A 71,402-nucleotide genomic window follows, 5' to 3' on the forward strand; every position below is an offset into this window, starting at 1 on the left:
TTTCTTTTTTTCTTTTGGTTTTTTTTTTTTTTTTTTAATTATTATTTATTTTTTTATATTTTTTTTACTTTTTTTTTTTTTTTGATTTTGTTTTTTTTTTTTTTTTTTTAATTTTTTGTTTTTATTTTTTGTTACAAGAATTTTATTTTGTGTGAATTTTTTTGTGTGAGCTTGGTGAAGTTGTTGTGGAGTTTGATAAAGTTGTGGTGGACATAGCCAAGAGAGAAAGGAGTGCAGAGTTGGGTCATGAAGAGGAAAGAAAAGTAGTGTAGGAGTTAACAGCAGTGTGGAGTTGAGTGAGAGGTGTAAACACATGAGTGTGGAGTAGGTTGTTTTTAAACACATTCTACATGCAGGTGAGAGAAAACATTTGAAAAGTGGAATGGATGTGAGGGTGAGTGAAAAACATGCAAAATCCAAATGGATGTGAGGACATCAATGAAAGATGAGATGTTGTGTGAGGGATCAATGGATAATGATAGGGGAAGGAGATGAATGGAAGATGAGATGAATGAGATGAGAAAAAGGAGAGAGAGAGGATCTAGAGGGAATGATCGAAAGAAATGAGAGGTTGATAAGAAGAAGAGGAATTGAGAGGAGAAGAGGGGGAGATAGGAGAGAAGAAGAGAAGAGAGGAGAGAGAGAAAGAGAGGAAAAAAAGAAGAGAGGAGAGAGAGAGATAATATCAAAAGAAGTAAATGAAAAATGTTATGATCCATCCAAAAAAATGGGAAAAAAAGGTATAAAATTGTAAAAAGAAATGAGAAAAGTAAAGTGAAAGGTGTGTCAACTTGTGTGAGAAAAGAAGTAAAAAAGAATGGAGCATGAGCAAAGATAGAATATGCAGTTGGATGCAATATGGATGAGGAATCAGAAGATGAAATTTATAGAGAGATACATCAAAGGTTACATGAGGTATTATAAGGAGGAAAGTTATTATGAGAAGAGATTTGTAAAAGTTAAATTAAAGTTTACAAAGATTAAGAAGATTAGAGAAAAACCGATAAAGTAAAAGAGATTAAGCTAAAAAAAGAAATGAAGATTTAGAGTGAGATTAGAATGTGGAGGAGAGTTGGCTAACCATGGGCAGATGGACATGGAGGTGATGAGCAACATGAAGCAAGTCAAAATTTGAGGTTGAGGCTATGATTTGTTGAGTTGGAGGATATGAATGAGGGTAGAAGGCAAAGTCAAAGAAGTCTAGGAAGCAAAAAGAAGAAGGAAGAAAAGCAAGTTGGAAGAGAAGGAGAAGGAGGAAAAAGGGAGGAGGAGGAGGCTAGGAAAGGAAAGGATAGGAAAGAGGATTAGAAAAAGAGAAGAAAAAGAAGAGTAGCAAAGGTGAAAAAGGAGAAAAGAAGTACTTTGTGTTAAAGAAAGGGAGTTGTTTTAGGTGTTTGGGGTTTTGGATGAGAACCTGTGAGAAAATGAGTAGAGAGGATGACATAGAGCTGAGAGAAAATGGTGAGATAGGTCATGAGGAGGAGAGTTAATGTGAGAGTATCTGGGAGAGGAGGAGGAGAAGGAGGATGAGGAAGTGAGAGAAGGAAATAGTGGAAGTTGAATAGTGAAATAAAGTAGTGAAGCTTAAGCGGAGGTGATGAAACAAAACAAGAATAGTATTTTCCATACATTGTACAATTGGTGAGACAAAGCTGTTGCTGTCATCATTGATGGGAAGTAATGAAGGTGTTGCTAGTACTATTTTTAGTGAAGAGTGGTTTAGGGTGATTAAACAATTCAGACCTACCCTATAAATGAATCAATATGAAGTGAATGAATGAATGAATCCTGTGCAAAAGAAGTGAGTTAACAAAGTGAAGCTAATTTCCTTGATAATAAGGTGATCCATGATGATTATAATGTGTGATGTGAGGAAATTGAATGGAAGGAATTTATGGTTGGCAATTATGAAGCAAGATCCAAAAATTGTGGAAAAAAATGAATTAAAAAAAAATAAAATGAAGAAAAAAAAAATGTAAAAATTCATTTGAAAAAAAAAGAAACAAAAGAAGATGAGTGAAAAAAAGAAGCAAGAGAAAAATGTGGTGAAAAAAAAGTAAGAGAAAAGAAAAGAGAAAAGAAGAGAGAAAAAAGAAAGTGAAAAGAAAATGAGTGAAGAAAGCAAGTGAGAGTGAAAAGGAGGAGAGAGAAAAGAAAAAGTGTGAGGAAAGAAGAGAGAGTGAAAAAGTAGATGAGGTGAGAAAAGCAAAGGTGGAAAGGAGAGGAAGAAGAGAAGAAAATTAAGCTTAAAGCAATGGAAGGAATGCCATGTTTGCCATGTTTGGAGGATTTTAAATGTTGTTTTTTGTTTAATAATGTTTTTCCTGTTTTTCCTGTACCACACTACCTTGGGATCTCAAGTTGATTGATTTCTTGCTTTGGATTTGTACTGAGGGACTTATTCCAATCGATGACACTAGACTACCTACTGCGAAGAGAGATTAGAGTTATTGAATGCACACACAGGCGATTTGAGTGTTAAAATTCAAATTCTATTGAACTTGATCTGAAGAAACCAAGGCAAGCAAAAGTGATGGAATTGCTAAGCACAGGTGGAGATGAGAGTAAGTAGGCCCTTGTCTGTGGCAAAGTATCCTTTGCGAAAAAAGAAAGATGGCACATATGTGTGAATTATGGAGCGGTAAAAAAAGTGGACATGTAGGTGCACAAAACTAAATGAAATGATATGATGAAGCTGGATTGATGGTGTGTGTTTTTACCAAATTGATTTTGAACAAAAATGAATAATTTTAAAATAAAGTTGAAAGTGAATGATGAATGAACGCTAAAATTACATGGACTGAATGACAGGTTGTATTTTAACAAAACATTTAAGCTGTGTTTAGTGATGTATTTGAAAATTTTTGATGTTTTTGCTTTTTTTTTATTTTTATTTTGAATCATGTTTGTTTGTTTTTATATTTTTTTGAGATTTATTTATTTATTATATTGATGATGAAAATTAATTTTGATTTTTAATGTGAAAAAATAGGAAAAAAAATTTTCAAGTTTGTTGAAAAAAGAAAGGAAAATTTGGTGCTAAAAATTTGAAATGTTCATTTTTTATGATTTTGTCAAGTGTTTTTGAAAAAATGATGAAAAAATTAGAGCTAGTAGATTGATGAGATTAAATAAGATTTTTTTAGTTAAGAAGATCAAAGTTTTTGAAAGTTTTTTAGAAGAATTGTTATTATTCTTTTTTTTTTTTTAAAGATAATTTTGTTTGTGTATTTTTCATTTTGTTTTGTTTGTTTTTTTCTAAAACTTTAAAAAATTTTTTTCAAAGTTAAAGAAGAAAAATACTTCAGTTTAAATCAGTTGAATTTATGTTGAGATTTTTGTTTTTATTTAGTGTTTGGCAAATTTTTATTCTATAAAGGTATTGGAGCCGTTTTAATGCAGTGCGTTAATTAAAGATACATATGTAAAGATAAGCTTAATGGGCAATATTATTAATGATCCACACATCATGACAAAGTTGCAGCATGTGGGCAGCAAACAATAACTGGGGCAAAGCAATTTGTCATCCAATGAGTTCCTCCATTGAGGCATCACAAAATTAGCAAGCATATCAAGAGATGAAAGGTGATGCTTGAAATTCAAAACAATGTGATGCTTCTGTGATTGAAGAAAATTATGGTTCTGAATAATATGCAAAGTGGGATGACTCTTAGCGAAGATATTGAGAGAATGCCCTTGGCTTCTTGATTAAAAGTTTGTGCATGTTTAGAAATATAAAAGAAGATAATGATTATATCTTTAAGATAGTATTGTTGCTTTTAAGAAGAGCTGATTACTTGAAAATGAGTCTGATGGATTTTGGATTGAGTGATGAATTAGTTTGTTGTGTAGTTGAATTTGTGTGTGATGCTTATGAATGAGTGTGGAATGAAAAGAGATTTTTTTGTGGATTGTGTTTGGTGCATGTGTTTGTGTATACATTTTAGAGTTTTTGGTGAAGATTTGTATAAGAAGATGATGAGTTGAGTGATTTGGTATGTTTTGTGTGTGGATTTTTTGTGTTATGCTTTGGTTATTTTTAACAAATTTTTCACCTTTATTTTGTTGTTACTAAATTTGTTTTTATTTTTCAGTTGTTTTGTTCATGGATTTGTTATGATGCTACAAATGTTGCAAATTTATTCTTTGTTAGGTTTTTGTTTTTGTTTTATTTTTTTTATGTTTTACCGATAGTGTTATGTGTTAAATAAAATTTATTTTTTTGAATTAAATGTATTTTTATAATTATATTATTTTTATTTTGTTTAGTTGAAGATTTTAGTTAGTATTTGGTGTGTTTTGGGTATTTTTGACTAAATTCTGTTTTTTTAAATTTTGATTCAGCACCAAGTTTTTATTTTTTGACCACCCATCAAAAATCACACACTAACTACTTTGCATTAGTAAATAGGACTTTAACTACTTTTGAAATGTGTCCTCTTGCAAATTTTGAACTTCCATTTGCATTTTGCATTTTGCAATTTCACTTTGCATGCATGTTTAATTTTAAAATGTGCTATTCTCCATTTGGAATTGTGTCTTGGAACAATCCTTTCAAAATCAACTTGCTTTTTAAGAAGATGCTGAAATAGCTTGCTAGTTTAGATGGAAAAGCGAGAAAAAGAAAAAAAAAAGAAAACAAGAAAAAAAACAAAGAAAGAAAAGAACAAAGAAAAATATGCTAGACAAAATAAACCTGGAGAGGAAGAGAAAGGAAGGAAGAAATGAAGGAAATGATTTTATAAGTGGGAAGGAAATTACATCCTAGATGAAATCAAATCTTTCATTGATATTAATGAATGAATGACCTCAGCTTGTGAGTGAAAATGATGTGAGAAGATAATCAATATGCCACCGTAAATGAAATTTGTTATAATGTTTTTGTGAGCTGATTTATTTCCTTGTGCTGATGCTTTGATGAAATGAAAGGATCAACTGAGAAGGAAAAATCAAGAGGGCCAAATTAGTGAGGATTAGCTAAATGAAGAATAATTAAATTACATGAAAAATTTGTGAGCAAGATGATTATGAGAATATGGCATATGAAAAATATGAAATTATATTTGTGGAAATTTATTAGTGAAAGTAATTATAAGTGATTATGTTTTATAAAATATGAGGGTTACATGTGAAGGAGTGGATTGTGTCACAATTTATTTTACATGTGCATTTGAAAGTTACATTTTTATTGTATTTTGTCTATTACTTTTTCTTTTTCATTTACTTTTTTTTTTGTTAAATTTACCTTTTATTTATTTTTACATGCTTTTTTAAATTTTGTTTATTAAATTTTTTATTTTTTTTTTTTTTAATTATTTTTTTTTGAGAGTGTTTAATTTTTTTGCTTTGATATATGTTAATTAGTTTGTTTTGCTTTAGTGTAAATAGAGTTGTAAATTTAAGATGTATTAATGAGAGCTTTGATTGTTCTACTAGTGAGATGAGTTTAATTAATTTCTTTGAAATTTCTTCTTTTGTTTATTTTTTTTCTTGATCTTCATTTGCACTATTTTCTCTCTTCTTTTTTTTGGTTTATTCATTAACACTTGAATTTGATTGTTTATAGTTTATTTATTTATCATTTTTTTTTTTTTTTTCATTTTAATTTTATTTTTAGTTTTGAAATTCATTGATCTTTTTCTTTGCATTCATCAAATTTTTTTGCTTTTTGGTTCATTCATTTAATTCTTGACATTTTTATTTTAACTTTACTCCCTCTAAATTTAAAATATCAATTAGATACATTCAAATTACATTTCCTAAGAAATAAATTCCCTACAAGTAACTTCCCATGCTTTCTGGGAAATAGATAATTTTAAATCAAACGAGGCCTGCATAGTGTTGCCTAACATCAATAAAAACTTTTTAAAATAATATATATATATATGTATAAGCCATGATAATAAATATTTGAAATAATATAAACTTACTTTGGGATTGGTCTTGGCTGCCTTACCACTGCCCAAGTTTGAACCGAAAAGCCTTGGGCTCGTGAACAAGTCCACCTAAGATATTGAAACCTTCAAATATCACATCATACTCCTGAAATACCATCCCAATAGGCTGAGTTGATGTTCTCAACTAATAAAAATGTAACATGTCCTATATTAAATAAAAAAATAAATAAATAAAGAGTTTATCTAATAATTTTTATGAAAATGGAGGAATGAACGAATGAATTTTCCTAGAAGATGTTGGAAAAAGGAATCATGATATGTGCTTCAGTACCTTCAATCGGAGAGATGATTTGGAAGAACTAAGAAGTAAGCATAATTAATCAAATTTACTTAGAAGTTAATGCGTATGCTAATTGACTTAACTCATTTATAAAGTCATCATTTTTAGGAAGGAATCACGTGGAAACTGTTATACATACATCATTTTTTTTTATAGAAATTTTTACGGTGTAATTATTGTATATAAAACTAATTAATTATAATTATTAATTATAATAAAATTTGTGTGAGACTCGTCATAATTAATAATTATAATAAAATTATTATATATATATATTAATTTCATTATATAATTTTCTTTATGTAAGCTTTCGAGATTAAATAGTTTATAATTTATATGAAATAACGAAATTTATTCTAAATTTATAACTAAAACAACTAATTAAATTTAAATAAAACTCTTAATAAAATTATCTATATTTTTTAAAAGTTTTATTTTTTAAAAATCTTTGTAAATATTTAGGTAGAATAATAATAATAATAATATGTTTTTAGATTTTTTTTCCTTAAAAAAGATGCATCTCTATTCTTTCATTTTTCTTATTAATAAAGCAACTTTTTTCACTCATATAAATATGAAATTCACATTTTATGATTTATATAAACATTCACATTCATATGAATGTGAAAAATATTAAAATTTAATGATGTGGATAGACTTAATAATTTTTCTCATAATAGGTTAGCATTACACTTTTTAATTAAAGAAATAAATTAAAAAAAAATCTCTAAAAAAGGCATTTTATTGTGGTAGGGATACCCATAACAAGTCTCAAATGTCTCATCCACAATTGAGTGGAAGCCTGGAGGAGGTGTGCTGTAATCTAAAAACTCTTCTCTTATCTTTTGATCCTCTTCTTCCCATTTCCCAACAAAGCTGAAAACCCATCAATTTATCCACCATAAATTCTTCATTTGTGTGAAACATGGCCAAGTCTTTAATGATCTATAGTGGTTCCCATCAAGTTTAGGATAATGCTATTCGACATCCACAAAACGTCGTCGTTTAACAAGGTTATTGTGATCACAACGGCGTAGCCTACCACAGGCCAAAGAAATCATGCTTGGGATGGATTGAAAACTTACGATGGTGGTAGTTTCTTGGGGTCAAGAAGAGACCATTACTGGTTTTTAAAGGAAAAAAATTGAGAGAGAGAAACAGAAGGGTATGGGAAGAGCTTTTGTGTATGTGATTCTAGGAGGAGGGGTGGCAGCTGGTTATGCAGCTCTTGAATTCACAAGAAGGGGGGTATTTCATGGGGAACTCTGCATTATCTCTGAGGAACCTGTGAGCAAAAAATCTTTATAATCTCTTTTCGCTTTTAAAGAACTTGTTACTAGGTTCATTTCATTAATGAGTACCTGTTTCTTTTGCTGCTTTTATGATTGAGCAATTGTCCCATTGTTCAGCAGTGTGAATGTGCTTGTCTTTAAGTTAGTTTTCCATAAGATGAAACCAAAACAATAAAGGATGTTGAGAGTATTCTGAAATTCAAACATTTGGCATTGTTTTTGAATATTTTGTGTGCCTTCCTTGTTGTTTCTATTTTTTTTTTTACTTCGAAAATTCAAGTTTATTACAAGTCTTGCCTTTCTTGTTACTTCACTATAAACCTTACAGTATTTTTTCTCTGTTGGATTCTTTTCAGGTTCCTCCTTATGAGAGACCTGCACTGAGCAAAGGGTATTTACTTCCAGAAGGTAAATGTTCTCATCCTTATAGTTCATGAACAAGGTCTTTATTATATCCACTGTTTTTAAGCTTTGTTTGCGAGGGGGTTTTTTAAAAGTATAGTTTTTGAAAAGACAAAAAAAAAACCTTCAAAAACGTTCATTCTCTAACACACTAAATTGATGGATTAATAAGATTTTCTCTTTAAAACCTCCAAATATTTTAGAAAAACCTTGCCTTCCTCCCAATCACTAAAAAATTATGAAAGTTTGAAAACCATTAAAAACCCTACTTTGAAAAACTTTACTTTATAAAACCTTATCTTACTCTACCTCCTCCCAAACGGCTTATAGCCTTAGTAAACTGACCTCAGGAAAACAGGTTGGAAATTTGGATGAGATGAAGATGGATGGTCTGATTTGGAGTCTGCAATTGAACCAGAAAAGCAAATGCTAATCAGTTGTTTATTTGCATTCTTTTCCATTCCTTTCTCATTTCATCATATTGATATCAGAAAGTTATGATGACATGCAGCTCCAGCACGCCTTCCATCATTTCATACTTGTGTTGGAGCCAGTGAGGAAAGATTGACTCAAAAATGGTATAAAGAACATGGTAATTTTTTTTTCTTGTTTCATTTGTTTTGAAGGTCCAGTGCAAATAGCAACTCTAGTACTCTAGAATGCTGCATTCTTCTCTGGAGTACTTATTTCAATGTGTGTTCAGTACTCTGTAGATTATATTATTGAATTTGCATTGATAATTGTGTGTATAAACATTAAAAACTAATGGAAACAAAAAACATAGATTGAGTATAGCAGAATAGAAGGCATGTGAATTTTGTCCTTCTAATTCAAAGTTTTGTGTGTTGTGATTGAATGTGCCCTGCTAATTGGACCCTGAAGCATTGATAATTGGTATGTAAGTTTGAAATGGTTCGTGAATTTGGACTTGTCCAGAAAGGTGGAGGATGCTCCTTGTGATTGCAGTTGCATTTGTAATTCTAGTGTAACAAGGTTTATATTGCTGTTTATTCATTAAATATAAAAATCTTGTTGTGCTTCCATTGTAGATTATTAGGTAAACACTGTATCATCTAGTATCTCTTTGTGGTCAATATTTTTCACATGAACAAGTGCTTTTGCCAATGAAGACTAACATATGTGGGAAGCTTTTTCATGGAACCTTCAATTCCTTAAGCTAGTAAAATAGAATATTTTTTAAACCACTAGAAACGAAGGATAGTCTTTTCCTCTATTGAAAGACATGCAGATATTCAATTACAGACATATTACTTGCATGTCCAGGGATATTTTGAACCTAAAATTACAATGCATAAGGATATGGCTTTTTGTATTTCACCTGGAACTTAATACATCCAAGTTACATCAGAAAAAATTTTACTTGTACTTGTTTAGGAGTTGGGTTTAATAGATGTTATTCAGATATCAATGGTAGGGAACTTCTCATACCATTTTACTTGAGTCTTCTGCTTTTCAGATAGTTGATTTTTATAGTTTTTCTTTTTTTACTTTCATTTTTTTTTTACTCAATTTTTCTATTTTCCCTAGGCATCGAATTGGTCCTTGGAACTCATATCAAGTCTGCTGATGTGAAGCGCAAGACACTATTGACTGCAGCTGGAGAGACTATAAGCTACAAGATTCTTATCATTGCAACAGGTGCTCGGGTATTAAAACTGATCTTTCAATTGTTTCATACTATTTTTCTTTAGGTAGGTGGCTGACATTGTTAACTATCGGTAAATTCATTGTAAAACTTGAAATAGGCATGTGAATTTGCTTTTAGAAAATTACAGGAATTACTGTGAAACATGTTTCCACAGGAAGGAGTTTAGTTGGGAGCAGTTCATATGGATAAACAAATGAAATAGGAGACCAAAACGTTCTATTAGATCTCTTTATGCATTGATAAGAGTTTCATGCTTTTTCCTGTGTTTCCATTTCAGCTGTGGTACTGAAAGATTCCTTTTTTATCCTTTCAATTACTAAAATTGACAGGGATCAACTTCTTTTGATCTTTGCAGAATTTCATTGAAATAATAAAAATGTGTAGAAACTTACTTGCATTTCTCAAGTAATAAAGAAGTAAAATTCTATCTTTAATTGATTTCATGTGTTAAATGCAGTCTTTGAAGCTTGAAGAATTTGGAGTGACTGGATCAAACGCTGAAAATGTTTGTTATTTACGAGATTTAGCTGATGCAGATAGACTTGTTAATGTGATGCAATCATGTGCTAGTGGGAATGCTGTTGTCATTGGTGGTGGCTACGTAGGAATGGAGTGTGCTGCTTCTTTGGTGATCAATAAAATAAATGTGACTATGGTTTTCCCTGAAGCACATTGCAGTGAGCAACCTAAACCTGTTACTGCTTTATCTTTTGATGTTTTAAAGAATTTTTTATACAACAAATCTTTCAAATTAACTATCTTATGATAATTGAATTGTAATATTTTGTCATCTAAGAAATAACTTTTGCACTTGAAATATTTTTTCTGAAAAGATTTCTGACATTTCAAATTTGAAGAGAACCATTAGGTTTCCTCTAATTTGTTGTTTTAATTTGACATGATAGCAAGCTAACAGTAATTGTTCATGGTTTTTCATTTTGCAGTGGCCCGATTGTTTACACCCAAGATTGCTAGTTATTATGAAGATTACTTCAATTCTAAAGGAGTAAAATTCATCAAGGGAACTATTATGTCATATTTTGATATGGATTCCAATGGAAAGGTAAATGTAAATCTTGAACTTCTTAAAAATCTTAAGGGAATGCAGGAAGCTGGATGATTTAATGTGTGGTAAGTCTGAAAACAAATGTGCGCACATGCATGTGTGGGAAATTCAACTTTCTGAAAACTGAATGGGTAGTATGGCCATGGAAATTGTGGCATGTGTTGTCAACTGATGTCTAACCTACTCACTTCTACAGGTCACAGCTGTTAATCTTAGAGATGGAAGTCAGCTACCTGTAGACATGGTTGTGGTAGGAATTGGGATACGTCCAAACACAAGCCTCTTCGAAGGCCAACTAACCTTGGAGAGGGGTGGGATCAAAGTGAATGGGCTAATGCAGACAAGCAACAGCTCAGTCTATGCCATAGGAGATGTTGCAGCATTTCCTGTCAAATTATTTGGTGAAACTCGTAGGCTTGAGCATGTTGACTCGGCCCGAAAATCAGCAAGACATGTAGTTGCTGCAATAATGGAGCCAAATAAGACAGATGACTTCGATTACCTGCCATTTTTCTATTCCAGGGTCTTCACATTGTGTTGGCAGTTTTATGGGGACAATGCAGGAGAAGTAGTGCATTTTGGGGATTACTCAGGAAGTACAATTGGGGCTTACTGGATAAGCAAAGGTCATCTTGTTGGGTCATTCCTTGAAGGAGGAAGCAAAGAAGATTTTGAAGCTATAGCCAAGGCCACAAGGCTTAAGCTGGCAATTGACGATTTGACCGAGCTGGAAAGGCAGGGTTTGGGCTTTGCATTGGCAGTCAGTAGGAACCCAGTTAGGTCTCCCCCCGGTAATGTCAATGCTCCTAGCCTCATTCTGGAAAGACCATTGTATGCTTGGCATGCAACGGCTGGCGTTATTGTTGCTGCATCAGTGGCTGCATTTGGATATTGGTACGGAAGGAGGCGTAGGAGGTGGTGAAGAAAGTTTTTAATGCTTTAGTTGAACTCCTGTGATATCTTCTTGTAGCATTGATAGGTATAGTTGATTTGGCAAGCTACTTTAGTATATCACTCAATACAAAAGTAAATTATCTTCAGTTTATTGCTGTGGCATAATTTTATTTTTCTTCTGCATGCATATCTATAGAATACATTATTATGACTGATCCATACCTATGGGGAATGAAATATCATCATCTTCTTCTTCTTTCTCCTTTTCTTTCATCTTTCTTTCTCTTACCTCTTTATTTTTCATGTGAGTTTTATCCATTTTAATAAAAGCTTTATACCTTCTTTTGTTAGTTCACCTCTAGTTTCTTTATGCGGTTTTTTGTGCTTGGAAAAAGAAGGCAGGCCAAATCAGGTAGTGTTTTGGACTGATCTACTCAACAACCAATCTACCTCCATGGTGACCGGTGTTTCTTTGACATCAAAGTGGCTTAGATCACTAGTTTGCAGTTGGTCTCAAAAAGCTGATCCAGCCTATTTGAAGATTAACATAGCTTCTATATGCCCCACCTCTCTTTAAGACTCACAAGGAGTCTTCAATCTGTGTTCCCACCTAATTTCAGGTGGCTCACTTGTCACTAATCTAGTTTCTTTTTCTTTTTCAAGCTATGTAAACATTGAGTGAATTAAGAGTGCTAGAATCTATTTGTTTGGAAGTTTGAATATAGTTAGTTAAATTTCTAGTCTTATACTCTCTTTATTTTATTTGAATGAAATAGATAATCCGATAAATATATATATATATATATGTCATGTACTGTTTAATGCATCTATAAGTTACATTTCATGTAAGAGACTCTGAAATATGAAGCTGACACAACATTATCATATTCAAACTATGTTGAGTAGAGATGTGCATGGTTTTTTGGTTCTATCAAACTGAAAAGAATTGAAATAAAAAAGTAATTATTATTGTAGGAATTGAATCGTATTAAACTGAACTTATTTTATTGTTTTGGTATGATTTTGATTTTTTATCAATAATTGAATTGAGAAGTGTACTGAGTTATACTAAACCAAAGAATCAAATCAATTTTGCAAGTATTTTTTCCTAACTTCAAAAGGAAAACCTCATGAGCTCAGAATAAAGGGTAACTAATGAAGGATGATAATGGGCGATCAAGGAGGAGATTGACACTTGACAAGTCAAATACACACCTTTTTACATAGTCAAAGGAGACTATTAAGTATGGACTAAGAAAGCCACGATGGATGAGGTAATGATGACAAAGAGTCAAGTCAAAAAACGTGCAACCAAGATGACCAAATCGATCAAAGGCCAATCGACCCAGCCAAATTGACTTAATATCACACAATTTAGATAAAAGAGTCGGCATTCAATACTTGATAGTCATAGAACGATCACTAACTCCCATTTTTTTTTTTTTGACACATTCATTAAAAGGATTAAGTAAAATCACACCTATCTCTCTGATAGTAGATAACTCTACCGTAGCTTTCAAATAGCTTATTAAGATACCCTATCAAAAGGGGTTCACATCATCCATTATAAATGAACAAATTTTCAAGGCCAGGATCTTCTTCTAAGCTTCTCTGCTCAATCATGTGATCAGTTATTCTCTAGTTCCCTCCTTCCTCTTCCTCTTTCTCTTCCTCTTCTTCTTCCTCTTATATTCATTAAATACTAATTGATTTAAGTATCAAAGTGTCCACGCCAAATTTCACCTGTTTCACTCTCTTATTATTATTATTATTATTTTCCCCTTATTGTTACAGGCCACATCTGGTATAAAGTTTTGTATTCATCAACAATAATAGTTAGGATTCATTTTAATAAGTGTGTAAACAATGGTAGAATTGAGAAAGAGAAGACTGAGAGGGCACCATTCAAGCCCAAAAAATATAGAAAGTTTTGGCGTTTCAGTTTTGCTAATCATTGAAATGTACAGATGAGCCTGAAATTGCAATTAAATATTAATTCATATTAAATGTTATAGTGCCATGATTTTGGGGATAAACTAAATTGTAAATTTTTAATTTTTTTTTTTGGTAGAAGTAAATTTTAAATTTAAAAAATGAATTTGATTATTCTATAGTTATTTATAAATGAGATTTCTCTCTTTGCCTTAAAAAAAATCATTCTCTTTTATTCTCATTTAATAAATATTTTCATTGATAAAATTAGAAATTTATTGAGACATTCATGTTAAAATTTTGATTAGTATTTATTGGATTATTATAAAATATAATGAATTTTTTTATTGAACTCATTTTTTTCAAGTTTAACTCAAGATTTTACATATTAAAAATAATTTAAAATTAAATTTAATAAATTATAATTATCAGATTATTAAAACAATAAAATAACTTTTCTAAATTATTTTATCAATAATATTTAAAATGATACTTTATTTTTGAAAAGCAGTTTTCATCCTCGTATTATTAATTCAAAACTCAATGATAATATATACAATTTATTAAAAAATTCATATTAAAGTTTAAATTATTATTTATCAGATTTTTTAAAAGATATATAATGAAGTTTAATTTGGAATTCAAATAATCTTTGTTGCTTTTATTACAATAATTTTACATTTTTTTTTTTTTAATTTGGATTCACTTTGGTTTAATTTTCTATATTTTCACTTTAGTGTTTTTATTGGCGACAGGCCAAATGGTCGTAGTAGATTGATTAACAATTACTCTTACACCGACGAGGGCATTTGGTCTAGTGGTATGATTCTCGCTTTGGGTGCGAGAGGTCCCGAGTTCGATTCTCGGAATGCCCCAACATTTATTTTGATTTTGCATCTTAATTTTTTGCCCCTTTCCTTCACTTTCTCGCCCACCCAATTCACTGCAACTCTTCAGTTTCTTTTAATTTCATAATTAAACACAACCCAAAGAGATATTTTGACAAATTTGAATTAAACTTTGTTCCAAAGAAGGATGGAACCATTATGTAGTCTTTATTTTGTTAATTTGAAAAATGCATTTGAGTTTCCATCTCTAATTGAAATTGGATTGTATTTGTACAAGGTGCTTGAAGATGGAATCTGGGTTTCTGCTTTTGATTAACTGTCTGTTCATAAAATTCTAGCAAGTTTGTTATTTGGCATAAACAAATAAATCAGTTACAACTGTTGTGCCATAGACCAGAAGATTACAAGTGCAATAAGTTCCCATTTTACAGTTTAAGCCCCATTAACCAATCAAGACGTCAAAATGGCCACTACTTTTGAAGGCAGTATCTCCCTCTTATGCAACATCTGCTTTTCTTGGCTTCCTGTTAAATATCAAAATCCGGGCAGCGATGGATTGCAGGTTTCTCTTGTCATACTCGGCAAGCTTCTAATACTGTGGCTGAATCATGGGGAATAACTAGATGGTGGTTTTTAACCTGGGAACTTAGCTTTCCTAACATCATGTACTTGTAGTTGTAACTTGTCAATTACTGAAATGTATATCTGCCGAAATCTGATTTCTTGCGTTCCAAATCTTCTTTTAGAGTGTTGGACTTCCAGAGACTCACGCAGGGAAACCCTTGAGTTGATTCCCTGCCACAATGGGTCCTAAGCAACACAAGATCATTTGGAATGCTATCCTGCAGGTTTCAGTTACAGTTAAATAATAATAATAACAAAGGGCAGTGTATGTGCACGTCTCACTCCATTGCAAGTTTTTAAGGTGACCATGTCCGCAAGCATGAGAGAGAGAGAGAGAGAGAGAGAGAGAGAGAGAGAGAGAGAGAGAGAGGTAAATGCACATTTATTTTCAAAACCAAATTTTGTTCTCATTGTTAGTTTCCAACAATATAAAGTAATTCACAGTAAATTCAAAGTAAATAGATAGCAAAAATTTCAAACAATAAGATGGAACTTGAACAGTTTAATTATAGGATATTACATGACTTAACATTGAAATTCCCAAAACTACCCAAATATCATTTGATTGGAAAGCAGCCTCCTTGCAATGGAAATGGAAGGCTGCATGCACCTGACAATGCAGGAGGCATCTTGTGTTCGTATAGCCTTCTGCAAATATTTATTAGTTCTTATATGTTGCTTTATTCATGCAACTTGAAATTTTGACCGTCAATACAAAATTTGACAGCCAATTGTGTAACATCTCCAAATACCGTAAGAAACTGTTGTGTTAAAACACATATGATTTTATGCATTTAATTACCTTATTCATCACATCTGAACTGAAAAGTGGAGCTCTGAAAGTCCAATGAAATGTTGCAATCCAGTAATCTTGCTTTACCAGGTCACAGGAGCAGAAACTTTGACAGGATCGTTTGAAGAGATATATAAATTGGCCAGAAGATGGCTAGCACTGCATTGCATGGTATGCTTTAAGCCAGATGGAGGCTCCCATCTTTCCAATTAGTTGTGTCACACCAATGAAATTGCCCATACTATCAGAATGTGGTAGAACAATCCCTTGTACATCGATGGTCATTCCATTAGTTGGATGTGCCTCAGGCTGCTGTCCATGCCTCTCCTAGTCTACTGTGCACTTGAGCACCAAAGCTTTAGCTTAACATGTGATAGATTCTTTGGATTTCCCCTAAAATATCTCATTCAACAAGAAGTTTGCCTTTGTGCAATTCCACAGTTTTTCCATAAGCCATGGATCATTTGCTTGAAAGTTAGACTATTTGGTGCAAATCCCACTTTCAGCATCCTATCTTGCAGCTCCATCAATTTAGTAACATCAGCAACCTCACAAAATATTTTGACTAGTATGTTGTAACTCTCAGGATCAAAAATTTGAAATTCCTTGGCAAAGAATTCCAATAATGATTCTGCTTTTCCAAAATCCCTTTCCCTGCAGTATACATGCACCAACGCCCTACATATTTCTGGATCAGGTAGCATGCCAGATTGAAGCATTTCTTCCATCAAAGATTTAGCCTCCGTACTTTTATTTATTCTGCATAAGCAGCAAATAAGAGCTTTATATGTAATAGGATCGGGTTTAAGATTCCCACGAACCATCTCAGTTTTTACAAGAATTGCATCAGCTACACTATCATTTTTGCAGAGAGATTGAATGAGTTTGTTATAGATTTCCACACCAGGCACATAACCACGCTGAGAGATTCTTTCCATAAGACTCTTTGCTGCAAACGGCCGATCCTCCTTGCAGACAGAAACTATTAGATAATCATAAATATCCCAGGAGACTGGAACATGAAATCTCTCAAGTTCCACAACCAAATTTAAAGCAGAAAGTGCCCTACCCTCTTTGGTATATCCTTCTACAAGAATCCGACAAGTAACATTATTTGGGCAAATCCCACTTGCTATCATCTCGTGTAATAATGACCTTGACTCTTGCATCTTCCCTTCCCTGCAATAGCCACAGATGAGAGTATTAAATGAAACAATGTCTGGATTCAACCTTCTGTGAACCATTCTATGCAAGAGCTGGTGAGCTTCTCTTACCTTCCCTTCTTTGCAAAGACCATTCATCAATGCAGTATATGAAACCAAATCTGGCAACACACCCCTCCTATACATTATCCTATATAAATAAAACGCATCATTCAATCTTCCTTTTCTACAATAGCAACTGATCAGTGTATTATATGTCACTATATCTGGCTCAAAGCCTTCTTCCTCCATTTTCTCCAAGAAATCATTCACCTTATTGACATCACCATCATGGCAAAAGACATGGGTTAATATATTAAAAGTATATGAATTTGGGTGTATACCAATTCTCCCCATCTCTGCATAAACTTGCCAACACTGTTGAACGCAATTCAATTTCAACAACCCATTCAAGAGACAATTGCAGGCAATCACACTAGGAACATAACCAACCTCCACAATCTTCATAAACGTCCTAAAACCCTCTTTAATCATGCCCTCTTTCACGTATGCCTTAATAAGCATATCATAAATGACAGGATCCCAATTACAATCTTCACAACATGAAACCAAACTACTAAACACATCTTCACTGCGTGACGAATCTTTGACCGACCTAACAAATTCAGTTAAAAATTTCATTGCTTGTTTGAATTCTTTAGACCAAGCCAGGATGTGAACAAGGTGACAATAATTCTGGGTAGTGGGTTTAAGACCCAGATCATTTTTGACCCAGTTAAAGAAAGTGAGAGCTGAAATAGAATCAGACTGGCATCTCAACAAAACCCTAGAGATTTCATTGGTACCCAGATGAGAAAGGAGACCCTTTATATCATTTTGGAGAAGGGTTAGCTGGGTATTATCTTGTTTGAGGGATGAGTAAATGATATTGACTATGTTGTTGGGGTTTTTGGTTTCAGGAAGGAGATGGTAAAGCGGGTTTGAGAGAGGTTTAGATTTGGAATTGGATATGGTTTGAAGAGAAGAAGAAGAAGAGTAGGATGCTTGAGGTATAAAATTCTTAATGCGTCCATTAGATGAAAAGATTGTTGATTTTCTGAGAATTTTGATCGAATCCTTGCTCATTAGCAGCTAATACTGAAAACGAAAAACAGAGAAAGGGAGAAAAGAACCAAACTTTTGTTTGAAGATAATCTAGCGAGGCATGTCCGCGGTGAAGATGAAGACCGAAGAGTACCAACCTTAAAATCCTTGCCTTTTTCAAGAAGCTCCAAACCGCTATGAATACTACTACTTTTGCCCCCAATCTCTCTCTCTCTCTCTCTCTATATATATATAGATATTAATTCAACCCATTAAATTAAATTGAATTAATTTAATTTAAAATAAAATTATAATTTTGTTGTATGTAATTTAAATTGCTTTTAAATTATAATTAAGAAAAATGAAAAGTTAATTCAAATTAAATTAAATTAATGATATATTAAAATTATATTATTATGCCATATAAACAAATTTTGTTTTTGTTAATTTATTTTCTTCTGTACAATGAAAATTTTTCATACCATGAAATAAAATTTCACCTGTTTTCACCATTCATATGTAAAGTTAATATATTTATTTAAGAGTAAATTATAATTTAGTCTTTAAAAAATAATAAAATCTACAACTTAATTTCTATATTAGAATTCAATTAAGTTATTATTAATTTTAAAAAAATATTAAAATATTTTTATTTTTATTTTTAACATAAAAATAATTTAATCCCTAAAATTTTATTTTCTTAATAATTTAATTTCAGAAATTTTATTTCATTAACAATTTTATTAAATTAAAAAATTTTAAATTTAAATTATTAAAATATAGATTAATTATTTCAATATCCTTAAAATTTTTTATTAATTATAAAATTATTCATATATTTATAAATAAACTTTTATAATTTTATAAAAAATTAATTTATATTATTATTATTTTAATAATATATAAATAAATAATTATATATATATATATAAAGAAAGAAATATGAATCGGACACAAATTGTTATTAAAATATAACTTCAATGATTAAATTATTTTTAAATTAAAAATAGAATTAAAAATATTTTAATATTTTTATTAAATTTAATGAGAAATTAATCATAATTTCAACAATATTCATTAACTTATAGATTTATTAAAATATTAAAGACTAAATTACTTAATTTTAAAATTATATGAATTAATTTATAAATTAATTAAATCTAAGAAACTAAATTATTAATTAAATAAAATCTCAAAAATTAAATTTTTTTTAAATTAAAAATAAAAATAAAAGTATTTTAATAATTTTTATTAAAATTAATAATAACTAAAATTTTAACGGTAACAACTAAATTATAAATTTTATCAAATCTTAACAATTAAACAATAATTATCGCCAAAGATCCATGAACCCTCTTTCTCATAAGTAACAAAAACACTAAACAATAATTAATATCAATTGAATCAATTTTAATATTTTAATATTAATATTTTAATACTGCATTAACAATTTCCATAATTTTCAGTACAATTGAAAAAATGTTACAAGTTCATTTTTTTTTTATCATGACTTTTTAAAAATCAAATTCTGGGAGATTGTAGGAGATAGCATGGTACAAATTTTATTTATTAATCCAGAAAAAGGGCAACAAACGGATAGCATGCTGCTTGCAGGCATTTATAACAATGAATGAAATTTCAGACACTTTAATTTCAAGAAGTTAATGAATTCTCATAACTACAGTAATAATAAAAAACAATAACCTATTAAATGTTATGATTTAGTGGAAAAATAAAATACAGGAAGAAGAAGAAGAAGAACAAGAAGAAGAATATTTACAATCAAAGTGGTCTCAAATTGCAGGGAAAAAAAACTGCCATTGAAGGTTTCCTGCTTTTCCCTTGTGCAAATGACCTATTAACAAGCCTCATTTGACCACAATGTTGGCAAGCCTAAGCTGCTTCTCCAGGGGTAAATAATCTTTCAAAGATAAACAGACCTGATGCATCACAGGCAATAGAAAAGCAACCATGTCATTTTCACTTTCGTCAATAGGTTGCACATTTGGAGCACCATCATCGAGGACCATGTCGGTAACCCAGTGGTATATGCGTTCTGTTGATACCAGAAGATGAGAAACAATGGATTCTGCAACTACTTCCCAACTGGGTTCTGTCAAAAGAGAATGAAGGGTAACTGGTAGATCGCTCAATACTGTTAATCGGTCCAGAGTCAGAAGAGGCATATATTTGCAGCAGCTTCCAGATAACAGACCAAGAAATTGGAGTGCCTATAGGATAAGAAAATAATAAGCATCAACAAAAATAAAACAAAAAAAATAGCAGTAGAGAAAAACTATTGAAGTATCCATGCCAATTATGTCACTGCAAAGCAGAGCTATTGAGTCCCTCGTATACCATTTTTTAACATTTTAAAGAGAAGTGAATAAACTCTAAAAAGAGCAAACAAGCTCAACATGGAAATGGATACGAATGATGTCAATGCAAGCTTAAGCACAATCTTGATGGATTGAATAAACTGCACACATAGTATAAGTGATACAAACCAAACCAATTGATTCAATTTCGAAGTACTAGAAGAAATTAGTTTATTTTAACCACAGGGTAAATCTGTGAAATTATCCCAAAAAAGGAAATAATTTCATAAGATTACTATGTGGTTTAGCACTTTATCACTTAAGCGACAAAAATTTTACCTGAACTTTTGCAATTGACATTGTTTTCCTATACTCATTAACAGAGTACTAACGTGGCAATTTCCCTTCCCGTGCTCCTGCTTCTGACCTATTGCTAGGTCAACACGTAACAAATTCAAAGAAAATGCGAGTATGTAACAGGACAAAAGCTCAAGGCACCATTTTGATGAGAATCAAACTTTTGTTCCTTAAAGTGATAAAGTGATATAACGTGTGAAATCCGCACTTCATATTGTTTTTCTAAATTCATTAACAGAGTACTGCCATGGCAATTCCCCTTCCCCTGCTTCTGCCTCTGAGCTATTGCTAGGTCAGCACTCCATTAACAGATTCAGGGACAATGTAACAACACTAAAGAACAGGGTAACATTTTGATGAAAATCAAACTTCTGTTCCTTAAGTAATAAAAGCGACGTAAAATTAATCATAGCAACCTAAATTTACCATTTGTTTTCAATTAACCATACATATCCCTCTCTCCCCACAACCCCCCCCCCCCCCCAAAAACCCCCTTTCCCTTTTTGTTCTTGTTGGCTCAATAGGAGGAATTATCCATATTGGACTAAAAGAAATTAATGGCACAACATACTATGCCATGCTATTGAACAAACAGAACCATCACGCATGCAAGCTGGAGTAGTGGTGATTGTTTTGGAAACATTTCTCCCATCCATTTTCCAATTTGCAGTAAGGGAAGATATGCCTACCGTCGAAGGATAACTGGATACACAGCTAATTTCCACAGCATCAACAAGCCAGTGTCTTTTGACACTTCCCTCTGCATATTGCAAAGCTGCTACAACTTCAACAAGCACATTCCAAATACCTGCAACTACAGCAAGTTAGAATAAGCATGAAAAGCAGTTTTCAGCCATAAATGCTTTTTATTTTTTGGTGGGCAAGTGCTGGGTGGGGCAGAAAAAAAAGGAAATAATGGGTTAGAGGAGGACAACCACATTGCAACTCAAATTCAATTTAACATGTTATGGAAAGTCAATCACTATATTATTTCTCTATATATTCTGTATTCCTATTTAGGATTTCTTATTTAGGATTTCTTCCTAATTAGTAGAACACAATTATAGGAATCAATTGTATATATATACCCATGTACAGATTAATTGAAATTAAGGAGAATCATCTCTTTCTACATGGTATCAGAGCAGGTTATCTATCTAGGGTGACTATTTGTTCTCACCACCCAGCTCAGGAGAGACCTTGGCCGCCGACCGGCCGTTTCGACTCCGATCAACATCGCCGGCGTCGCCTCAACCCCCTCATTCCACCACTGTGTGCTGTTGCCTGATCCAGTACACCATTAAAGGACTTCTGAGGTTTGGCTCTCAGATCCTATTTCGGTATTTGCTTGATTTGTGATTTTGGGTTATTTTGCTGCTATAAGCACTTTGGATTAGCGTTTCAGTTAGTTTTCTTTGTCTCAATAAATTGCAGACAATAAGAATGTTATTTCTGATGTGATTCCATTGATGACTATGATCGCAAAACACAAACTTAATGGTTCGAATTACCTGGAGTGGAGTAAGACTGTTAGGGTCTATTTGCGTAGCATTGACAAGGATGATCACCTTACTAAAAATCCACCTACTGATGATACACGACAAACCTGGCTAAGGGAGGATGCTCGGCTGTTTTTACAGCTTCGGAACTCGATTCACAGTGAGATAATTAGTTTAATTAATCACTGTGAATTTGTTAAGGAATTAGTAGATTACTTAGATTTTCTGTATTCTGGTAAAGGGAATATCTCCAATATTTATGATATTTGTAAGGCATTCTACCGTGCTGAGAAAGAGGATAAGTCTCTCACGGCTTATTTTATGGATTTTAAACCGGTATATGAGGAACTTAATGTGTTGTTACCTTTTAGTCCTGATGTGAAAGTTCAGCAGGCTCAACGGGAGCAATTGGCTGTTATGAGTTTTCTTGCAGGCCTTCCTTCAGAGTACGAGACGACCAAATCTCAGATTCTCTCCAATTTTGAGATTTCCTCTTTGCATGAAACGTTCACACGGGTCTTTCGTACAGAGAGTATCCAATCTTCACAGCCTGCTAGTAGTGTTCTTATTAGCCGTAATCCAAATGGACAACAGGGTAATAGAAGAGGAAGTAGAGATGAAATTACAGGCAACAGAAGTAATCAGCGTAATGGAGAGGCTAGTTCTAATCAGGACTTAAGAGGAGTCATTTGTTATTATTACCATGAGCCTGGCCATACAAAATATAATTGTCCGCAACTTCAGAGGAAAAATCAGCGATCACAGATGGCAAATATGGCTGCAAAGGATTCTACAGTATCTTCCTCTGAGAAAACTGTTTTGATATTTGCAGAGGATTTTGCATAGTTTTCCCAGTATCAGGCGTCTCTAAAGCCTACCAATTCCCCTGTCACCGCTATCGCTGAGTGAGGTAAATTCACTACATGCCTTGTGTCTTTCTCATCCAAATGGGTTATTGATTCTGGTGCGACAGATCACATGACAGGTAATTCTAGTCTTCTATCTGTTTTTTAGTCTAATCTCACTTCCTCTACTGTTACTTTAGCTGATGGTTCTACTTCTTGTGTCATGGGTTCTGGAACTGCGAACCCGACTTCGTCAATTTCTTTGTCATCTGTTTTGTGTTTACCAAAATTCTCTTTTAATCTACTTTCTGTTAATAAACTTACTCGTACCTTAAATTATTCTGTTTCATTTTTTCTTAACCAGTGTTTGTTTCAGGATCTTACGACGAAGCAGATTATTGATAGAGGACGTGAGTCAAATGGTCTCTACATTCTGGAAAATCATGTATCGCGGTCGCTTGTTTGCTCTAGTACCTTAACACCTCTTAAAGCTCATTATAAATTGGATCATCCTTCATTGTCTACCATGAAGAAGCTATATTCTCAGTTTCAGTTTTTATCAATACTAGAATGTGAGTTGTGTCAGTTTGCAAAACATCATCGTTTGCCTTCTGTGTCTAGAGTCAATAAACGGCTTCATCCCCTTTTGAGTTAGTTCATTCTGATATTTGAGGTCCTTATTCTGTTACTTCTAAAACTGGATTTCGTTATTTTGTTACTTTTATTAATGATTACTCTCGTATTACCTGGTTATATTTATTGAAGAATCGTTCTGAGTTGTTTTCTATCTTTTGTGCCTTTTGTAATGAAATCAAAACTCAATTTAATATTTCTGTGCGCATATTAAGAAGTGAGAATGTCAAAAAATACTTTTGAGCACAATTTCAGTCTTATATGACACAAAATGTCATTCTTCATCAGTCTTCCTATGTGGATACCCCATCCCAAAATGGCGTGGCCGAAAGAAAAAATCGGCATCTTCTTGAGGTAAATCGTGCTCTTCTTTTTCAAATGAAAGTTCCTAAACACTTTTGGGCGGATGTAGTTTTTACGGCATGTTTTTTTACCAATCATATTCCGTCTTCTGTCCTTAATTGGGATATTCCTTATACTGCTTTGTTTCCTATAAAATTTTTGTTTCCTGTTGAACCCCGTACTTTTTGTTGTACCTGTTTTGTGCGTAATGTTCGTCCATAGGTTAGTAAATTGGATCCAAAGTCTCTCAAATGTGTCTTCCTTGAGTACTCCCAGCTCCAAAAAGGGTACCGTTGTTTCTCTCCAACTCTTAATCATTATCTTGTTTCTGCAGATGTCACATTTTTTGAGTCCACTCCATTCTTTCCTCAATCATCTGTGTATGAGAGTCAAGAGGAGGAGGATGATCTCTTAATATATACTGTCCAACCAATGTCTAGTCCTCTCCCACAGCCTATTCCTTCTGTCTCTAGACCTACTCGACCTCCCGTTGTTCATGTTTATTCCAGGAGATTGGAGATTCCTGACTCAGATCCTCCACCAGCTACTTCGTTGGGAAATCCTGTATCTCATACTGATCATGATTCTGATCTAGACTTACCCATTGCTCTTCGTAAAGGCAAACGTTCATTTACTTACCCTCTCTCTTCTTTTGTTTCTTATAATCAATTGTCTTCTTGTTCTCGGTGTTTTGTTACATATTTAGACTCTGTTACTATCCCTAATACTGTTGGTAAGGCACTGTCTCATCCTGGCTAGTGTGCTGCTATGAAAGAGGAAATGGAGGCTTTAGATGCTAATGGTACATGGGAACTGTTGCCTTTGCCCACTGATACGAAAGCTATTGGTTGCAAATGGGTATTTATAGTAAAGGTAAATCCTGATGGTTCTGTGGCTAGGTTGAAAGCATGCCTTGTAGCAAAAGGATATGCTCAGACATATGGGGTTGATTATTCTGACACTTTTTCTCCTGTAGCTAAACTTACTTCTGTTCACTTGCTTATCTCTTTAGCAGCTACATATGATTGGCCCTACACCAATTGGATATCAAGAATGCTTTCCTTCATGGTGATCTTCAGAAGGAGGTGTATATCGAGCAACCACCTGGGTTTGTTGCTCAGGGGGAGTTGGGTAAAGTTTGTAGGCTTCGGAAGTCTCTTTATGACTTGAAACAAAATCCTAGGGCCTGGTTTGGGAGATTCAGTGAAGCAGTACAGGAATTTGGTATGCAAAAGAGCAAATGTGATCACTCAGTATTTTATAGGCAATCTGAGGTTAGTCTAATTTTCCTAGTAGTCTATGTGGATGACATTGTCATCACTGGGAGTGACTCTGCAAGTATTTCATCTCTTAAAACCTTCCTCCAAACCCAGTTTCAAACCAAAAACTTGAGATTGTTAAAAGTATTTCTTGGGTATTGAAGTTATGAGAAGTAAGAAGAGTATTTTCTTGTCTCAAAGAAAATATGTCCTCGATCTATTGACAGAGACAGGAAAATTAGGTGCCAAGCCTTGTAGTGCACCAATAACTCCAAATTTACAACTGTTAGCAGGGGATAGTGAGTTGTTTGAGGATCCAGAGAGATACAAGAGATTGGTAGGAAAATTGAACTACCTTACAGTTACTCGTCCTGACATTGCTTATGCCGTTAGTGTGATAAGTCAGTTTATGTCTTCCCCAAATGTTGCTCATTGGGAAGCCTTGGGACAAATCTTGTGTTATCTGAAGGGCGCTCCAGGAAGAGGTTTGTTATATGGTAATCATAGGCATTTGAATGTTGAATGTTTTTCAGATGCCGACTAGGCTGGATCTAAGGTTGACAGGAGGTCAACTACTGAATATTGCGTTTTTGTTGGAGGAAATTTGGTGTCTTGCAGAAGCAAAAAGCAGAGTGTAGTTTCTTGATCTAGTGCTGAATCCGAATACAGAGCCATGACACAATCAGTATGTGAGGTAATGTGGATACTTCAATTACTAGATGAGACGGGTTTTAAGACCTCCCTGCCTGCGAAATTGTGATGTGATAATCAAGCTGCTCTCCATATTGCTTCTAATCTGGTGTATCATGAGCGGACTAAATATATTGAGATTGATTGTCACTTTGTTCGTAAAAAGATTCAACAACAGATCATCTCAACAGGACACATCAAAACTGAAGAGCAGTTAGGAGATATTTTCACAAAAGCTCTGAATGGAGCTAGGATTGACTACATTTGTAACAAGTTGGGCATGATTAACATCTATGCTCCAACTTGAAGAGGAGTGTTATGGAAAGTCAATCACTATATTATTTCTCTGTATATTCTGTATTCTGTATTCCTATTTAGGATTTCTTATTTAGGATTTCTTTCTAATTAGTTGAACACAATTGTAGGAATCAATTGTATATATATACCCATGTACAGATTAATTGAAATTAAGGAAAATTATCTCTTTCTACATAACATTGCACAAATATGCCAATATAACAATGTCTGAATCAGTACTAATTTGTATCTACCCAACTACCACACCAAAGAAACTAACCATGTGATCTAGAGTTCAATATATAAGCTTTTAGTCTTCCAAGCTCGGTCAATGTGATGGAGCCAATCCTTACTAGCTTGGCTTTTGCTACAATCTTCTTTAGGACTTCATTAAATTGCTCATCTCCTTGTACTAGATTTACCGGTGGAACCTGTGAAGCACACGAAGAATATACAAGCCATCAAACATAAATGAAATAATGACAACAGAAACTCAAATCAACTAAGTCCCAATTCTAAACTAATTGACTCAACTATGCAATTAGATATCAATTAAGTGATTAAATATCATTTGAAGGATAAAAAAAATCCAATCTTTGTTTTCTCATAAAACCACAAAAAAAAAAGTTCCTTTAAAAATTTTCACAAGCACAGAAGTTCATTTCTCATAGAAATACAATTCCTTTAATGGTTATTTACGACAGAAGACTCATTCTGATAATCAAATGATGTTCCTAAAGTAGCATAGTGAAGCAAGACTATTCTGGGAGAAAAAATCGTCCACTTGGAAAATATAGATAAAAGCATCATGTTTACCTGCAGGAAATCTAATAACCAATCCCCTCGAGCTTTTGCTAAACATTTAACTACCTCATACCACTCTTGTGCAGGGTTTAGCATATGTGCTTCTAGGATGGCAGCTGATTCTGATGCAGGCAACAAGGAAAATAGCACTTCCATGCACTTCTCAACATTTGGCATGTATTCAGGGGTGCAGAGCGAATCTTCATCTAGGCACTGGCAGAGGCCCCTCCAGAATGATATCCTCAATGACCTTTTCTGATCAGAGTTATACATTTTGGGCGAATAATCTGAAGAAAAGAACTCAGCAATATCATCAAATAATTTCTCTAGCCGGGAATCTGAGAATATTTTTGTCAGGTCAGCTAGATGTACAAGTAGACATGACTGTAGATTCAGCTCAAGAGTCCTGAATCTGGACAGGTCAGATAGTTCATCAAGGAAAGTCAGGAGCGGATCAAATTGGTTTGCATGAGCAATTGAGAATTGAAGAGCATCCTTCCTAAGGCTTCCCTTCTCAAGAGCTGAATCTGGTGGTAACAACTCAGAAACCTGAGCTTCATATCTCATGCAGCGTCTAATGATTGATCCCCAATCCATGGTTGGCAATCTGGGAGCTCCTGAAAGACATCTTAAAACAGTTGATACTGTGCCAACATGTGGAATGATACCTACCTGAACTCAAAAATTCATGACAAAAATTAGAATTGATAAATCAAATGCTAAGGGAGAGAAAAAAAATGATGAGCATTCATAGATAATTCTTCCCTTTATACAGAGATCAGTTTTCCCAAAACTATCCTTCAACAATGATCAGAGCAGAAGAAGTAAATGGTGTTTGCAAGCAAATAGATAATTAATGCAAGAACATGTTCAAAGTAGTTTGTCTAATGATTTCACAGAAAATGAGAGGTCCAATGTGATTTTGATCAGATGAGTATTATCACGATTCACGGGGAACAAAATGTTACAACTGACCAGTAGTTGTTTTTTTTTTAAGGGAAGTATATAACTTATTCCCTAGATTTTACCATTAATAACAACTTGGACCTTGTATTTTGGAAATTAAACTATTTCAGCAATGACATTTGCTTCCGTCAAAAATGGGAGTCCCTCTGTCCAAATTAAATCAAATATGCCGTAAGTCAAGCTTAGTTGCCTTGGTCTAAAGAGAGAGACTTTTCTAATGACTAAGACACCCTGAAAATCTGTACATAAGCAACAATGCCAAAAATTAATCAAATATCAAGAGAGTGATGGACCATTCAAGGAAGCCTATAGAGCTAGTTCTAGACCAGATGGCTAAAACCACAAGCACTATGATTTTTTGGAGAGTGTCAGCTGCAATGAACGTCTAGTTCATGACATAGGGGATCTTTAGTGGAGAACTGGAGATTAAGTGAAAAGAAAGCAACACTGCAAAATAGAGCAATTAATTTATTGATCCCTGAACACTGGTTAGGGCTAAAGGTCTTCCACCATTTAAGGGTCTATTTTGGACGTTGTTGGAAATGTTATTAAGAAAATCACTTTTTAAAATATATTAGTTGAAGAGTATTAAAAATGATTTAAAATCAAATTTGGTAAGTTTTAGTCATAACAATATTAAAATAACAAATCATCTTTTTCCAAATTATTGTTTTCAACAGCATATAAAATAGATTTTTTCCTGAAAAGCAGTTTTTGCCCTTCAACCACAATGCCAAACAGGCACTAAGGGAGCCATAGGCTAATATCATGGCTGCATAAAGCGGAATGGCGCTAAAGAGCACAGTACAGGCAGAGGGGGAACAAATTTGTATATCTTTTTTTTTTCTAAATAAAGGCAACAAGCAGACAAGTAAAACTACAGATAAGCATCATATAATGGTGTCACTGCCGACTTGACAGACATACCGCAGAATAATTCAGATGCATTAGCCACAAAGATAGTTTCATAACTAATGAGTCCTCAGAAAAACTGCGAGAAACCATTTTGGAATTGGCAACATCAGTCTGAACACTATTGTCAACATCTAGCAGTTCCTTGGACCATAAAAGATTTCTGAGGAAAGAAACTGCCCAAGCTGCAATTTGTTTCATTTGGAGATCATCAGAATTTTGAGCAACAAGGAATATTTCTTGAATTAATGCTGTCAAATGTGATTCACAAATAGGGCTTGAAAGTAGAGGACCCAAGACATAAGAAGATTCCTATCAAACAAATAGAATAAGTGTTATATATGTCAAGCCATAGTAGCCTCACTCTTCCAAAATATCAAAAGAAGATATGATCAAACCTTTTGTTGATAACCAGTCCTCACTGAAGAAGAGGAATGGTAACCAGGAAATAAAAACCCCGCATTGGCTCCCATAGCGTTAACTACTCCAAGCATCCCACCCATATGAACAAGAGCATGGTAAGGATTAGAGTAGCATTTTCTAAAAAATTCCAGTAAGCCTTTGATGTGTTCAACTTTAATAGGGTGCACAGCTTCATTCAAAATGCAGGCAAGCAGGCTTCCTGCTCCGACGCATGATGCCATCAACAAGCTCTGATGGATGGTACCAGACTTTTTCACAGACAGTAACTCAGATATAAGCTCAGTATAACCATTCACTAGATGATCTAGTTCATTCTCATTCATCAATTCCACTCTCCGGCAGAGAGCCACAACAACAGGAATTGCTAGACAGGATCCTACAGATAAAACTTTGTCTGCTCCTTCACCAGAAAGCCCAGAGTTAATTACTAGAGTGTCCAAATGAGGAGTCCATGATAGAATTAAGTCTTTTATCTTAAGCACGACATCATGTGCCCCAGCTCTGTATATTGCACCAACAGAGCTACCCAAGCCAAGGACAAGGCCAGCAACACCCCAAATATCTTCCTCCAAGTCATCACGCTTCTCAAGAAACAGCTCAGAAGTCATATTGGGTTCCAAATCACCAATGCCGGACGGGAAGTATGCAGACAGACCTTCTAGAATATCATATGAAGTTTGACTGAGCTGACTTGTCATCAGAAGTAATGTCCTAACTACCTTCCCTAGCAAAGCAAACTCCTGTATCTTGTAGTTTTCTCTGTCCAAGTCATTGCTGTCAGCAGTTTCAACTCTGGCAAGAAGATCTTGGCATGAAAAACCCAAGCCAACCCCACATGCTCCTTTAACAAGGGTGCTTTTGCTGCCACACAAAACCTAAGAGCACAAATTTTCAATAAAATAGGTCATAAATAGAATATTGAGTTAACTAGTCCCACCAAAAAAATAAATTCTCATTCTGCAATCTATACATACACTGAAACAGAACATTTGGAAACTGTTCTACTGTAGTGAACCACAGATCTCCATACCTCTATGAGTCCAGTGATATTTTGAAATTTCTGCTTATGATCAGTTACATGTAGGCAACTTGAAATCAATCCAAGAGATATTGCAGATGACCATTGACGATGCTCGTGTTCATACTGGAACAACCAATTTAATAGAAACTTTGAAGCAGTTGATTTAATAGTATGGGCAGATGGAGGCAAGACCTGACAATAGCAAGCAAAGACACAATGGAATGACCAAAGTATGTCAATCATAAAATCCAGTTTCTCATATGAGTAAATTGCAATTTAGATAGAGATCAACACCAAAAATTCAGAAGTTCTGAATGACCATTTGATACTTATTAGACCTTCAACAGAATAAGACAGATTTGTAAAATGAGTCAGGCAGTCTGTGCCAGCACACTGCAGGCAGTGCTTGGCAGTTGGTACAATACAACCTACAGGATAAAATAGTAGGCCATGCTGGGACATGTTATTTTGGCTGCAGCAAGGCCCAGCAAAAGGTGCCCCATTAAAACATATACCCAACACACCATACCCCCAAAATTTATGTTCTTTTGGCTTCAATAACCATTCTAAGTGGCTATATAGCTGTTGAAAACAGTAGTTTAAATGCCCCTAGTAAGTTTTCCCCCTCTTGGATACACATTTTAATTTGAAATTTTTGAAATAGGTCAAACATCCATTTAACCTATAACAACAAATTCCCAGCCTGATCCACTTTGAAGATGGGCCTTGGCCATGTTGGGCCCAAGGACAAAAAACCAGCCCACGTCCAGCTTTTTACAGGCCAGGCAGAATGGATACCCAGGCTCATGGGGAGATGTAAATGGATTTTATGACTGTCCCATATCTCCCAGACTCGCATAGTCAAGGCATTAATGAGCAGTCAGACTGAATTCTTGAGAGATCCACAACTATATTAAATCTCTTACCACACAGAGTGCACCAACAGCCAGGGCAATATTTTCAGCAGATCTCGGGATAGATTCTTCAGCAAGTCGCATCATAATCTGCATGACAAAATCTGTAAAAAAAATTGTACTAGATAGCCACAATAGACTGGCAGTACTATAGAAGTAATGAAAAACACAAGTGAACAGAGAACCCTGAGGATATTGTTAGCAGCTTTAGAAGTTTTATCTAATACAACAGATGGAGCTTTTGCATCAAGCGATAATAGACTAGCCCTCATCCAGCGGCGCATGAAGGTTTTCCATGATTGCAGTGAAAGAAGGGCCACAAAAATGTTTCTTGAGAGCTGAAAAGAAGAAGCTATTTCCACCAATGTATTCTCATATGCAACATGGACATCTAGTGCCTGGACAGAAAGTAATGCAGATTTAAAACCACGGTAAATTCTGAAGAAAAGAACTTCAACATAGGATTATCTTACTCTCGAAATCCCTAGACTGTTCGCATCTTTAGGGGTAAATGAAATGCATAATAGAGCTGCACCAGGTAGCTTCCCAGCATTACTTTTTTTGTCTGCACAGTGGGAGCTTACTTTATTAACTGTACTGTAAGAAGACCCATGATAAGCAATTATAATGTACTGTAAGAAGACCCATGATAAGCAATTATAACCCTCAGTCTCTAAATGCCTAGTATACATATATTTCATCTCTGGAGAACTAATAGCTCATTTGATTTAATTTATTCTCTTTTTTCCCTAATTTTTTTTGTTTGTTCGAGGAAATAAGAAACCCTACTGCTTAATATCTTAACCCATTTTCTTCTCAATCTGCATTAAAGATGGTGAAGATTGAACAATAAACCTCTCATGAAACTTGCCACATCTTCCTTTTTCAATTTTTTCTTTTTTTGGGTGGGGGGATTCACCTGTAAAACAGTGGACTTTTAATTACCAGCAATCTTATCATACCTGAAGGGAAGAGAACCTGAGGAAGTACATCCAGCAATTTCTCAATCTTGCTTCCCGTGACTTTTCTCTCCTTCACCAATCTTCGCCTATTCCTGGACCAAATGAAACCTCATTATCAGTGTTCAATATCATATATGTGGCATGTGAAGCAGATGTATACATATATATTCATATATCATATGTCCTCTACATGTGTTCATGAGTTATGATCTTGACTTGAAATCCTTCCATGGCCTTGAGAACGTCGATATCTGACTCAGACAAAAGCAACTCCATGTTCTCTCTCTTGAAATCCGAAATTCCTTTTTCTATATGTGAGACCTAGTAAAACATCATGCTATTTAGAGAAAAATTACTGCATAACTATGTCAAAATCAGATAAAAATGCAGAGAATTTGAACATATTTCATGTAAAATTATAAGTAGGATGAAGTAACTAAAATCAGGAAAGAGTTTGAAAAGATAGACTACTCTCTTATTGCACATAGCTCACCTCATATTGGGATAAGGCCTGGAATGCAGCAGCTCTTGTCTTTGCCCATTGCACCACATGACTAACATGCTTGGAGGCACCAACATGCCACAATATTCGCAAAACATTCTTTGAAGCTTCTGGGTATGCTTCAGCATCCAAAGCACCCCATCTAAGAAGAAGGCATGTGCTGAGCAGAAATCACAAGGTCCATCTAATTAGCAATTATCGTTAAATTGAGAGAAAAGGTGAAAAAATTGGCAAAATTTTGTAGAAATTTGAATTAAATTCAATATAAATAGGACAAGGTAGAAGGAGAGAGAATGCAGCAGAAGCTTCGTGAAGAAACAATCTATCCTGGCAGGAAAGTAAAAAATAACAGACTATCAAAGACAAAGCTCTAATGAGGTAATGCCTTATGACCAGGGAATTCTTCTCTCTTTTTTTAGAAAAAAAAAAAAAGGAGGGGTGGATTGCAATGCCTAGGCATTGCAAAAGGCTAGCTAACTCATTCATTAACCTAACCTGGCCTCCATTTCTGTAATTAGACAAGCATTGGTTACATAATCAGTGATGTCCAACTGGAGACACAATTTTAAGTTTCATTTGATAGTTACATATATACCTTTGTGCAAGAACTGGGTCTGAGGAGTATTCTAGCACATGCTTTGCAATGACATCCCAGGCAGTATAAAAATCTGGATAGATATATAACAAAGTGACTATAAGTTCATAATTTAAATAATTTTGATATGCAAGGTTCAATTTGTACTCTTATCTAAAGGCATATGCATTTAAACAAACATAATCAGAATTTCAATCCTCAAGCTGCATATGCACACATATGCATACTTATAAATTGAAAAACAATAAATTCAACCAAGTAACATTTTAAAAAATGTTCAAATGTGTTTTAAAGAAAACTTGCCAAAGAGCTGATAACCCTCCTATAAACATAAAAGAGGAGGTGCACAGGACACAACCGCACATCCATGCTAAGAATCACTGAAAGTTCACGTTAAAGAGGAATGGGAGTCTGCATTCTACTAACACACTTTCAGGTTCACATAAGCAAGTGTGAAGCACCTGAGCTCAGGCACCAGAATATGCCCCTTGATAGAGCGTTAACCATGTCTTGCCTAGCAGAACATTGTATTAGAAGTTCAAAAAAAATTACTATATAGCTCAATTGACCTCTCAAAATATATTGTGGAAGAGAATGATGTGCAAACAACCATTATATTATTTTTATGAAATATGGAGAGGATTTTGGAGAGATTATGAAAAGAGCAAAAGGAACCCATTTTCCAAGTCTAATCTGTATTTGAGATAGAAACATAAAATGACAAGAAGTATTCAGTTCAGAGCACAATCAAGATTACCGATTACATCAGCTTCACATAGATGAGCCAGGCTTTGTAAACCAAGTGCTTGAATAATAGGATCTTTGCTCTCAATGCAAGCCTGTTACAAAAGTTTTAATAATAATAACAATAATAATAATGATAAAAGAACAGATACCTTATAACAGAATCCATAGACAAAATAGATATTAATTCATACATACCGAGACAGACAAGATAATATCCACACCCCTATCAGGATTTTTCTTGCAAACATCTCGAATTGAAGTAGCCAGACTTACACAGATATTTCTATCTGACTTGAACTCAGTGAACCCTTTTGGGAGTAAAACTGTCTGTGTCAACAACTAAATTAGAATTAGAACAGGGGAATATAGCAATAGGAACTCAGAAAAAAGCAGGGAGAAAGCTCAGTGAAGAGGAAAAGCAGTTTATTTTTGTAACATTTGGCATTGCATCTTCACATGAACCTACTGGATGTACACTTTCACAGAAATCAAATGCAAATATTTCTTTCAAGCAACATTCTTTTCCCACTTCACCCCCAATGCTTCTCTCCCATCATGCTCCAGCAAGTAACCAAATGTACCCCTTTATTTTTCAGTTCAATAGAAAAGAGGAGAAGGAAGCAGTGTTTTGCACCAATCATCCAGGTAGTTAAATAATATTTCATTAGATCACAATTCCAAACCTCCTTACAGAAAAGGATCAAGAAGAAGTCAAGCACATCAACATTTTCAACACCATGTCAGGTGAGAGAGAGAGAGAGAGAGAGAGAGAGAGAGAGAGAGAGAGAACTTATTTAAATAGTTACTCAATTGAATTATTGAAGTACCCACAGAAGTCCATATACAGATTTAACTTGCAAACAAGTACACTCTGCAGAGTGCTAGCCTGCTAGGTGTGGCAATTCATGCTTTTGCACTTTTGCTATATGCCACCCAAGTCTAAAGTTGTTATTGGTGCTAGCTGTTAAGGTCAGACTAAATTAAGTTAAACTCCTTAATTTTCCATAACTGGAATTGTTCATTAAATAATATGCAGCACAAAAGCCAAATATAAACTGTTCAAACTATTCTGTCACATTGTTGATGTTGAATTATTTGAATGTTGCCCAAAAAAAATTAAAAAGAAAAAATTACTTAATAAGACCAACAAGCCAAAGAGAATCTTGCCTGCAGACTGCCAAAGGCACGGTCATTAATTGCCCAGGTCTGACAAAGCAAACGAGCACCTGTAGCATACAACACTCTGATACAAGAAGAATTACAGTTGAAACAAAAGAGAAAAGGGATATATCAGAAGCTATCATAAAAAAACTAATATAGATTAATTATTATGCCATTTTATTTTAAATGTGTTTTCCACTCTTGTGAACATATGGTACTTCACAAACATTTAACATTAAGAAAGGAATTCCACCAAATCTCATCAGGTATATCACATAGGGCACATGTGTAGGCAGCTAAGTTTACATTTTACATGTGAACTCTATAACTGAATAATGAGAGAAATGAGAAGTACTAGTTAAAGTAGCAAACAAAGACATTTATTAAAACACTAGATACAACATAAGTAGAAACTTAAATGGGCAGCAAGTAAAATACTGATGAATAAGGATGGTTAAGTTTACATTTGAATCTTTACAAGCATCATAAATTGTAAGATAGTGTAAAAGAAACCACTTCAGAAGCAATGAAAGGAAATGAGAGATCTCATGTGCAAGCCCCAACAGGCAACACATGAAAACTACAAATTAGTGAGACAAGCCAACATGAATTTGACAGTTAATGTAGGAGAATCAACAGCTGGTTTGTAATATATTATTAATATATTGGAGGTCTAGAAAATACGAAGCATCTATTCTAATCACATAACCCTATCATATGTGTGATTTGACTCAGGTGCTTGATAAGTATAACTCTAATGGTGGTATTACTGAAACCTATCCTAGAATGGTGGGCCTTGAGAGAAGCTATATATGCTCTTAAAAAGGAGGTAAGAATATGAAAGACAACAGTGAATACATAATTGTGGCCAATTGGTGGCATGTTGTACAAATCTTGCCTCATAGTCATAACTTGGAAGTCGGAACAATTCCTTAAAAGTGCCTAAAATGACACTCTATGCTTGGGTTTTCTTCCTGGGGAAGAGGAGAGAGAGAAGGGAGGGGGGGGGGGGGGGGGGGGGAGGAAGATGTGGGTTTTGAGGGTTAAAGCTGAAGTAAATCATTGATAATTAATTATGCACAATTGCACACAAAGTAAGCAGAAATTTTATCCTCAACAAAAAATGGATAAACCTTTAAAGTAGGCTTATAATAATCATAACCCCTAAAGAGTGATTAAAAACAATAGCAATGGAAGTTGAATGATTAAAAGAAACAAAGAATTCAGATACCATTGCTTCATAATAACATAAAAATCTATTCCAAATTCTTTAATACTTACTGAAGTTCCACAATAAAAATTTCACCAAAAAGAAAAAAGAAAAGAATAAGAAAGAACAAGCATCACAAAGAGTAAAAAGGTGGCAGAGAAGAAAAAGACACAAATTTGACAAACATAACTTCCTCTTCAGTGTGCATTTTTATATTGCCTTTTTCCTTTTTTTTTTTTTTGGTGCGTGTGTCAGTAGGGGCATTACCATCAGTGAAACCCCCTTTATTTTTTAATTTTACAAAAATATAAATTCATAAACGATGCATAAGCTCATGGTTTCCCCAAAGAGAACATGCATTGCTATAATGCTATTATCACTGCATTATACAGTGCTATAATGATGAACTGTGAAAATGCTCCAAAATAAAATGCAGCACAGAATTACGACAATCAAGAATAAAGCCACAAATTAAGAGTTATAGAGAGTACATACGATGGTCCATCCTTCTGAAGCATTGGCAGGATAGTCTGAATTATAAGTGGTATCATCAAAAAATGTGAAGCCAGTGATGGAAGCAATGCCAAAAGTTTTGGCTGAAAGGAAAAAAATTATAAAAAAAAATGATAGATAAAAGACACATAAGGAAAAGTTTGATAAACTCTTGCAAAAAGATTCACTAGACATGAGGCCAGGAAAATAGGAATGCTCACCAACATATCCTGGTAATTAATATCATTTCTTGTGAAAATGTTACAGTAAAATAGAATGGCTAGCAACAATGGAACACCCAGCTTAGGATCCATAGCACCAATAGTAGCCAACAAATCTATCGCAATGTTTCCCAATGATTGATGCATCACCAAAACACCAGTAATTGCACTGAGCAATGGGGGCATTTCTACAAGGTAAATAGTTGTGATAATATGAATATATTGAAAGGAACTTCAGTTTGAAAGCGCAAATAAAAAGAAAATGAAACAAACCAAGATAATCTATGAGCTCTTTACCCTTTAAAAAAGTTTCTTCAGACTGAGATAAGGATGGGGAAGATTTTCGTCTGTCAATGATCCGCAAAGAGTATTCTCTTAATTGAGAAGCCCAAGATCTTGCTTGATTATACATTCCTTTGGCATCAGTTTTATCACTAGAAGCAAAATTTACAAAGAAGGAAGCTGACAGTGAATATTGGTCCTGAAAAACAGAACACAAAAATCTTACAAAACCTCAACATCATATATCACAAAAAGTTGCAATTCTTTTCCCTTTTCTCTGTTTTTTCTTTTTGGGTGCCAAGTAAAGAGAAAAAGTTAGAGTCTTATTTTAATTGCTTCAATCAAACTCACTGAAGCCCCTATCACAATTAAATGGAATTGGCTACATGAAGCCTATTGCACCATTCTTCTATATGATGCAACAATTGTATTTTAGTATCACCATATAGATACAATTTCATTTCATATTAAAATCATATAAACTTAAGAAAGTCATTTGATGTTAGATTTTATATCAATTAAGAATCAAAATTATGAACTTAAACTCTGCCAAGAACAAGCATTTACATCACATGTATATACAAGGGATGAGGTGAGAACAAAATACCAGAAAAGTGACATAGACCACACACAAGAAGAAGAAAACAACAACAATTACTACTACTACTACTACTGCTATTACAAGAAGAAGAAGAAGAAGAAGAAGAAGAAGAAAAAGAAGAAAAAGATAATAAAAAAAAAAACCTGAAACCACAGATGCTGCAAAAGTCTATAAACAATAGACCCAGGTGAGCTGATAGATGGAAATCTCCCTTCTGCGACTAGTTCAATCCTTGGTTCTCTGAGCAGCTGTACAAGAAGCTTTTCCAACACAAGAAGTAAATCAGCTGCTGCTCCTTTTACATATCTAGAAGTTGATGACATAAGGCTGATGACAGGAAAGGCGAATAAGAGCTCTTCACTCAAATCACATTTGATTCTATCAACAAATTCTGTGAAATAAATAAATTACCATAAAAAATGAGCACATTAGCAGTGAACAAAACAATGATACACACAAGAAGATCAAAACAGAATTAAGTGAGAACAATGAGTTTCTTTTTTAAACAATAAACGAAGTTGTTAAATTCACTATTATAAATGCAATGCACAAAATAAAGTGCAAGAAACGCAAACATGATAAACAGTAAAGGTTACTAGAAAAGCAATTATGAGAAAGAAGGGATGCCTTGCCTAAGATTTTGAAAAGACTGGTAAGTAAAAGTGCATCTTATAATGACAGCCAATTAACCATATAACTTGGCAAAAAGAGATGAAGTTTAACTGGGGATTTGTTGTAAGGTGACAAATGCATATTGCATACGAGCAAGATAAAGATTAAATAGACATACCATTTTCACTTTTCCACTTTAAAAGGAAGATGATGAATCTCAATAAAGACAGTTGTTCGTGTTCAAGATCAGATTGAATAAGGATAATAAATAAGCATAGCACTGTTGATGATAATTCACGTATATAACACAAGGTAAGATCTTTCTGAATGACAAACAATCCCTTTACTAGATCAACAATTGGCTCAGCCCCAGCAGAATGCCCGGGCAGACATGTTAGTAGTGAAAGTATAGTCTCTGACAATTCCACACTGAACAATTGAGCCTCAGCAACCAGCTGTTAACATGAGAAGAAACAAATAACAGCAGATTAGTGTGGAAAATTTTAAATAATGATGTTAGTCAAATTACAGACGCTTATAACAGTAATGGATGACATGAAGGAAACAAGAGATTGACTGAAGGTGCCATGAAATAGAACCATGGAAACTAACCAATCCAATCCGGACCAAGTGTCGCAAAACCACAGAATACGCATCCACTATGCATTCCAAAAAACAATAAGAGTCCCTAAGTTCCTGCATTTTATCAAGAAACTAGTACCCCATGACTACAAGATTGCAAAGAAGCTATCATCATAAACTTACTTAGTTTAAACATCAAAAGGGGATAGCATAACCAGAATAGCGAAAGAGACAATCTCTAAACAGGCATACTAACATCTGAGTTCCTGTGTGGCAAATACTTGAGGCAACCCATCAGCAGCTTTAAAATTGGAATTGCTTCATTAGGGAAAGAACAACAAAATGAAGCCATTGATGATATTAAATGCCTTGCAAACAAAGACGACGAAGAACTTGAGATGGGTATGCGTAGAATTGAAAAATTCAGAAAAGGTCTCAAGAATTCACAAACTTGGGCCATTTCCAGCTGCCTATTCTGTGCCACAAACAGTAAAACTTGCTGTACCAATTCAGACTGAACCTCAGTTCTGCAAGATAAAATCTGCAACGCAAAACCATCATAGCATCAGCGCTCAAATTCTTCAATGATGCAACTAGAATAACTTAATTTATAAATTTTGATCTCCTTGAAACGTCAACAAATTAAATTTTGTTTCAATATTTATAATCCATATTTTATCCAATAGGGAGCCTATTAACCAAAAAAACTCCAAAACAATTCATCGAATGTAATGCTCACTCAAATTTAAAGCCCAACTAAAATTCACTAACCTTAACAAACGGGTGATTGACAGGGGAACCAAGCCGCCACGATCCATGGTTCCTCTGAAACCCGATCCGAATGAGAAATCCCAGTCCTTTAACAAATAAACCAACAAATTTCGAGTCTGCGCCTTCGAGTGCGGACTGAAGCTCCAACAAACCGCGAGAGACTTCCAATTTAGAGTCCGAGACGAGGCGGCAGAGCTCCCGAACCGTTTGGTCGACGACGGCTGGAGATGAGGAATGGAGGCACTGAGAGATGGCGTCTCTTCCGGGATCGGATTCCGGGTTGAGATAAGCCGGGGCGGAGCGGAGCTTCGTAAATATTGAAACCACCGCAAATTTCTGGAGGGAGGGTTGCGGGACCCGGGTTTTCTCCAGAAGAGGAATATAGGAGTCCATTGCTACACAGAGAGACACAAGCAGAGAGCTAGAGCAGAAGTATAAAGGAAGAGGAAAATTTTTATTGAGAGGTGATTGGTTTGATTCATAAGTAATTGAAATCCACTTACAAATTATTTACAAACATAAGTACATTAACGTTTGGTTTGGAAAACTAATTCAAACAAGAAAGAAAATATAATTTTTTATAATTTAATTACTTATTTTAAAATTTTATTTTTATTAAATAAAAATTATTATTATTTTAATAATTTTTTAAAATATTAATATTATTTTTATTTTAATAATTATAATATTTTTAAGTAATTTTATTAAATAATTATTTATTTATTTTTAATTTTATTCATAAATTAAAATTTATTTTAAATCAAAAATTAAAAATAAAAATTCAAACTAAATATCTTTTTAATTATTATATTCTAGCAAAATTAATTATTTAATACATATATTTTGAAAAATATGCAAGTTTTAATTTTATTTTATAATTTTTTCTCTAATTATTTTATTTAATTTTTACAGTTAATAATAAATATTTTTATTTTTTATTATAAATATTTTTGTCCAAATTTTAATATTATTAATAATGTTATCTTTTTAACCATTTTTTAATCTCTTAAATGATTGAATTGATAAAAATAAAAAAATTAAATATTAAAAATAAATATAAATAACTAAATTATATATTTTTAAAAATATATAATCCAATTATTAATTTTAATTTTAATATAATCAAGCGAGTAAATAGTAATTTACTTAAAAAAAAAAAAAAAAACGATGCGCTTCGCTTTTTGAAAATTTGGCGGCAGCGTTTTTCCCTTAAAAAATGCAAGGCATTGTTTGGCTGGTGAATCTTTCTCAGCTTGTTTTTCAACGAAATAAAATGTAATCATTTAAAAGTTTTAATTACCGATGCTTCAAAAGTAACTCACTTGTGTAGAAATAATTTTTAAAAAATAATAATTTACATTCTAACTTTTATATTTAAAGTATATTAAAATAAACTTTCAATAAGAAAACATAAAATTTTTTTTATAAAAATGAAATTGGTATTCAAATCAAAACAAAAGCCTGCAAGTAATAGTGGAAAGAGTAATGGCTAGTAAAAGTACTCCATAATAAGAAATTATCGAACCAATTGAAGAATTAGGGATCTTGTATGAAGTTACTGCAATATTATATTTAAAGTAATCATAATTTATTTAAGTGTTATTTGAATTAGAGATTTGGAGTAGTTAATAGAGGTTTCATATCTAACAACTATTTCAAACACGATTGGTAAATGTATTGAATAGCTACTGTTCAATTAATATGTCCTTGAACGGTTGCATTTCAAAAAATTATGTTATTAGAGTTGTTCTCAATCAACTATAGTGGTTTCAAGATTAAAAAAAAAAAAAAAATCACTTTATTCTCTCTTGTAGTATGTTTCTATATTGTTAGGAATGTATATTATTCATATATTTTTATATTATTTAATTTTTATTTATTTATTTTAATAATAAAATAAATATTATATAGTAAACAATGTCATATATTTATTTGAATAATGAAGTAAATGATATGATATAATAAATTAATAATTATATATTTATTTTAATTTTATACATATACACATAACCCCTTATTAATCATTTTACACACTAACAAAGTTTTACTAAATAGTTATGTAACACTCTATGTTCAGTAGTTCTGTGCATTCCACTGTTCCGATTACCAGTATCTACCCGGACAGTTAGGATATGTAAAACTATATTTAAGTCTTTTAAAAAAGCCATGAATGAAAATTAATAACAACTGTATGAAGGAAAATTTGAAATAAATAAAACAATACATAAAGGGTTAAATGAGCCGGGGCCGAACCGGGAAGTGACTGCGAGCTCAGTCGTTGTTTTACTTTCGAGTGGGACCTTATAGCACCCTAGGTTTAAGAATTATTGCGAAGCTAATGATAATGTGAAAACCACAGAAAATAATAGAGAACTAGTTTAAAATTTTGAACCAAAGTTTCGGAAACAATTAAATACTATTGGAAAAACGGATCAGACTGGTAAGGGACAATTTGGTCAATTCACCCTTAGAGGTGACTCATGGCCTGAAGAACCATTAAAATGTAGGAAATTAAATTTATGAAAAATCTATTAGAAATGAAGAGGTGTGTATGTAAAAAGATAAAAGAAAATTTAAACAAGGTTTATGACATCATCAAGTTGAGTAAGCATGATATAATAAAACAAATTTAATATTATTTAATTAAATCATTGTTTATGGATAATTGTATAAAGGAAATAATATAAATTAAAATGAAAAAATTTGGTATTCTTCATCCCTATCCTTGCCGTCACCCTCTCTCTCTCTTCCTTTCTCATAAATCCTCCATTAAAGCTCATTTTGAGCTTGAATAAATCTTAAATTTAGCTACTAATCCCTTAGTTTCTTAAATTAAACCTTGATTTTGAGTATTGAAAAGAAGGCTGGAGCAATAAATAGAAGGAAAAAATTGAAGAGTTGAAGAATTGGAAATTCAAAACAAAAGGTTAGTGAAATCCCTCTCTTCCTCTCTTTCAATTCATAATTAGCCATTTAAATTGAGTGAGTTTTGGTAAAATTGAAACAAAAATGACATGTTAGGGAGCTTGGATAAATTCGGCCAGCCTAGGAAGATGTTAGATTTGATGAAAAATTATGAAATTAAATGTGTATGTGAACTCAATTGAGTATGTAGATATGCATTGTACACTTGAAATTCATGAATTATGCAAATTAGAAAATTAGGGTTCTTGATGAATTAGGGTTTGGTAGGAATTGGGAATTTTGGTGAATTGATACACAATTGACCTAATTGATGCTTAAATTAGTCAATTGGTATGGTTATGAGTATGATTGAGTGAGTGGAATGAATTGAAGTTGTGAAGGTGGTAATGTCCAATTCTGGATAAATTGACCTTGTTCCACTTAAATGAGTATAACTGAAATTCTGTTACTCCAATTAGTGTGAGGCCAATTGGAGATGAAAATTTAGACTCAAAGCAACAATTTTTATGTAGAAACCTTGCCCTAAAATTGATCACAAGTTGGTCTAAAAATTGGTTAAATACGGAATAGGTACCTTGTCATTGGGTAAAACTGACCGTATGAATAGTACATATTCAAATTATCATAACTTGGTGTAAAAATGTCCAAATTACCTGATTTTTATACTATTGGAAAGTTAGGACATAGTAGAACAACTTTCATGAAGAACACAATCCCAAATTCTAACCATAACCAAATCAAATTGCCAACAAAATTTGGGTCACCAAAACTGTCAGAACCCTAAAATTGCCCAGAAATCTAGAATTTGGCCAATTCGGCCAGTTATGGTTAAATGGTCATAACTTGAGCTATAAAACTTCAAATTGAGTGATTTAAAAATAAAATTAAAGCTAAGATAGTAAGGAACAACTTTAATGAATGAAAGTTAGCCATATTTTCACTATAGAAGGTCAAATGGAACAGTAGAATCAAATGACCCACAACTAAAATTTTGGAAATTCACTATGGAGTTTGGAATTTCAATTGATAATCAATGCCAACAAAATTGTACTCTAAAATGTGGTATATATGTATAATTAGAACTAACATACCTATTAAAGATGAAAAAAATCAACATTTTTTACTTTAATAGTGAAGTGAATAGTACAAATAAATACAACAATTAGAAAGAACCCAAAAGTTTATATCTTTTAATGGATAAATTATGTGTATAAAATTTAATTATTGAAATTATTAGTTAGAAATAAATTGAATGAGTATTGAAACACTTTGAACTGTGTGTTTCAATAGAAGGAGACACTGGGAAAAATAAGGAAAAAGTGAGTTAAGGTCAATAGGCGACTCAATTGAGATTTGTGCACAACAACTAAATTTCTTTTTATTTTTGAATTGAATTTTAAATTGAAAAAGTTATAAAATGAATTTATGGCCTTAATTTTGTGTATTAGCTCAAATTATGGGAAATTATTTGAATGTGAATTGATGGATCAATTGAGGGTTGGAAAATTGTTAAAATAGTTGAAACCACAATTGTCATGATTATATAATTCAATTCCTCACTAGCTTGCTTAGTGGACAAATTGGTTTTATATTCCCTCTCTGGTTGAAGTATTGAAGTGTGTGCCAGTTGAGGACGAATTAAATGAGTACTCATATATTTGTGCTAGCTAGCATTGGTATTCCTCATTAGCCTTTGGCTATTAAGATGAATTTGATATTGATGTCATGATTAAGCTGAGTGACCTTTCAAAATAAATTGTTTTGTGATTCATGGAAAGAAATTTGATTTATTTAAGAAATTTTATGGCTTTAGAAATAAAGTATGATTTTATATGTGTTAATATTCGAATTGATTTACTTTGGAAAAATTGTGATTGAATATTGTGTAAATTATTATTTTCTTTAAGTTGTGCACCACTGAGTCTTTGGCTCAGCGATAGCTTCTTATTGCTGTCGCAGCGATAGCTGCTTGGGACTGAAGTGATCAGTATTTTGGATATTTACTGGGTATATAGATTATATCATTGTATATTTTTATTTTGATGTATATGTCACTATATGTAAGTGCATTAGACTTGAGCAGCTGTATAAAAAAAAGAATTTTGTAATTTACGTTTGATTTGCATAAATGTTGTAATATAAACCTCTTATATTATTTAGTGAAATATATTTTTTTTATGCATTGCTTGAAATGATATTGAATTGAGAATGAATTGAGACGAGAATATTGGAGTTGGGATTTAAATTGTATATTATGAGTGTTTTCACGGGTTTTTTTAAGAACTATTTTCTCAAATTATATACGGCACTCTTTTGATTATGACTTAACTTTAATTAAATGTTTTTAATACCTGTTCAAAATTACCCACCACTTTAAAAAGGAATAGAAATCGGTTTAAAATCTCTTGTAATGTATTTAATGGATTATCGGTAGGCAAAGTTCGATAATTCATTAGATATACTATGGGATCATGTTATACCTTACAGAGGGGTAAAGTGTGACAAGTTAATCTAAATTAGTTATTATCAGCGATTAACTAACAAAAAAGACTATCAGTTATAATTATCAACTATATCTAACAGTTAAACAAAATAAACCCTTTTAATTTGCACATTGAAATAAAAATTAGTATTATAATTGAAGTCGAGCATAATTGGAAATTGAATGGTGAATATTCATTTATGTTTGTTTCATTACAGAATTGAAATCAGATTTTTTTAAGGTATTTAATTCTTATATATAAAAAGTAATTAAATGAAATTTAAAATATTATTTATATTTTTATTTTAATTATTTTAATTTCAATTTATTATTTTTAATTAATTACATGGAAATATAAAAATGATATTTTTATTATTATAATTATAATTTAAATTTTTTATTTTAATTGATTATATGAAAATACAAAATATTATTTTAATTTTTTAATTAATAATATGAAAATATAAAAAATTGAAAGATCCCAATAAATACATGGGTGAAATTGAGCATTTTAATTTTAACAAAATAATCATTGTCATTTATGTGTTTTTATTTATCATATTGGAAAAAGGGAAAGAGAGATTCCCTTAATTGTGAGAATCAAATTCTCTAATTTGTGGGAATAAAAATTAAAAAAAAAATTAAAACACTGATTCTCATTATTTCCATCCATAAGTTAATTATTTATAAATCAAATGGGGCCCAATTTTTTTTATTAATAGGTGCTTAAAAGTAATTTAGTATGTCAAAATAACAAAAAAAAAAGTGATTTTTTAAAATAGTTAGGTACATTATTATTTTAAGCAGCCTTTTTTAATTATTATTTTATAAATTAAACCAAACACTATTTTATTTATAATTTTTTATAGATAAATAAATTTGATTGATTTATAAATCAAATTAAACACGCATTAGATACTAAAATTTGACTGAATGATATATATGCATAAATTAAATAGTTTAAATATTAAATTGCTAAACCAAAACTTCTCAATAAAATTACAAAAAATGCATAAGTTATCTATCTATTGATCTTTTAATTATAATCTTTTGATTTTCTTTGAAAATTAAAATTTTGATAGTCTATATTTATATTCAGAGTTTGATTTTTTTTTTTTATCACATAATAGGCAAATACATGTAATTATTAAAATAATAAAATTTTAAATAATTTTCTTAAATTATTTCAAATATTAGGATTACTTAAAAATTTTAAAATATAAAAATATCATATGATTTAACATTTTTTCAATTAGAGTTTTACATCTCGTTCCATATATAAGATGGGCATGGGGTTTATAAACTTTACGCCCAAACTATTAAAAAATTTGAGTTTATCATTTTGGGTTTATTAAAGTTATTTAGTGAGTTTATTAAATTTGATGTTACAATTAGTGTAAGAGCTAAAAAAGTTGTGGAGATATGACCTAGTTAGTTACTGTTATTGTTGGAATTAATATTGGAAAAGTTATATTTTTAAATATATTAATTAAAAATTATTAAAAATAATTTAAAATTAAATTTAATAAATTTTAATTATAATAATATTATAATAATAAAATAATTTTTTTAAATTAATTTTTTAATAGTATTTAAAATAATATTTTTATTTAAAAAATAATTTGGCTTTTCAAACTTAATATTTTTTTTTATATTTATTTTAAAAAATTGTCCATTAAATTATATATAATTTTCTTGAAAATATTTATAATTTATAAATGGATTATAATTTAAAACAATTATGTATAATCACGTATAATTGTATATTGTACATTAAATTGCATAGAAATAATTTTTCTATATAATTTGATTGAAAAAATATGTTAATTTTTTAATAATTGTTAGCCATTGTAAAATATCCTATAAATAAAACTATTTTTTAGTAAAGTCATAGATTGCAATAAAAAATTTTAAATTTTAAAAATATATTATTTATTAATTATTTTGAACCATTTGGAAAAGTATATTATTTAAAATATAGAAAAGTATAATTTTTAGTGCTTTATATTTAAATAATTAATTATTTATTTTAATCGTATAATTATTTATATTATTTAATTATATTTTTTATTTAATTGTAATTATTTATTATTTACAAATACTTGAATATAAACTTTATATTGATGGACTAGTTTGTTAAATATATATATATATATATGTTTTAGAGATTAAATTATTATTTAATCCTATAATTTTTTTACGTTTTACTTTTACCAGTTCGCCGGAGCCGTGAGGCTGTAACCGAACGACTGGTCGTTTGGTTTTAACGGGCAAAAATGGTCTCTGTCGGTAGTGGGCAAGGCCCGAACTTGAAATGCAATTGTAACGACGTCGTTTCAGTCACCAGAGGTCCAGAGGTGGACCTGGACTAGAACTCTCCTCCTCCTCCTTCTTCTTCTTCTCTCTCTCTCTCTCTCTCTCTCTCTCTCTCTCTCTCTCACACACACACACACACACATACACACACAAATCTGAAAAATCCACAAATGGCGACGACGTCACTCACTGAGTTGGATGACGATACAGTTCGCAGCATGTCTATTGGAGCCGTTTTCTCAGATTTTGTAAGCTTCTTTTTCCTCTTTGCACTCTATCAACGTTCACCGAAAAGACTTGGTGTTGTAGATTTTGGAATTTGAATTGGATTCCTCTAATATCAAATTGAACTTCAATTTCAATGTAATGAAAGAAATTTCGCTTAAGAATTGTAGTTATTTGTCGATTAGACTTTAGATTGAGAAGCTTCAATCGAGTAATTCAAAGGAAAAAAAGAACTTTGTTCGTTTTGTGTAGTGGAAAGATATTTGGATATTTTCATATTTGGGATTTGTATTCAGGGTGGGAAAATAAATTCTGTTGATTTTCATCGAAAAGACGATTTGTTGGTCACGGCGAGTGAGGATGATTCTGTTCGGCTTTATGACATTGCAAGTGCTAAGTGAGTTTTATTTCACTCTACATTTGTGGTACCTATGCATAATTGTGCTTTTAAGGAGATTTTTGATGTCTTTGATTATGTTTCTTGATTTGGTATTATGATTAAATTTAAGTTTAAAGAAGAAAAGAAAAGAAAATACTCATTTATGTTCATGCAATTCAGGTTGCTCAAGACAACTTATCACAAGAAACATGGTGCTGACCGCATTTGTTTTACCCACCACCCTAGCTCTGTTATTTGTTCCTCTAAATACAATTTGGATTCTAATGGAGGTGAGTTTTTTTTTTTTTGTTCAAATCATTAAGTGGTTCTCTTATCTCAGTTCATAGTATAGATTTTATTCTGATATTGAATACGGGAACTGTTGTAAATATAAACTTTTTCCCCCTCCATGCAGAATCCTTACGATATCTATCAATGTATGATAATAGGTGTCTTCGCTACTTCAAAGGGCATAAGGAGAGGTTTGGCTTACATTGCTTATTGGTACTTTATTAGTAACTTATGGAAGTTATGAGGATCATGTATGAAGAATGTATATGTAATACATATGCTGTAGATATAGGTAGCAAAGTGAATTTCTTTTGGGATAAGTGTTGTTTGTAGATTTTTTTTTTCCCTCAACTTGATCTCAATTTTTGAAGTTCGTTTCAAAAGTTGGGTTTTATATGACGTCTCCAGATTGTTGGGACATATTGGTGTGTGTTGTAATGAGAAATGGTCATTTGAGCTATTTCTTACAGTTTATCTTATTTTATGTACTTATGGGTATTGGCTTGGCATCATTAGGATAGTTTGGAGGTTTTCTCCGCTTTTTCTTTCCTCATAATCTCAACACCTGTGACATGCCGTTAAAGATTGCTGCTTTTTATTTTTAATTTTTTCTAGATTGCAATGTTAACCATTTTCATTACTTTTGCTGTTGTAGAGTTGTTTCCCTTTGCATGTCTCCGATCAATGACAGTTTCATGTCTGGTTCCCTTGACCACAGCGTCAGAATATGGGATCTTCGTGTAAACGCTTGCCAGGTTGGTTTCTAATTTGTCATGAAGTTTGCATGTTATCTTCTTTCAAAGCTGGAGCCAAACTTCCTATAAGGTTGGAGGGGCCTTGGCTTCCCACCAACACACCCCAACAACCCAACTTTGAAAATTTATGTTTTTCCCCATATATTTTGCATGGAGTTTTTGAAAATATAACTATGGCCAGTCCAAAATTTGGAAAATTTCATACAACGCTAATAATATAAACATTTTTGGTATTCCTACCAAAAATTTATCTTTGGCCCCAATATTTTTAAGGGTCTGGCCCTGTTTCATATGTACAGTTGTTTCAAATGGGATGCATTATCAATAGTGCTTGAGAAGATGCATGCCACTATATCTATCTTCAGTAGCCGTGGCCTGTGATTGTACATGATTGTGATTTATGCTTACTGTTATAGTTTTCAGGGAATTTTGCGCCTACGTGGTAGACCTACAGTTGCATATGACCAACAAGGTCTTGTCTTTGCTGTGGCAATGGAAGGGGGTGCGATTAAATTGTTTGATTCACGTTCATATGACAAGGTTTTTCCCTATAAAGCACTGACTTAAATTTCTCATTATTGAAATTTCACATTATTATTTATTAATGTTCTGAGTTTGACTTATAACTCTGATTGTAGGGTCCCTTTGACACCTTTTTAGTTGGTGGAGACACAGCTGAGGTTTGTGATATTAAATTCAGCAATGATGGCAAATCAATGCTTTTGACAACCACAAGTAATAATATTTATGTTCTTGATGCATATGGAGGAGAGAAGGTTAGTTCCTAGTGTTAGGTAGCTGAGTTTTGGGGTTCCTAAATGTAGTGGGTTTTTTTTTAATGTAATTATTATAAGTTTTTGTATGAGCGTGTTTAAGCCTATCTAATGTCTTGTAGACTGGTTCTGAGTGAGTCTGCACTGTTGATGCATAATTTCATGCTTCAAGTGATTAGTGTAAAACTTTCCCTTGTGCAGCGATGTGGTTTCAGTTTGGAACCATCTCCAAATACTACTATAGAGGCAACTTTTACTCCTGATGGCCAGTATGTGGTATCAGGTATCCAATTCTTATTCAATTCACCTGAAATAAAAATGCTGCTCTAGTTAATATTCAAAATATTTGTCCATTTTTATTTCATTTATATTATACCTATGAAAAATTAAAAGTTAAAAAATTAAACTAGTGGTTCTATTTATGGTTCATTTGCTGTCCCCTGCAGCCCTACTATGGTTTGCCTAACCTTCTCTGCTTTGAAGTTGATCATAATTAGAAAATCTTTTTGCTGTTTTTTGGTGGTCAACTTACACTATTACAGCACATGATGGTGATCATGGAAGATTTGAATTGTGTTGTTGCTTTAGGGAATAAATTTGAGGCATGCTTAAGAAAAGTTGTATATTTAAAAACTAAAATACAACAATGCCCATGTGTTAACTCCAATTGTGGATTAATATGCATGACATTGTTTTCAAATGAGAATTAAACAATACATGATATTATTATTTTTTTTATATTATGCTTATTTCATTACCCTAATAAATTTTTGGAAGTTGAGTTGAGTTGAGTTATGCTTATTTCATTAGTTAAGTGTTCACAGTTCACATAATAAGATGCTGAAGCTACTTAGATATCATTGCTTGAGATGAGATGGTTGTGGGTGTGCAAATGTATGTAATACTGTTCTGACCATGATCCATTTTGTTATTAAGAATTTCTGAAGTTCAAAGGTAGGACAGGAGTAACAAATAGATTGGGCTGCTTATTAACTTGCCCTGATACGTCTCTAAAAGCTGCTACATATGAGATATTCCTTTTTGTTTTCCTGATCTTGATGAGATATTCTACTTGAGTGCTCCCCCTCTAATGAAGTACAATAATCATTTATTTTGTTTTTGCAACGAGGGAGCTGCCAAGAGAGGTCATAAGTTTCGAAGTCTTATTTTAAAATCTGATAGTGCCTCGTACAAATCTAACATTTCTTGCATGCTATAAAGCACAAGTTTAAAGTGGCAGAACTTAGCAGATAGTCTGTCTAGTGATCAACCTTGCTGAAGTTCTAATTCATGACCATTAATAGTTTGAATGCTATGTGTCTGTGTACTTGGTGGTTTTATTGTTTTAAGCATTCTTGAGTATAAGTTTTGAGACTAATTTTAATTAGCTCATGCTAATCACACATTAAAATAGTTGCTATGTAATCTTTTATCTTCTTATTGATTAATAAATAGAAAACTCATGATGGTTTTAGCATGTAATGAACTGGTGTATGCTTTTTGTCTGTCTGAAAAATGTTCTATTCAGATGCAACTTTAACAGTCCATTCATGTATTCTTTATTGTAGGCTCAGGAGATGGAACCTTGCATGCCTGGAATATCAACATGAGAAATGAGGTAACAATTATGTCATTATTTTCTTTTTTTAACATTCAATTCTATGGGGCAACCATGTCTTAATCTTTGTTGTTTACTAAGAAGAAAAGAAGAATGTGGCTATGCAATAGGCATTGCATCTCCTTTCTTTGAAAAAAAAAATATATATGAAATATGCAAAAGATTTAAACCACCATTGGTTTTTTTGGATACTTGTGTCCTCGTGTTAGGGAGGGAAAAATATTTCTGCACCGAGTACTATATTGTTCTGATTAATTGCTTTTAAGAAATTAGCATCTGGCCACACGAGCACCCGCCATCTTTAAGTAAGCAGAGGACCTTTTCCTAGTGCTGAAGGGTTCTACATTCACCTCCGCATCTGAGAGAGTAATAGTGCTATGATCTATAACTTATTACCTATCTAGATCCAACAGCAGATTTATGTCCGGCTGACATTCAATTCTTCTTCATTTAATCCTTCCTTCCCAATCTTTAATGTCTTTTTTCATCTTAGGTTGTACCATATGATTTCTTCATTTTTTACGTTCAAACCTTTTTTCTATAAGTTTTAAGTTATTATCACATGTTTTTTATGCCCATTGATGAATCCAGACTTTTATTTACTTGTTTTGTAGGGTGTAATCGAATGTAATGAAATGTACAACTCAACTCAACTCAATTAAGCGTTTATTCTAAAAATTTGGGGTCGGCTATATAGATTCGTTTTCTCCACTCTACACGATTTTGGGTTAAATCCTCAGAAATGTGTAATGTTTCTAGGTCATGTTGTACTACTCTCTTCCAAGTCAATTTAGGTCTACCCCTTTTTTTTCTTTCTATCCTCTAACCTAATGTGCTCTACTTGTCTAACTGGAGCCTCCGTATGTCTACGCTTCACATGACCAAACCACCTCAATCTCCCTTCTCTCAACTTATTCTCAATTAGCACCACTCCTACCTTTTCTCTAATATTCTCATTACGGACTTTATCTAGTCTAGCATGGCCACTCATCCACCTTAACATTCTCATCTCTGCAACTCTTATTTTAGACGCATACGACTCTTTTAGTGCCCAACACTCACTACCATATGACATAACCGGTCGTATAGCTATACGGTAAAATTTTCCTTTCAACTTATTGGGAATCTTGCGATCACATAAAATTCCCGTGGCACGTCTCCACTTCAACCATCCGGCTTTAATCCTATGACTAACATCCTCCTCACATCCCCCATCTACTTGAAAGACTGAGCCGAGATATTTAAAGTGATTACTTTGGGACAGTACCACTCCATCCAAACTAACTTATTCCCTATCACCAGTTTGGCCTTCACTGAACTTGCAATGCATGTATTCTGTCTTCGTTCTACTTAACTTAAAGCCCTTTGACTCTAGAATACTTATCCAAAGCTATAGCTTTCTATTGACTCTTTCTCGCGTCTCATCTATCAGAACAATATCATCCGCAAACATTATGTACCAATGAATACTCTCCTATATATGTTTTGTCAATTCATCTAAAACTAATGTAAAAAGGTAAGGGCTTGTAGCTGATCCTTGGTGTAATCCAATTGAGATCGGAAAATCTCTTGTGTCTCCTCCCATTGTGCGCACAATAGTAGTTGCTCCTTCATACATATCTTTCAACACTTGTATGTACTTAATAGATACCCTCTTTTGTTCTAACACATTCCATAAGACATCTCTTGGAACACTATCATAAGCCTTCTCCAAATCAATAAAAACCATGTGTAGATCTTTCTTCACATCTCTATATTTCTCCATCAAGTTTCTAATGAGAAAGATCGCTTCCATAGTTGAATGACCGGGCATGAAGCCAAATTGATTGAGAGAGATAGAAGTATCATGACGTAGTCGGTGCTCCACAACTCTCTCACACAACTTTATAGTATGGCTCATGAGTTTAATTCACCTATAGTTTGAGCAACTCTGTATATCTCCCTTATTTTTAAAAATATGTACTAAAATACTCCTCCTCCATTCATCAGACATTTTCTTTGAGTTTAGAATCTTATTAAATAATTTAGTTAACCATGCCACTCCCATATCTCTCAAACACTTCCACACTACAATTGGTATTCTATCGAGTCCACAGGCTTTCTTTATCTACTTTCATTCTCTTAAGTGCTTCCTTTACTTTTAAAGATCTAATCCTTCTAGTATAATTCACATTCTTTTTTATTGTTCTATAGTCTATATTCACGCTATTACCATTTTGACTATTATTAAAGAGATCATAAAATAATTTCTCTTAATTACATCATGCCAAACATACTCCAAATACAAGTTTCATCAATGGAATCAATGATACCAATGCTAATAATAATCACCAATATGGTCTATTTTGCAGGTTGCATTCTGGAACAGTCACATAGGTGTCTCATCGTGCTTGAAATGGGCACCTCGCCGGGCCATGTTTGTTGCTGCATCCTCAGTTCTTACGTTTTGGATACCAAATAATTCAAAATCAGCTGCAGAGCCTCGATCCATGGAAAATGAAGGGGTCGAGCATATTTCTCAATGATGAAAACCAGGTCTTTCTTGCCTGTTTAAATTATCTGCAATGGATAGTAATTACCATAAACATTATTTACCATTATAGGGCCACAATTTTGGTGTGAGCTTGAATTGGCCTCAATTTTGTAATATTATGGTTTTATTTTAATAAATATTTGTGATCTTCATTTTCAACACTTGAACAATTGCTCATTGAATTGTTGTGTTGAGCTTAATGTATACTAATATCCATGGAGAAATGGCAAAATGGTAGTTCCTTTTTTTTCTTTGGCAAAATGGTAGTTCCTTTTTTTCTTTTTTTTCTAAATTGTTATTTTAATGCAACTGAACTATGATTAGCTGATTTAGATGGAAGTGTGTTCTATGATGGCTGCGACCGTTTTTGAAGCTTTTCAACTTTTGGTTCTTGCAGGGAAATTGTTGGCCATTGATCTGAATAGAAAAAAGAATAAAAAGTGTAGACCTGAATAGCAAAAGAGAAATTTTTAAGCAGTCTACCACATCATTTGTAAGCTAATTGGTGAAAGGGTAATTTATTATTTAGTCCTTTGGTTTTGATTGATATTATAATTTAGTTCTTATATTTTAGAAATTGAAAGATTTAGTCTCTCACTTATTCTTCCGTCAAGAGGTCATTCTGTCCAATATTGCTATCTGTTTAGTGAAAAGATAATTATAGTGTTTATTCAATTAAGAGAAATTTACTTTTTGGCCATTGGTTTTGATTGATATTATAACGTCGTCCCTATATTTATGAGGACTAAATCGTTCAATTTTTAAAATATAGGGATCAAATCGTAATATCGGTTAAACTCTATAGGTCAAATAATAAATTTCTCTTGATTAATAAATGTTGTATTTGTCTTTTCATCTAAACTAATGATAATATTGGAAAAAAGGGTGTCTGATTTTGACAAAAATATAAGTGAGATTAAATCGTTCAATTTCTAAGATACGGAATCAAGTTATAGTATCAGTCAAAATTTAAAGACCAAATAGTAAATTTTTCTTAATAAAATCCTTTTATGCAGGTATATTACTAACATTAATATTAATGATATGTGATTTATTTTTAATTAATTTTGAATTGAGGACATTGCCAAATGATACAATTATAAATAAATATATCATTTATTTTTAAGGGTGAAGGTCTAAATTAATCTCTTAACATAGGTTTAATAGTTAAATAGATCCCTTATATTATTAAGTTTCAATATTAGGGATCAACTTAATTTAAACAACGTTAACAATTAGTTTTTGTGGATATTTCAGTCTGGTCCACAAATGATGAAAAAGTATCAATTTTTGGCAAAAATGAGAAGTTATTTAACTTCTCCATTTGTTTGGGAGGAAGTTTTTTAAAGTAATGAGATATTTTTCAAGATTTAAAAATCTTAAATTTGTGTTTGGAAGAGTGGAAGGTTTTTTAAGGTATGGTTATTGGAAGTTTTTAAAAACTTTCAAAAATCTCAATTTTTCAACCTACCGAATTGATGGATTAACAAGATTTTCTCTTTAAAACCTTTAAATACTTAAAAAAAACCACCTCTCTTCCCAAATGCTAAAAAATAAAAAAAGTTTGAAAATCATGAAAAACCTTATTTTAAAAAGCTTTACCATATAAAACCTTAGAGCGTTCGGTTAATTGAATAAATTCACACGTGCTTGATCCAATGAGTAGCTAGATGGGTGCCATGTGTACCGTAGAGTAAAAGCTATGGGATACGAGCATTGGATGGGTAATATACGAGCAATTGGGATGGTTAAACCGTCACTGCGGGCACTAGATGAAGCCAATTGAAACTTGCAAGACAAGAAGGATTAGAGAGCCAACTGGGTATTCTCTACTTGACACTCTGATGGCTAAGTTAGAAGAGGTATTAATGAGAGGCAGGAGAATAAATTACAGTAAATGCTGAAGCTTAAGGAATGAAAGATAAAGTTAGGAGTGTTCTATACTTGGTACTTGGGACTTACTCCTCTTATTGCTAATGGGACAGCTCACATGTCATGTTAGGGCAAGTTGATCAATCGTGTTTAGTGAAGATTCTGATAAACTATCTTATCACTCATAACCAAAGGATGAAGTCAAATATTATACCCTATATTCTTAGTGAAAATTTTCTTGAAATATGTTCATGTAGAGTAGTTGTTAGGACATTAAACTCTGTGTTACGCCAATACATTTAATGTGAGCAGTCAACTATTTATGTACCGGCCAGTTTGAAATGACATAATTAATAAGGCAATTGTTAGATAGGTGAAATATTCTACCAAAAAGACTTGGGTGGAATATGTAACAGGAGGTCACAAAGGCAGTTTCCCTAGAGGCATGGATGTCATATGGATGATAATATTGGGAAAATTACATTCAAGGTAATTTTATGGATTCTTTTTAAACTCAACACATTTAATTCTCATACAATTTTTAACGATAAGCTGAAATTCCAATGTAACAATCATTGAAGTTATGTTTGGTAGGCTGTGTAACACTCTCACTAAAAGTAGTCTGTACATTTTACTGTTCTGACGATTAATGTCTGTTCAGACAGTTAAAATGTCTAAAACTACACTTAGACTATAGTGAGGAGGCATAAATTGAAGAAATAAATGTTAAGAAAATATAGGAAAAATGTAAAGAAAAAAATAAATTAAAGTTTAGAGAATTTATAAATTGATACAAAAATAATAAAAATAACCCAATATGCACTACTAAGGGCATTTTAGTCATTTCAACCCCAAAGGTGAATTTTAGTCTAAATGTCAAAAAAAAAAATTAGAGAATAAAATAATTAACATTAATTAAAATTTATGAAATAGATTATGAAAATGAGAAGAGAAAAGAAAAGAAAGGAAAAGAAAAGAAAAGAAAAGAAAAAGCTTAGGAAAATTCAAAAAAAAAAATATAAATAGGCACTAGAGGACAAACTCCCACCTACTTCCATCTTCTTCCTCAATTTCTTCTCTCTCTCTTTCCCTCATTTCCTCCATTGTTGTCAAGCTTCCAAGCTTGATTTCCCAAGCTTCTACACACCAAAACCCATAGCCCACTTCACAAAAAATACTCCCCACACCCTAAGGAAGCTATAGACACCCATTGGAAGCAAGAAATTTGAAGTTAGGGAAGCTTAAGTAAGGTTAGTGCACTAATCCCTCTTCTTCTCTTTATTAAACATGAACAACATGTTTAGCCAAGTATAAATACCATGGAAATAAAAAGAAAATCTTGAGCAAAAAACTCTTGAATTTTTGGCAGCCATGGAACTTGAGGTTTGTTGCTTTTAAGTGATGAAAAATGGTTCCATGAGAATGTGTGATGAGTTGAAATGGTTGGGAGTTTGATTGTGTAGTGTTTGTGTAAATTTGAAACTTTGAAAACTAGGGTTTGTGTAAATGTTGAGGACTTTGTGTAAAATATTAAAATTGACCTATTGAGTTGAGATTGTTGCTTATAGAAGTTTATTGCATGCAAATTGAAGTAAAGAAGTTAGAGGAATTGAGATATTGGGAGTGTTCAATTTTCTACAGGTTTAGACTCAATGAGTCCAGTGGGTTTATTGACCCATAACTGAAAATGTGTGACTCCAATTGGTATGAGGCCAATTACATGTTCATTAGACTCAACATAGCCCATTTTCCATGAAGAAACCATGCCCAAATTCTGTCCAAAACTTGACCTAAATACTGCCCAAATTCGGATTACCCTGCACCAAACCCAGAAAATGACCAAATAAACAGTACGTGTTCATTTGGTCATAACTCTCTCTATACTGGTCCAAATGACCTAAAATTTCATCAATGGAAAGCTTAAACATAAGGCTACACTTTTCATGAAGGCTACTTGACCCAGTTTTGCCTTTAACCAAATCAAATTGTTAGCATAATTTCAGTCACTAAAACTGCCAACCAGAAAATGACCAAATGAACAGTACATGTTCATTTGGTCATAACTCTCTCTATACTAGTCCAAATGACCTAAAATTTCATCAATGGAAAGCTTAGACATAGGGCTACACTTTTCATGAAGACCACTTGACCCAGTTTTGCCTTTAACCAAATCAAATTGTTAGCACAAGTTCAGTTACTAAAACTGCTAACCCAGAAAATGACCAAATAAACAGTACGTGTTCATTTGGTCATAACTCTCTCTATACTGGTCCAAATGACCTAAAATTTTACCAATGGAAATCTTAGACATAGGGCTACACTTTTCATGAAGACCACTTAACCCAGTTTTGCTTTTAACCAAATCAAATTGTTAGTATAAATTGAGTCACTAAAACTGCCAACCCAGAAATTGTCCAAAATACTGTTCCTTTGGTATGCTTGACCAGTTTTGGCAAAAATGCCATAACTTGGTCTCCAAAGCTGCAAATTGAGTGAAACTAGTGCCAAAAGTTTTATAAAACATAGCACAACAATTTTTATGTTTTGACCAAGCTCTAGAAACCATTGCATCCTAGGGAAAATATTAGCCAAAATTAAAAATTGAAATTTGTAAAATGTTAAGTTGAACCCAGAATGCCATTTGATACCCGTGTGTTCATTTGGCCATAACTCCCACTAGGAAATTCTATTTGAGATGTGCCAATATGATCTGGAAACATGATACTTAGGGCTACAACATTGATTTGGACACCTTTGTCAAATTCTAAGTGTAAAGACTCTAAAAAGTGGGTCAAACATATTGCCCTGAAGTTTGTTTATTGCCTTTATAGGATTGAGAGTCTAGGTTAATACATTAACTATAACTTACTATACCAAGCTTGAAAAATTATGAAATTGTACCTGGGAGTCCCTAAGACATATAGGAAGATATCTTGTGAAGGAACCTAAGTCTAAAAATGACCATAAAATGATCAAATGACTGGTCAAAGTTTATTGACCAGGAATTGTAAATTATGGACAGCTTTGAGGCAAAGGGACCAGTTATGGTATTTTGACCATAACTTGAGTTCTATAACCCAAATTCAGTGATTCAAAAATTTAAATTCAAGTTTAAACATAGAGGAGCAATTATTATGAAGGAAGTGTGACTAAATAGACATCCTAACCTAGTCAAATTCCTAGATAAAAATAACACATCAACATGAACCTAAAAAAAGGTTTATGGGAAAAATGCTATATATGATAATTAAAATACTCATAAGGATAATTAAATATTAAAAATGATATGAATATGTAAATTGGGACTAATGTCCTATTAATATGAAATTAATGGTACCAATGAACAAGTCTGAAAATAGTAATGTGATGAATAGTGCTAAAATAATTAAAAATGTTTAATTGCCCATAGTATACCTAGACTTATTTATTTTGTTTGGATAAATTGGTATACCAATCAAGGACTATAGATAGCAGTACTGCCTACCGAGAAAATCATAAACTGATAAAATATGTCTGGTATGATTATTCTACAGATTATATGCCTACTTATTGACCATTGTGCCTACATTATTTCTGGATTTACAAGCCTGACAGCGGGTTTCGTGCCTGACAAACGTATACTGGATAGACATATGGCTGTCTAACCAGTATACACCCGTGCATCCAGCTTTTATAATTTGTTATAGGTTTCTTGGACACTGATAAAAATTAATTGAGACTTAAAATATAATAAGTAATCATAAAAGATCTCGATAATATTAATTGTTTCCAAAGTGTAAAAAAAAAAAATGTAAAAGACTTAGAAATTACTAATTGCAATTATTATTTCAATTGTTAAATTATTGTTATTATAAATTATGCACTACTAAGCGTTATGCTTAGCGCGTTTGTTTTCCATCGCGTAGGTACTGGAGATCAGCAGCCATCACAGCAGCAGCCGTCACAGTAGTGTTCGGACAGAGTTTCGACTAGATCTGCCACTGTCCAGAGTCACCTCATCAGTCTTTTGTATTTTGGTAGGGCCCATGTATAGACTAGTATTTTAGTTCATTATGTCTAGTCATGATGTATTTCATTTTGGACTTGTAATTAAACTTTGAGATTGAAATGAAAACTTGTAATTTATTATCTATGAATTTCTATATGAATGCAATAGATGATACTTCATTTTTAGATCTCATAAATAATTGTAAATGATATGATACAAGAGAATATGATATGGAAATGTGTGAAATGAATATGGACATGTTAACAGATGATTAGTGGAACCCGCCAAATGCTAATAAAATAGAGGAGGCTCTGTCCGGGTCTCCACAGAAATAAGATATATATAAAAAAAAATTCTATACATAGAATACATGTTTTAAATGATATCAAAAGTTTATAATAGATATGATAAAACAATATAGGGTGCTCCGGCACCGAATGTGGCACTTCTTGCTCGGCTATACAGTAGACGGTAAGGGGCGTCACAGGCTGTAATACAATATAATATAATCAAAATTTCTGTTGAAATTCAATAAAAATTTTGATTTCATTGCATTAAGGTGTACTATACATAGCTATGGAAATGAAAATTTAAGCTGACAATCAATCAACAAAAAGCTAGTCAAATTGAAGAGTGAAAGGGCTACTTGGAAGCAGGAAGATTGATGTAACACCCCTGATTTTTTATATATTATTATTGGGCTTCGTGTAGGTATCCTCAATTCGCGGAAATTCGACAGTTGTCCGGATCTGTGAATTTCCGGCCAGACAGACCAGCTACCGGAAAAGTCTCCGAATTGGATCGAGGTTTTGGCTCTCAGGCATCCCGAGCGCGTTCCCGAAGTCGGAATCGGCAAAGGTAAACCCGAACCTTTCTTTTTCGTAATTTTCTAGTGCTTAAATAGGATTGAAAATCCATAAAATATTCGTGGTAGCTTAGAAAATTATGATTCTTTTTGCAATAGCTTAGTAATATTTCTAAGGACCGCGGGGCAGAGTTTTATAATTTTTAGAGCTTATTTGAGCAGTTTTTGCAAAAATGATCAATTATAAGGACTAAATTAAAATTTTACATATTGTGATGAATGATTGATTTGATGGGCCCAGGAGGGGCTGTGTGATGTGATTGAGTTGTGGATATATGGATTGTGGATATAGAAGTGTGTTTTGAGCCCTTTTGTAGGTTGGGTAGGTCCTAGGTATAGGGGAGACTCTGCCGGATTTTCGGCACGACTTAGGATGTATTGGTCTTTTTCTTTGTTTGTATTGAGTCAAATTTATTAAAGATTGTAATAAAAATTGTCAAGTGCGCCGGGACAGCCTTCTTCCTCCGCCCAGCTGCCTCAGTGATCACCGTCAAGTCTGTGAGTAGAATATTAATTTTAATTGTAATTTCGATATTATTATATGTTCAAGCATGTCCATGCATCACTTATATGCATATATTTATGTAGTTAAACTCTAGGCACGATTTATGTTGCATTCATAACTGTTGATGTTCCATGGATGTTGTTGTGGTAATTTGGAGCAGTGTGCGTGCGTTGGCGTGCGTGTGATGTGGTGTGGACTATGGATAGGACGGGGTAGTCACGGCTTGAGTAATTCGCTGGGACCCGATCCTTCGAGGGGTAGTCACGGCTTGAGTAATTCGCTGGGACCCTCGATTTGGTTATTAAGTGGAAGTCCGAGCTTGAGTAATTCACGGCACCAAAGTTGGATTTAAGAGAGCAGTATAGGGATCGGCTCCCATATGTTATGATTGATACTACGAGTGTGTGAGTGCTCCAAATTACCTTTTTGATGCTATGATGTGAAAATATTGTTGATGTTGCATTTCACTCTACAGGGTGCATTAGTTTTAGATAGTTATAGGGATTATGGTTAAAATTGATATTTTACTCTCTGAGTCGAATGCTCACTCCTGTTCAAAAATTTTTTCAGCCACAGGAGGATATTTTTGAGGTTAACCTGCTTTCTCCCTCGCAGGTCAATTATTACTGTTTGTATAAACTTGTTAAATCTTAGAATTTTCGCATGTGTTAGAAATGTTTATTTGATTTGGGTCTGTAAACTAAATTATTATTTTGGGACCTGTAAACTTAATATGCTATGCATGTTTGATGGATTGGATGAAGGAGCTGAGCTCCCATTTATTTTTATGTTGATGAGTATGTGGAGGGTGAGCTGAGCTCCCCAAATGACTATATATTGTGTTTACAGGTCGGGTGAGTCAAAAACTCCCCGTTGGAAAGTCCATTTTTATGGCCGGACTCTGTCCGTTTGTTTTCTTGAAATTGGGCCCAAATGGGCCTTAGAGTTGGGTTAATGAACAGTTAGGCTTACTACGGGCCTCGGGGCTTTAGGGTGGCCTGTGTCCTAGTCTTGGTCCGGCCCATAGGTTGGGTAGTGACAAATGTGGTATCAGAGCTTAGGCACCCGATTCATAGGGAAAAATTAACTAAGTGTTGGGAAGAGTCTACTAGGAGTCACATGCGGAGTATAGGATTACATTTCGTCTTTTCCTGTAATTCTTTGTTTCTAGATTCTACGTTATACCTCGGGAAATATAAGATTACCTCAGTTAGTGTCTTGATTTTCGTGGAGTACACAGAAATGTGAAATAGAGTTAGTAGACATGTGAGATCTATCATGAGGATACGTACTCCAAGAAATGTTATATTTTTGTCAGTATGGGTTTAAATGGTGTGCCCATTTCGTGTAAGACACGAGTACATAAAAGTGAGTCTTAAAAGTATAGTTGCCCTAGATAAGGATGAGGATACCACTACTGGCAGTCATCAGTAGATGACCCAGTCAGAATAAGTTTGTGATAATAGAAGATTCAGGAGAGATAAGAAATTAGGAGACCTAGTTTGTCAGGACGTATCGTAGTAACTATACAATATTCTCGATGCGCTCTGTAGCTGCGATTCTGATGCACATGAGATTATTGTGTAGAGCTGCGTGCATCCCCGTGGTGCTCCATAATGAGGGTGTTTGAGATGGCTTTGTTTTGGTACAGTTATGCCAGAACAGAGTTCTATATTTGCAGAGGAGTTGGGAACTCCTGGCTAAGAGTTTAGAGTTAGAATATTGAAAGGTCACAGTTGGGTGATAACTAGAGTCAGTGACTCAGTTACCCCAGCATGAGCTAGAGTTTCATCAAGAGTTGCCATCAGACCAGAGGTTTCGGACTAGTTGCAAAGTAAAGGTGACACTTATAGAGTGAGAATAGTATACCTTGTGTGTATCAGTATGGAATAAAGTACAACTCTACTACCTAGAGAAAGTCGAAACTATGAATTGATGATTTATAGAGCTATGATATGATAAAAGAGTCATTAACTTGACATGGTTCGGCAAGGTGGTAGATGTAGTACCTTTGTTGCGACAAGTTAGGATATAGTCCTATCTTTTCGTAATGGATCAAGGTTATTAATGATAATGATGACTTATGAAATAGTGTCCCAGATGGGACTGTAGAGTGTGGTAGAGAATAGTTGGCTCGGGTATCCTGGAGAGGATACAAGTTCCATTATAGGAATCATATATAATCAGATCACGATGGATGTAAATCCTTTGAATTGGATGACGGGTTTGGGTGCCCGAAATCTTAAGTTTTGGAATTGAGTAAACATGGAAAATAATAATAATAATAATAATAAAAATAATAATAAATAAAATTACTGCAGAATCAGTTCTCGAGGTAGTAAGGGTATTATGTAAGTTAAAGGATAAGAATAAAGATCATACAATAAAAGTATGACTGTAATTTGCTGAGTTCCTTTCTAATTTCAAATTATTCAAAACAATAGTATAATCTAATTATAATAGTGTTAAGAGTAATAAATTAGCGAAGATAAATCACGGAAGGCCAATGGATAAAGAAAGTGCAAAATGAAAGTTTGGGCAATTGATTGCAGATGCAATATAATCTAAATGCTAGTGGAAGTACTAGCTAGAGTGGTCAAAGGACCAAATCTGAGTAGCACAGACATATGATAACGCGATAGAGACTCTAAAAGATATAGTTAGCAAGTACAGCTATTATGTTAGGAAGAAGAATGGAACCAGGGATAGAATAGTCAAGTTCTATTTTGGGTAAGACAAATGAAATAAATGAAAGGACAACCTAAAGAGCGCATAATAAAAGGAACAAAGTTAAGATATAGGATAGGCTAAGTGTTATTCTTGGCAAGGAGAATGACAAGGATGGAAAACCCAAAATGGGATCACATTAGTGAGAAAAGTGATGGAGGTATGGAATACAATAATAATGAGTAAATGTTAGAAGGTGTGCGATGGTATTGCGGACTACCTAAATAGGTAGAGAAAGAGAAGTTAGTAAGCAGTAAGTTGAATAAAAGTCAGTCTAAGGGATCAAATTAATGACCCTAGATAAGGGTGGAATTAGTGTTGGAAGAATTTATTAGTGAGAGAAATCTTTCAGGAATCAACAAAAGTTAAGGGCACAATAAAAACGATGATAGATATGAATCATAGGTCGAGTATAAGTAAAGTTAATAAATTATAAAATATTATGTCAAGAAGGAAAATGGTACTGTAAAGGGTTTATGCAGATGATAACTTATAGGTAGAGCATAATTGTTCTAGGAGATGATGAAATTTGGAGATAAAGACCAAGAAACTTAGGTGAAACGTTATAATATGACAATCGGGTGTAGTTGAATATAAGAGGATATTTTCTTTCTTTTCAAGTTTAGCTTGTGCTTTTGGTTCTAGAAGGTTATATAAGGAACAAAAAACTGAGTCAAGGAGACCTAGTTATTGAGAGTTTAGTAGGCACAAATTCATACATAATTTCCTGATATGAGAATGACAAGAAGTGCATACCTAGTATTAAGTATGAAAGGACGAACAGAGTAATGACAGGAGTTAAATTGAGTTAGCTACTAAGGCTTGCAACTGTTTTAAACTATGAGCTGGAGGAAGTACTATTTATGGTTGAGATTCAATAGATGAAATTGTTGCTGATGGGTAATTTGAGGTTGAAATTTAGAAAGCTATGTTAAGTATATATGATTATATTAACTAGAATGAACACGTGAAGTATCTTGTTTGGAATTAATGAATGACACATATTTCTTACAGTAGTGTTAGTTCGGATGGAACTTATAGTTTATGGGGCTCATATTCATCCAGATAAGCAATTTCCTACTAAGGTGATAGGGAATGATATTGTTATGATATTTAAGTTGTAAAAAAGTGGATACAAGAAAAAAAAAATTTTCTATGGGTAATTATAAGTGTTACATAAGGTGAAGAATGTGCTGGTAGGAGTAAATCATAGGGTTAGAATTCTTGAAGTAATGAAACTAGTATTCAAGATAAGACTAAGAAATAAAAAGAAAGTTAAAGTTAATGATGGGATAGACATCTTTGAAGGAAAAGGTGTAAGGATGAGATAGGACTAAAATTAAGGAATAAGTACAAAGAGTTGAAATGATACCAACAATACCAAAAATAGGAAAAGGGAAGTGGATAAGATGTAAAGGACAGGAAGAGAGCTCGATAGAGTCAGTTATAATGATGAGGATAAGGAGTGTCTAACCACTGCCCCTGTGTTAACACTACCTATGAGCGGTGAAGGATACACCGTGTACTGTGATGCCTCTAGAGTTGGCCTAGGGTGTGTTTTGATGCGGAATGGAAAAGTAGTGGCTTATGCTTCAAGGCAGCTGAAGAGGCATGAGCAGAACTATCCCACCCATGATTTGGAAATGGCGGCTGTAGTCTTTGCACTAAAAATCTGGAGACACTACCTGTATGGTGAAGTGTGCGAGATATACACCGACCATAAGAGTTTGAAGTACATCTTCCAACAGAGGGATTTAAACTTGAGACAGAGGAGATGGATGGAGCTCGAAGACTATGATTGCCCCATCCAGTACCACCACAGGAAGGCCAATGTAGTAGCAGATGCTTTAAGCGTAAAATCTTTTGCGCTTGGCGCACATTTCAGCAGAGAAGAGACTGTTGATTCAGGAGGTACATGAGTTGATGGATCAAGGTTTAATCCTAGATCTTTCAGATGAGGGGGTATTGTTGGCTCACTTTTCAGTGAGGCCAGACTTGAGGGACAGAGTTAGAGTTTCCCAGCACAGAGACCAACAATTGATGAAGATTATAGAAAGAGTACAGCAAGGTGAAGGTGGTGAGTTCGGATTTGCCAATGATGGCGCCCTAGTGCAAGGTTCTAGGATATGTGTGCCCGATGTGGACAACCTCAGAAATGAAATCATGCGAGAGGCACACTACACACTGTAAAGTGTCCACCCAGGTTCCACCAAGATGTACCATGATGTGAAAGATAGCTATTGGTGGAATGGCATGAAGAGAGACATAGCAGACTTTGTGTCCAAGTGCTTGACTTGTCAGAAGGTGAAGTTTGAACACTAGAGACCGTCAGGGAAGTTGCAAGAGCTCCCTATCCCAGAATGGAAGTGAGAAATGATCACTATGGATTTTGTGACTGGGTTGCCTCGTACCACGCGAGGATATGATTCCATATGGGTAATTGTAGACCGCTTGACCAAATTAGCTCACTTCTTACCTGTAAAGACTACATACTCTGTGGCACAGTATGTCCGGCTCTACATTCGAGAAATAGATTGCATGGAGTTCCGCCCATAATATCCGAGAGGGCCCCGATTCACTTCTCGGTTTTGGAGAAAGTTGCAGGAGGCACTTGGCACACAGATTGAACTTTAGTACGGCTTTCCACCCTCGCATGCACGGACAAATTGAAAGGACAATCCAAACACTGAAAGACATGCTTCGCATGAGTGTTTTGGATTTTGGAGGTCAATGGGATGATCAGCTAGCTTTGGTGGAGTTTGCCTACAACAACAGTTATCACTCCACCATAGGAATGGCGCCCTATGAGGCACTATATGGAAGAAAGTGTAGGTCTCTTACGTGTTGGGACAGAAATGGGAAGCGAAGGTGCATGATGTAAACCTAGTGCAAGACACTTGAGAGATAGTTCCTTTAATCGAACGAGCAGTAACTTTCAAGATGGCGAGAAAAGTTATGCAGACCCAGACGGAGGGATGTGGAGTTTGCGATGGGCGATTATGTATTCTGAAGGTTTCTCCAATGAAGGAGTCATGAGATTTGGAAAGAAGGGCAAGTTGGCACCTCGGTATATTGGACCTTTTGAGGTTCTTGATAGAGTTGGAGCGATTGCCTACGGTTGGAGCTACCACCCAACCTCTCTCACGTTCATCCGTGTTTCACATCTCCATGCTCAGAAATACATTCCCGATCCTTCTCATGTACTGCAATGGATGTGATAGAGCTAAAAGAGAACTTGACATTTGAGGAGCAGCCTGTAGCCATATTGGACTACCAAGTGAGACAGCTGAGATCAAAACAGATCCCTATGGTTAAGGTTTTGTGGAGGAGTCAGTCCGTGGACGAGTGCACCGGGGAGTTAGAACGGGCCATGCGGAGCAAGTACCCCTATCGGTTCCATGTATAATCATGTGCTTTATTACGCCTTGTGTAAAATTCGAGGCGAATTTTTACGTAAGAGGAAGAATGTAACACCCCGATTTTTATATATTATTATTGGGCTTCGTGTAGGTATCCTCAATTCGCGGAAATTCGGCGGTTGTCGGATCTGTGAATTTTCGGCCAGACAGACCAGCTACCGGAAAAGTCTCCGAATTGGATCGAGGTTATGGCTCTCGGGCATCGGCGCGTTCAAGTCGGAATCGGCAAAGGTAAACCGAACCTTTCTTTTCGTAATTTTAGAGTGCTTAAATAGGATTGAAAATCCATAAAATATTCGTGGTAGCTTAGAAAATTATGATTCTTTTTGCAATAGCTTAGTAATATTTCTAAGGACCGCGGGGCAGAGTTTTATAATTTTTAGAGCTTATTTGAGCAGTTTTTGCAAAAATGATCAATTATAAGGACTAAATTGAAATTTTACATATTGTGATGAATGATTGATTTGATGGGCCCAGGAGGGGCTGTGTGATGTGATTGAGTTGTGGATATATGGATTGTGGATATAGAAGTGTGTTTTGAGCCCTTTTGTAGGTTGGGTAGGTCCTAGGTATAGGGGAGACTCTGCCGGATTTTCGGCACGACTTAGGATGTATTGGTCTTTTTCTTTGTTTGTATTGAGTCAAATTTATTAAAGATTGTAATAAAAATTGTCAAGTGCGCCGGGACAGCCTTCTTCCTCCGCCCAGCTGCCTCAGTGACCACCGTCAAGTCTGTGAGTAGAATATTAATTTTAATTGTAATTTCGATATTATTATATGTTCAAGCATGTCCATGCATCACTTATATGCATATATTTATGTAGTTAAACTCTAGGCACGATTTATGTTGCATTCATAACTGTTGATGTTCCATGGATGTTGTTGTGGTAATTTGGAGCGCAGCGTGCGTTGGCGTGCGTGTGATGTGGTGTGGACTATGGATAGGACGGGGTAGTCACGGCTTGAGTAATTCGCTGGGACCCGATCCTTCGAGGGGTAGTCACGGCTTGAGTAATTCGCTGGGACCCTCGATTTGGTTATTAAGTGGAAGTCCGAGCTTGAGTAATTCAGGCACCAAAGTTGGATTTAAGAGAGTCAGTATAGGATCAGCTCCCATATGTTATGATTGATACTACAGGGTGTGTGAGTGCTCCAAATTACCTTTTTGATGCTATGATGTGAAAATATTGTTGATGTTGCATTTCACTCTACAGGGTGCATTAGTTTTAGATAGTTATAGGGATTATGGTTAAAATTGATATTTTACTCTCTGAGTCGAACGCTCACTCTGTTCAAAAATTTTCTGAGCCACAGGAGGATATTTTTTGAGGTTAACCTGCTTTCTCCCTCGCAGGTCAATTATTACTGTTTGTATAAACTTGTTAAATCTTAGAATTTCCGCATGTGTTAGAAATGTTTATTTGATTTGGGTCTGTAAACTAAATTATTATTTTGGGACCTGTAAACTTAATATGCTATGCATGTTTGATGGATTGGATGAGGGAGCTGAGCTCCCATTTATTTTTATGTTGATGAGTATGTGGAGGGTGAGCTGAGCTCCCCAAATGACTATATATTGTGTTTACAGGTCGGGTGAGTCAAAAACTCCCCGTTGGAAAGTCCATTTTATGGCCGGACTCTGTCCGTTTGTTTTCTTGAAATTGGGCCCAAATGGGCCTTAGAGTTGGGTTAATGAACAGTTAGGCTTACTACGGGCCTCGGGGGCTTTAGGCTGGCCCAGGTCCTAGTGCCGGTCCGGCCCATAGGTTGGGTCGTGACAATTGACTTCTTTTTAGAAGATTCAGTTGGCAATCCTCCAACTAACTTAGGGTTTTAAACTCATGGATTGTAATGGGATGCAAGCCACATCTCACGAAAAGGCAACTTTAAGAGCTAATTGTAAAAAAAGATTGAACAAGTGAATAAAAAAAGAAAATTGGATGACAAATGAATGAGTAGTTGGAATTGGAATCAGAATTATGCAAACCAATTTTGAATTTTGGATTACTATGAATCTAGTTTAGTTGTGTTTCAATTTGTTCTTTTTAACTTGCTATTTTTGTGAGCATGAAAGTTTGATGTGAAACTAGTTCCTATTATTATAATTTTTTTTTTTATTTCTTCTGAATCTGTCAATGAGTAATATACTTTCAGTAAGAGATTATGCAACATAAGCTAATATTATTGAGTCAAGTAGTGAGCTTAGCAAGAAAACATGAATAATTGGTGATTTTGGATAGTTATGTAACTTGATTAGCTATGAGCAACAATTTACATATTACCAATGGATGTGCCTCATTTGTTTTGAGGTTTTGATTTATGTATTTGACAGGTTGTGAATATTCTTTTGTTTTTAGGTAATTTGCTTTATAGTTTATGAGTTTGTTTATAGCTCATACTTCAGCTCAGAAATTTCTTCATAAATGTCTGCTCTTTAAATCTTCCCCAGCTCAATACTCCCATTACCTTTTTTTCACACTCTGATGGTTATTACGAGAAGACCCACCATTTATTTTAAAATTTTCCCTAAATATCACCCTTTGCACTGTAAATTCTGCAATTTCCAATCCACAACCACCATATCCAATAACCATACAGAAGCATTTCAATGAAAAGATTACGTACTCTGAATTTGAAACATCCATACAACTTGCAACCTTAGTTGCTTTCATTTCTGATCATGCATATTTTAGCTCAGTTGCTGCTATGCATGGGAAGAGCTCTGGGTGGTGTCTCCTTGTGTCTGAAAACGGCGAGACACAGTAAGAAAGGCATTTCGAGAACGTTTCCGTAAATTTGGAAAGCTGGAAACGCGTTTCTTTATTAAAAAAATTTAAGTTAAAAAACGTAGTCTCAAAGACAAAGGATAGCCTCATCGAACAGAGAAGGAGAAGAAAAAGAAGAGGAGAAAGACTTACTTGACAGCGACGGCGGCTAATCATGGACCGGTAACGACTGGCGACAGTGCGACGCAAGTAACTGTAAATTACTGAACTTAAATTAAGAGATAATTAACATTTTTAATTTATTATTATTCTTGAATTGTCATAATATGAAAAGCTTTCATCAGCTTCTGCATGAGAGCAGGAGAGAGGACAGACGAAGCACAGTAGATGAAACATACAAGATGATAATACGTAGAAATTCTACTTTTGGACTCCACAAGCAAAGAACAAAAACACAAGCCCAACAAAAGGGCCCTTGAACCAAACTCATCTGCCTCATAATTAACCTCTTAATTACCAACACATACGACTACAGCTCGTCTAATTTGAAGCTTAAGGGGGATACGTGTTCTTGTTCATCATTTCCCCTCATGCGCCTTTCTTCTGGATTTCTTGTCCCACTTCTTTAGTCTTCTGTCCTCCATAGCCAGCCATATCCTGCATGCGCTTCTTTGCCTGGTCTAGCTGCTCCGGAATGGCCTGCGTGACCTGACGGAGGTACTGCAACACCCACGACAGCGATGTCAGCCCCGTCAGCCCAAATGCCCCAGAAGCTAGAACCGCCACCACTGCAAGCCCAAGGACAAAAGCAGCCGGAACAAGAACTGGGCTGAAGATGAAAAAAAGTGGGGTTGTAATTGCTAGGCCGATGAGTGTACCAACTAGGGTTAAACCCGCAAGGGCAAGAAGCCCGCCGCCGACGGGGAGAAGGGTGACGACCGCCAGCACTTTAGAGGCTGAAGGACCCTTCTGTTGACCCTTG

The 71,402-nt window shown here is 33.7% G+C and overlaps 5 protein-coding genes and 1 non-coding gene across 12 annotated transcripts in view; 3 read left to right on the forward strand and 3 right to left on the reverse strand.

The window, feature by feature from the left end:
• Positions 1-6,995: 6,995 nt before the first annotated feature.
• On the forward strand, positions 6,996-12,306 carry LOC110669250 (monodehydroascorbate reductase 4, peroxisomal). 5 transcript variants are annotated; one of them, XR_002497652.2, is made up of 8 exons: positions 6,996-7,524; positions 7,886-7,937; positions 8,443-8,523; positions 9,480-9,598; positions 10,058-10,277; positions 10,545-10,663; positions 10,863-11,645; positions 11,912-12,306. XR_002497652.2 is itself a non-coding variant. In XM_021830806.2 (7 exons), the coding sequence occupies exons 1-7, from the start codon at positions 7,405-7,407 to the stop codon at positions 11,586-11,588; spliced, it is 1,437 nt and encodes a 478-aa protein (XP_021686498.2). In that variant the 5' UTR covers positions 6,997-7,404; the 3' UTR covers positions 11,589-12,306. The 5 variants fall into 5 exon arrangements, 1 of the variants encoding a protein (XP_021686498.2); XR_009146069.1 differs by having other exon boundaries at positions 11,923-12,306; XR_002497654.2 differs by having other exon boundaries at positions 11,956-12,306.
• Positions 12,307-14,295: 1,989 nt separating this feature from the next.
• Positions 14,296-14,367, forward strand: TRNAP-UGG (transfer RNA proline (anticodon UGG)). The gene has a single exon. It is a non-coding gene; the product is annotated as a tRNA-Pro (tRNA).
• A 254-nt stretch (positions 14,368-14,621) lies between these two features.
• On the reverse strand, positions 14,622-18,229 carry LOC110669237 (pentatricopeptide repeat-containing protein At5g40400). The gene is made up of 2 exons (XM_058140724.1): positions 15,767-18,229; positions 14,622-15,182 (listed from the first exon to the last, which is right to left on the reverse strand). The coding sequence occupies exon 1, from the start codon at positions 18,043-18,045 to the stop codon at positions 16,165-16,167; it is 1,881 nt and encodes a 626-aa protein (XP_057996707.1). The 5' UTR covers positions 18,046-18,229; the 3' UTR covers positions 14,622-15,182; positions 15,767-16,164.
• Positions 18,230-19,620: 1,391 nt separating this feature from the next.
• Positions 19,621-40,508, reverse strand: LOC110669225 (protein RST1). Of its 2 annotated transcripts, none has more exons than XM_021830763.2 (25): positions 40,022-40,508; positions 39,507-39,791; positions 39,281-39,364; positions 38,847-39,123; positions 38,200-38,447; positions 37,471-37,654; positions 37,174-37,361; positions 36,956-37,056; positions 35,257-35,332; positions 34,285-34,416; positions 34,100-34,181; positions 33,343-33,415; positions 32,739-32,907; positions 32,436-32,566; positions 32,246-32,337; positions 31,757-31,848; positions 31,469-31,681; positions 31,296-31,373; positions 30,379-30,561; positions 29,324-30,223; positions 28,941-29,237; positions 27,060-27,719; positions 26,524-26,674; positions 21,368-21,486; positions 19,621-20,234 (listed from the first exon to the last, which is right to left on the reverse strand). In XM_021830763.2, the coding sequence occupies exons 1-25, from the start codon at positions 40,412-40,414 to the stop codon at positions 19,872-19,874; spliced, it is 5,571 nt and encodes a 1,856-aa protein (XP_021686455.2). In that variant the 5' UTR covers positions 40,415-40,508; the 3' UTR covers positions 19,621-19,871. The 2 variants fall into 2 exon arrangements, with proteins under 2 accessions (XP_021686455.2, XP_021686448.2); XM_021830756.2 differs by having other exon boundaries at positions 21,368-21,492.
• A 7,315-nt stretch (positions 40,509-47,823) lies between these two features.
• On the forward strand, positions 47,824-54,477 carry LOC110669218 (protein ANTHESIS POMOTING FACTOR 1). Of its 2 annotated transcripts, none has more exons than XM_021830749.2 (11): positions 47,824-47,842; positions 47,873-47,992; positions 48,266-48,366; positions 48,529-48,638; positions 48,764-48,830; positions 49,295-49,394; positions 49,818-49,934; positions 50,033-50,170; positions 50,369-50,450; positions 51,736-51,785; positions 54,137-54,477. In XM_021830749.2, the coding sequence occupies exons 2-11, from the start codon at positions 47,915-47,917 to the stop codon at positions 54,308-54,310; spliced, it is 1,017 nt and encodes a 338-aa protein (XP_021686441.1). In that variant the 5' UTR covers positions 47,824-47,842; positions 47,873-47,914; the 3' UTR covers positions 54,311-54,477. The 2 variants fall into 2 exon arrangements, with proteins under 2 accessions (XP_021686441.1, XP_057996924.1); XM_058140941.1 differs by having other exon boundaries at positions 50,033-50,074.
• A 16,217-nt stretch (positions 54,478-70,694) lies between these two features.
• The window catches only part of LOC110669603 (oleosin 18.2 kDa-like), an 846-nt gene continuing 138 nt past the window's right edge, over positions 70,695-71,402 (reverse strand). Inside the window, exon 1 of the mRNA XM_021831322.2 lies at positions 70,695-71,402. This exon is cut by the window's right edge and continues 138 nt beyond it. Within this exon, the coding sequence (XP_021687014.2) occupies positions 71,009-71,402 (394 nt within the window). The 3' untranslated portion in view covers positions 70,695-71,008.

This window comes from Hevea brasiliensis, chromosome 18 (genome assembly GCF_030052815.1).
Source record: "Hevea brasiliensis isolate MT/VB/25A 57/8 chromosome 18, ASM3005281v1, whole genome shotgun sequence".
NCBI lineage: Eukaryota > Viridiplantae > Streptophyta > Magnoliopsida > Malpighiales > Euphorbiaceae > Hevea > Hevea brasiliensis.

What these genes read in the sequence shown, in the direction of transcription:
- LOC110669218 (XM_021830749.2), top strand. Translation starts at nt 47,915, where the DNA reads ATGGCGACGACGTCACTCACTGAGTTGGATGACGATACAGTTCGCAGC. An exon ending in TATGACATTGCAAGTGCTAA is followed by an intron (nt 48,367 to 48,528) that starts GTGAGTTTTATT and finishes CATGCAATTCAG; the next exon opens with GTTGCTCAAGACAACTTATC. An exon ending in ATGCATATGGAGGAGAGAAG is followed by an intron (nt 50,171 to 50,368) that starts GTTAGTTCCTAG and finishes TCCCTTGTGCAG; the next exon opens with CGATGTGGTTTCAGTTTGGA.
- LOC110669237 (XM_058140724.1), bottom strand. Translation starts at nt 18,045, where the DNA reads ATGAGCAAGGATTCGATCAAAATTCTCAGAAAATCAACAATCTTTTCA.
- LOC110669250 (XM_021830806.2), top strand. Translation starts at nt 7,405, where the DNA reads ATGGGAAGAGCTTTTGTGTATGTGATTCTAGGAGGAGGGGTGGCAGCT. An exon ending in AGGGTATTTACTTCCAGAAG is followed by an intron (nt 7,938 to 8,442) that starts GTAAATGTTCTC and finishes GATGACATGCAG; the next exon opens with CTCCAGCACGCCTTCCATCA. An exon ending in TTTCCCTGAAGCACATTGCA is followed by an intron (nt 10,278 to 10,544) that starts GTGAGCAACCTA and finishes TTCATTTTGCAG; the next exon opens with TGGCCCGATTGTTTACACCC.
- LOC110669225 (XM_021830756.2), bottom strand. Translation starts at nt 40,414, where the DNA reads ATGGACTCCTATATTCCTCTTCTGGAGAAAACCCGGGTCCCGCAACCC. An exon ending in ACTTGGTCCGGATTGGATTG is followed by an intron (nt 39,124 to 39,280) that starts GTTAGTTTCCAT and finishes TCATGTTAACAG; the next exon opens with CTGGTTGCTGAGGCTCAATT. An exon ending in TGAAGAAACTTTTTTAAAGG is followed by an intron (nt 37,362 to 37,470) that starts GTAAAGAGCTCA and finishes TTTACCTTGTAG; the next exon opens with AAATGCCCCCATTGCTCAGT.